Raw genomic sequence first — 72,089 nt, 5'->3', positions numbered from 1 at the left:
TAGCTTCCAACAGCTATCAATTTATCTATCTATTTATGCATATATCTATGTATACGTATATCTATTTATAAAGCATCTAATATCTATCTAAGTTTATCTATTTATCTATGTATACGCATATCTATTTATCAAGCTTCTAATATCTTTCTATCTAGCGATCTATCTATGCAGGATGTTGAGGTTTTTTGAGAGACTCCGATATAACAGCTAGCTGGATAGATAGATAGTTGGATAGATAAATGGATAGATAACAGATAGCTGGATAGATAGATAGATAACAGATAAATGGAAAGATATACTATAGATAGGTAGATAGAAAGATAGATAGATAATTGATAGAAGGATAGATAGATAAATTGATAGATAGACTTTAGATAGATGGGGTATATGGCTGTATAGATAAATAGATAGATAGATAAATGGAAATATAGATAGATAACAGATAGATGGAAAGATAGACTATAGATAGGTAGATAGAAAGATAGATAGATAGATAATTGATAGATAGATCGATGGATAGATAGGTAGATAAATTGATAGATACATTTTAGATAGATGGGGTATATGGTTGTTTAGCTACATAGATACATAACAGATAGATGGATAGATATATGTATAGACTTTATATTAGGACATGTCCTGACATGACTGTAGATAGACAGAATAGATAGATAGGTAATTGATACATAGATATGTAGATAGAAATATAGATAGATAAATAGATAGATAAATTGATAGAATTTAGATGGGTTATATGGATGTATAGAAACATAGATAGATAGATAAATGGATAGATAGATTAGATAGATAGATAGATAACAGATAGATGGATAGATAGACTATAGATAGGTAGATAGAAAGATAATTGATAAATAGATAGAAGGATGTATAACATAGTAACATAGTACATAAGGCCGAAAAAAGACATTTGTCCATCCAGTTCGGCCTGTCATCCTACAAGTTGATCCAGAGGAAGGCAAAAAAACCCTGTGAGGTAGAAGCCAATTTTCCTCACTTTAGGGGAATAAAAAATTCCTTCCCGACTCCAATCAGGCAATCAGAATAACTCCCTGGATCAACGACCCCTCTCTAGTAGCTATAGCCTGTAATATTATTACACTCCAGAAATACATCCAGGCCCCTCTTGAATTCCTTTATTGTACTCACCATCACCACCTCCTCAGGCAGAGAGTTCCATAGTCTCACTGCTCTTACCGTAAAGAACCCTTTTCTATGTTTGTGTACAAACCTTCTTTCCTCCAAACGCAGAGGATGTCCCCTCGTCACAGTCACAGTCCTGGGGATAAATAGATGATGGGATAGATCTCTGTACTGCCCCCTGATATATTTATACATAGTAATTAGATCTCCCCTCAGTCGTCTTTTTTCTAACGTGAATAACCCTAATTTTGATAATCTTTCAGGGTACTGTAGTTGCCCCATTCCAGTTATTACTTTAGTTGCCCTCCTCTGGACCCTCTCCAGCTCTGCTATGTCTGCCTTGTTTACAGGAGCCCAGAACTGTACACAGTACTCCATGTGTGGTCTGACCAGTGATTTGTAAAGTAGTAGGAATATGTTCTCATCACGGGCATCTATGCCCCTTTTGATGCAACCCATTATCTTATTGGCCTTGGCAGCCGCTGCCTGACACTGTTTTTTGCAGCTTAGTTTGCTGTTTATTAAAATTCCTAGATCCTTTTCCATGTCAGTGTTACCGAGTGTTTTACCATTTAGTATGTACGGGTGACTTGCATTATTCCTTCCCATGTGCATAACTTTACATTTCTCAGTGTTAAACCTCATCTGCCACTTATCTGCCCAAGCCTCCAATCTATCCAGATCCCTCTGTAGTAGTATACTGTCCTCTTCAGTGTTAATTACTTTACACAGTTTAGTGTCATCTGCGAAAATTGATATTTTACTATGCAAGCCTTCTACAAGATCATTAATAAATATATTGAAGAGAATAGGGCCCAATACTGACCCCTGAGGTACTCCACTAGTGACAGTGACCCAATCTGAGTATGTACCGTTAATAACCACCCTCTGTTTTCTATCATTGAGCCAGTTACTTACCCACTTACAGACGTTTTCTCCGAGTCCGAGCATTCTCATTTTATATACTAACCTTTTATGAGGTACAGTGTCAAATGCTTTGGAGAAGTCCAGATACACGACATCCATTGATTTGCCGCTGTCAAGTCTAGTACTTACCTCCTCATAGAAACTGATTAAATTAGTTTGACATGACCGATCCCTCACGAAGCCATGCTGATATGGCGTTATTTGCTTATTTCCCATAAGATGCTCTAACATAGCATCTCTCAGAAAACCTTCAAATAGTTTACCCACAACAGATGTTAAACTTACCGGCCTATAGTTTCCAGGCTCTGTTTTTGGACCCTTTTTGAATATTGGCACCACATTTGCCATGCGCCAATCCTGTGGGACATTCCCTGTCAGTACAGAGTCCGCAAATATCAGAAATAAGGGTCTGGCTATGACATTACTTAATTCCCTTAGGATACGGGGGTGTATGCCATCCGGTCCTGGCGATTTGTCTATTTTGATTTTTTTAAGTCGCTGTTGTACTTCTTCCTGGGTCAGACAGGACACTTTTAATGGCGAATTTATTTCAGCATTCAGCATTTCATCTGACAGTTTATTTTCCTCAGTGAATACATTGGAGAAAAAAATATTTAACAGCTTTGCTTTCTCCTCGTCGCTCTCTGCGACTCCCCCCTCATTACTCTTTAAAGGGCCGACACCTTCAGATTTATACTTTTTAACATTTATATAATTGAAGAACATTTTAGGGTTAGTTTTACTCTGTTTGGCAATTAATCTCTCGGTCTCTAGTTTGGCCGCTTTTATTTGTTTTTTACATGTTCTGTTTTTTTCCTTATAGTTTTTCAGTGCTTCCGTGCTACCCTCCTGTTTTAGGGTTTTATATGCTTTCTTTTTGTTATTTATTGCTTTCTTTACAGTTCTGTTTATCCACATTGGTTTCTTTTTGTTCCTTAACCTTTTATTCCCATACGGTATGTACCTCTCACAATGATTTATGATGAACTAACCCGTTTGTTTACAAATATCAGGTTTATCGAGGGTTAGATGTCAAAATCTGTAGTAAGCTGTCAGGAGTCTCTCAAAAAACCTCAACATCCTGTTTTAGCATTAGCAGTGATCTGAGAAGAATGTCTGGGAGGATGTTGCCATCTGGAAGAAGTGGTAAGCCCTAAATGGACGAATACAAATGTAGTAAGAATCAATATAAATTTTATATAAATTTAATATCAAGCAATATAAATTTAATATCACGTAATATAAACTTAATATCAAGCAATATAAATTTTATATCAATTTAATATCAAGCAATATAAAAGGGGTGGGGGTATCTGTATAAAAGGGGGGCGTGGTACCTGTTACTTTGCAGTTTGACGAAACATATACACTCTTACTACTGCAGAGCAGCCGTCGCCAAAACAGCCGTCGCCTGCTACTGGCCACCGTCACCAGGGACCGAGCACACCAAAGGCAGCTTCAAGGAGTTCCCTGGCATGGCACTTCTTCACACAATGTGCCGACGACAAGACCCGAGTGGTTTGCACGCTGTGCCATCAGAGCCTGAAGCGAGGCATTAACGTTCTAAACATTAGCACAATCTGCATGACCAGGCATCTACATGCGAGACACGGGCTGCAGTGGAGTAAGCACCTTCAAAACCAAGAAAGGGCTTTCAGCGGTTACCCTGGATCTTGACTCATCACTCGCAATTAAAAAAAATCTGCCAGCAATATTTAAATATTACCTCCAGTAATTATGCCCCTACTTGGTACGATGGGATATGGAGTCAGTCAATCAGCAGGAAAGGAGCTATTTCCCGGATTTATAATAAGGTTCTGGAGATGGGTTCTGATACCAGACCAAAGATCATTGAACAATGGGCTTCTGAAATGGATTTTAAAATTATCAATGACACCTCAGAGAGAATACTTGCCCACTCACATGGATACTCTCGTTGTATAAAAATACAAGAGAATTCTTTTAAAATAGTCACAAGATGGTATAAGACAAGGGATGAGCGAACCCGAACTGTATAGTTCGGGTTCGTACCGAATTTTGGGGTGTCCGTGACACGGACCCGAACCCGAACATTTTTTGTAAAAGTCTGGGTTCGGGTTCGGTGTTCGGCTCTTTCTTGGCGCTTTTTGAAAGGCTGCAAAGCAGCCAATCAACAAGCGTCATACTACTTGCCCCAAGAGGCCATCACAGCCATGCCTACTATTGGCATGGCTGTGATTGGCCAGTGCAGCATGTGACCCAGCCTCTATTTAAGCTGGAGTCACGTAGCGCCGCACGTCACTCTGCTATGATCAGTATAGGGAGAGGTTGCAGCTGCGATGTTAGGGCGAGATTAGGCAGATTAACTCCTCCAAAAGACTTCATTCTGTGATCGATCTGCAGCTGTGGATCATTGAAGTGCTATTATTGACTTGCTCACTTTTTTGAGGCTGCCCAGAGCGTTTTTAGATCACTTTTTTTCTGGGGTGATCGGCGGCCATTTTGTGACTTGTGGTGCGCCAGCACAAGCTATCACCAAGGGTATATAACTATCGATAGTGTGGTTATTTTGTGCTATATCCTACATCAGCTGCAGGCTGAGCCTGTGTCACCGAAGTGCATTTAACCATCGACAGTCTGATTATTTTTTGGCCATATACTACATCTGGTGCAGGCTGAGCCTGTGTCACCCAAGTGCATTTAACCATCAACAGTGTGGTTATTTTTTGGCCATATATTACATCAGAGGCAAGTTGAGCCTGTCACCCAGCGCCTAAAAAATAGACCTGACATTTCTATTCAACCAAATCTGTACTGTTTTAGCTGGTCAAGTTATTTGTAGTGACCGTAAAAGCACACTTTTTTTTCTGGGTTGAAAAACCATTCCCAAATTTGCCATTCTCAAAATAACTAGTTTCTGGTATTTGAGGCCTACTTGAAATCTATCCCAAAAAGAATATCTTACAATGAAGCTAGTGATAGTGTCATTCAGAAAAACCTAAGACACACGCTAGCGTGCTGATAGAAATCTGATTCTGTGATTAAACCTATACCTGTCACACAGCGCAAAAAAAAACAGGCCTCACATCTCTATTTAACCAAATCTCTACTGTTTTAGCTGGTCAAGTTATTTGTAGTGACCGTAAAAGCACACTTTTTTTTCTGGGTTGAAAAACCATTCCCAAATTTGCCATTCTCAAAATAACTAGTTTCTGGTATTTGAGGCCTACTTGAAATCTATCCCAAAAAGAATATCTTACATTGAAGCTAGTGATAGTGTCATTCAGAAAAACCTAAGACACACGCTAGCGTGCTGATAGAAATCTGATTCTGTGATTAAACCTATACCTGTCACACAGCGCAAAAAAAAACAGACCTCACATCTCTATTTAACCAAATCTCTACTGTTTTAGCTGGTCAAGTTATTTGTAGTGACCGTAAAAGCACACTTTTTTTTCTGGGTTGAAAAACCATTCCCAAATTTGCCATTCTCAAAATAACTAGTTTCTGGTATTTGAGGCCTACTTGAAATCTATCCCAAAAAGAATATCTTACATTGAAGCTAGTGATAGTGTCATTCAGAAAAACCTAAGACACACGCTAGCGTGCTGATAGAAATCTGATTCTGTGATTAAACCTATACCTGTCACACAGCGCAAAAAAAAACAGGCCTCACATCTCTATTTAACCAAATCTCTACTGTTTTAGCTGGTCAAGTTATTTGTAGTGACCGTAAAAGCACACTTTTTTTCTGGGTCTAAAAACCATTCCCAAATTTGCCATTCTCAAAATAACTAGTTTCTGGTATTTGAGGCCTACTTGAAATCTATCCCAAAAAGAATATCTTACATTGAAGCTAGTGATAGTGTCATTCAGAAAAACCTAAGACACACGCTAGCGTGCTGATAGAAATCTGATTCTGTGATTAAACCTATACCTGTCACACAGCGCAAGAAAAAACAGGCCTCACATCTCTATTTAACCAAATCTCTACTGTTTTAGCTGGTCAAGTTATTTGTAGTGACCGTAAAAGCACACTTTTTTTTTCTGGGTTAAAAAACCATTCCCAAATTTGCCATTCTCAAAATAACTAGTTTCTGGTATTTGAGGCCTACTTGAAATCTATCCCAAACAGAATATCTTACATTGAAGCTAGTGATAGTGTCATTCAGAAAAACCTAAGACACACGCTAGCGTGCTGATAGAAATCTGATTCTGTGATTAAACCTATACCTGTCACACGGCGCAAAAAAAACAGGCCTCACATCTCTATTTAACCAAATCTCTACTGTTTTAGCTGGTCAAGTTATTTGTAGTGACCGTAAAAGCACACTTTTTTTCTGGGTTGAAAAACCATTCCCAAATTTGCCATTCTCAAAATAACTAGTTTCTGGTATTTGAGGCCTACTTGAAATCTATCCCAAACAGAATATCTTACATTGAAGCTAGTGATAGTGTCATTCAGAAAAACCTAAGACACACGCTAGCGTGCTGATAGAAATCTGATTCTGTGATTAAAACTATACCTGTCACACAGCGCAAAAAAAAACAGGCCTCACATCTCTATTTAACCAAATCTCTACTGTTTTAGCTGGTCAAGTTATTTGTAGTGACCATAAAGGCACACTTTTTTTTTCTGGGTTGAAAAACCATTCCCAAATTTGCCATTCGCAAAATAACTAGTTTCTGGTATTTGAGGCCTACTTGAAATCTATCCCAAAAAGAATATCTTACATTGAAGCTAAAGATAGTGTCATTCAGAAAAACCTAAGACACACGCTAGCGTGCTGATAGAAATCTGATTCTGTGATTAAACCTATACCTGTCACACAGCGCAAAAAAAAACAGGCCTCACATCTCTATTTAACCAAATCTCTACTGTTTTAGCTGGTCAAGTTATTTGTAGTGACCGTAAAAGCACACTTTTTTTTCTGGGTTGAAAAACCATTCCCAAATTTGCCATTTTCAAAATAACTAGTTTCTGGTATTTGAGGCCTACTTGAAATCTATCCCAAAAAGAATATCTTACATTGAAGCTAGTGATAGTGTCATTCAGAAAAACCTAAGACACACGCTAGCGTGCTGATAGAAATCTGATTCTGTGATTAAACCTATACCTGTCACACAGCGCAAAAAAAAAACAGGCCTCACATCTCTATTTAACCAAATCTCTACTGTTTTAGCTGGTCAAGTTATTTGTAGTGACCGTAAAAGCACACTTTTTTTTTCTGGGTTGAAAAACCATTCCCAAATTTGCCATTCTCAAAATAACTAGTTTCTGGTATTTGAGGCCTACTTGAAATCTATCCCAAAAAGAATATCTTACATTGAAGCTAGTGATAGTGTCATTCAGAAAAACCTAAGACACACGCTAGCGTGCTGATAGAAATCTGATTCTGTGATTAAACCTATACCTGTCACACAGCGCAAAAAAAAACAGGCCTCACATCTCTATTTAACCAAATCTCTACTGTTTTAGCTGGTCAAGTTATTTGTAGTGACCGTAAAAGCACACTTTTTTTTCTGGGTTGAAAAACCATTCCCAAATTTGCCATTCTCAAAATAACTAGTTTCTGGTATTTGAGGCCTACTTGAAATCTATCCCAAAAAGAATATCTTACATTGAAGCTAGTGATAGTGTCATTCAGAAAAACCTAAGACACACGCTAGCGTGCTGATAGAAATCTGATTCTGTGATTAAACCTATACCCGTCACACAGCGCAAAAAAAAACAGGCCTCACATCTCTATTTAACCAAATCTCTACTGTTTTAGCTGGTCAAGTTATTTGTAGTGACCGTAAAAGCACACTTTTTTTTCTGGGTTGAAAAACCATTCCCAAATTTGCCATTCTCAAAATTGTGGTGAACGGGAACAATGAGGAAAACATCTAATAAGGGACGCGGACGTGGACATGGTCGTGGTGGTGTTAGTGGACCCTCTGGTGCTGGGAGAGGACGTGGCCGTTCTGCCACAGCCACACGTCCTAGTGAACCAACTACCTCAGGTCCCAGTAGCCAGCAGAATTTACAGCGATATTTGGTGGGGTCCAATGCTGTTCTAAGGATGGTAAGGCCTGAGCAGGTGCAGGCATTAGTCAATTGGGTGGCCAACAGTGGATCCAGCACGTTCGCATTATCTCCCACCCAGTCTTCTGCAGAAAGCGCACAGATGGCGCATGAAAACCAAGCCCATCGGTCTGTCACATCACCCCCATGCATATCAGGGAAACTGTCTGAGCCTCAAGTTATGCAGCAGTCTCTTATGCTGTTTGAAGACTCTGCTGCCAGGGTTTCCCAAGGGCATCCACCTAGCCCTTCCCCAGGGGTGGAAGAGATAGAATGCACTAACGCACAACCACTTATTTTTCCTGATGATGAGGACATGGGAATACCACCTCAGCACGTCTCTGATGATGACGAAACACAGGTGCCAACTACTGCGTCTTTCTGCAGTGTGCAGACTGAACAGGAGGTCAGGGATCAAGACTGGGTGGAAGACGATGCAGGGGACGATGAGGTCCTAGACCCCACATGGAATGAAGGTCGTGGCCACTGACTTTCACAGTTCGGAGGAAGAGGCAGTGGTGAGACCGAGCCAACAGCGTAGCAAAAGAGGGAGCAGTGGGCAAAAGCAGAACACCCGCCGCCAAGAGACTCCGCCTCCTACTGACCGCCGCCATCTGGGACCGAGCACCCCAAGGCAGCTTCAAGGAGTTCCCTGGCATGGCACTTCTTTAAACAATGTGCTGACGACAAGACCCGAGTGGTTTGCACGCTGTGCCATCAGAGCCTGAAGCGAGGCATTAACGTTCTGAACCTTAGCACAACCTGCATGACCAGGCACCTGCATGCAAAGCATGAACTGCAGTGGAGTAAACACCTTAAAAACAAAGAAGTCACTCAGGCTCCCCCTGCTACCTCTTCTGCTGCTGCTGCCTCGGCCTCTTCTGCTGCTGCCGCCGCCTCGGCCTCTTCCTCCGCCTCTGGAGGAACGTTGGCACCTGCCGCCCAGCAAACATGGGATGTACCACCAACACCACCACCTGTGTCACCAAGCATCTCAACCATGTCACACGGCAGCGTTCAGCTCTCCATCTCACAAACATTTGAGAGAAAGCGTAAATTCCCACCTAGCCACCCTCGATCCCTGGCCCTGAATGACAGCATTTCTAAACTACTGGCCTATAAAATGCTGTCATTTAGGCTGGTGGACACACACAGCTTCAAACAGCTCATGTCACTTGCTGTCCCACAGTATGTTGTTCCCAGCCGCCACTACTTCTCCAAGAGAGCCGTGCCTTCCCTGCACAAACAAGTGTCCGATAAAATCAAGTGTGCACTGCGCAACGCCATCTGTGGCAAGGTCCACCTAACCACAGATACGTGGACCAGTAAGCACGGCCAGGGACGCTATATCTCCCTAACTGCACACTGGGTAAATGTAGTGGCGGCTGGGCCCCAGGTGGAGAGCTGTTTGGCGCACGTCCTTCCGCCGCCAAGGATCGCAGGGCAACATTCTTTGCCTCCTGTCTCCTCCTCCTCCTACTCAGCTTCCTCCTTCTCTTCTTCCACCTGCTCATCCAGTCAGCCACACACCTTCACCACCAACTTCAGCACAGCACGGGGTAAACGTCAGCAGGCCATTCTGAAACTCATATGTTTGGGGGACAGGCCCCACACCGCACAGGAGTTGTGGCGTGGTATAGAACAACAGACCGACGAGTGGTTGCTGCCGGTGAGCCTCAAGCCCGGCCTGGTGGTGTGCGATAATGGGCGAAATCTCGTTGCAGCTCTGGGACTAGCCGGTTTGACGCACATCCCTTGCCTGGCGCATGTGCTGAATTTGGTGGTGCAGAAGTTCATTCGCAACTACCCCGACATGTCAGAGCTGCTGCATAAAGTGCTGCATGCCGTCTGTTTGCGCTTCCGGCGTTCACACCCTGCCGCTGCTCGCCTGTCTGCGCTTCAGCGTAACTTCGGCCTTCACGCTCACTGACTCATATGCGACGTACCCACCAGGTGAAACTCCACCTTGCATATGCTGGACAGACTGTGCGAGCAGCAGCAGGCCATAGTGGAGTTTCAGCTGCAGCACGCACGGGTCAGTCGCACTGCGGATCAGACACACTTCACCACTAATGACTGGGCCTCCATGCGAGACCTGTGTGCCCTGTTGCGCTGTTTCGAGTACTCCACCAACATGGCCAGTGGCGATGACGCCGTTATCAGCGTTACAATACCACTTCTATGTCTCCTTGAGAAAACACTTAGGGCGATGATGGAAGAGGAGGTGGCCCAGGAGGAAGAGGAGGAAGAGGGGTCATTTTTAGCACTTTCAGGCCAGTCTCTTCAAAGTGACTCAGAGGGAGGTTTTTTGCAACACCAGAGGCCAGGTACAAATGTGGCCAGACAGGGCCCACTACTGGAGGACGAGGAGGACGAGGATGAGGAGGAGGTGGAGGAGGATGAGGATGAAGCATGTTCACAGCGGGGTGGCACCCAAAGCAGCTCGGGCCCATCACTGGTGCGTGGCTGGGGGGAAACACAGGACGATGACGATACGCCTCCCACAGAGGACAGCTTGTCCTTACCTCTGGGCAGCCTGGCACACATGAGCGACTACATGCTGCAGTGCCTGCGCAACGACAGCAGAGTTGCCCACATTTTAACGTGTGCGGAATACTGGGTTGCCACCCTGCTGGATCCCCGGTACAAAGACAATGTGCCCACCTTACTTTCTACACTGGAGCGTGATAGGAAGATGCGCGAGTACAAGCGCACGTTGGTAGACGCGCTACTGAGAGCATTCCCAAATGTCACAGGGGAACCAGTGGAAGCCCAAGGCGAAGGCAGAGGAGGAGCAAGAGGTCGCCAACGCAGCTGTGTCACGGCCAGCTCCTCTGAGGGCAGGGTTAGCATGGCAGAGATGTGGAAAAGTTTTGTCACCACGCCACAGCTAACTGCACCACCACCTGATACGGAACGTGTTAGCAGGAGGCAACATTTCACTAACATGGTGGAACAGTACCTGTGCACACCCCTCCACGTACTGACTGATGGTTCGGCCCCATTCAACTTCTGAGTCTCCAAATTGTCCACGTGGCCAGAGCTAGCCTTTTATGCCTTGGAGGTGCTGGCCTGCCCGGCGGCCAGCGTTTTTTCTGAACGTGTATTCAGCACGGCAGGGGGCGTCATTACAGACAAACGCAGCCGCCTGTCTACAGCCAATGTGGACAAGCTGACGTTCATAAAAATGAACCAGGCATGGATCCCACAGGACCTGTCCATCCCTTGTGCAGATTAGATATTAACTACCTCCCCTTAACAATATATTACTCTACTCCAGGGCACTTCCTCATTCAATACTATTTTTAATTTCATTTTACCATTATATTGCGGGGCAACCCAAAGTTAAATGAACCTCTCCTCTGTCTGGGTGCCGGGGCCTAAATGTGTGACAGTGGCCTGTTCCAGTGGTGGGTGACGTGAAGCCTGATTCTCTGCTATGACATGAAGACAGATTCTGCGCTGACATAAGGCCAGATTCTCTGTTACGGGACCGCTCTCCTCTGTCTGGGTGCCGGGGCCTAAATGTGTGACAGTGGCCTGTTCCAGTGGTGGGTGACGTGAAGCCTGATTCTCTGCTATGACATGAAGACAGATTCTGCGCTGACATAAGGCCAGATTCTCTGTTACGGGACCTCTCTCCTCTGCCTGGGTGCCCGGGCATAAATGTGTGACAGTGGCCTGTTCCAGTGGTGGGTGACGTGAAGCCTGATTCTCTGCTATGACATGAAGACAGATTCTGCGCTGACATAAGGCCAGATTCTCTGTTACGGGACCTCTCTCCTCTGCCTGGGTGCCTGGGCCTAAATGTGTGACAGTGGCCTGTTCCAGTGGTGGGTGACGTGAAGCCTGATTCTCTGCTATGACATGAAGACAGATTCTGCGCTGACATAAGGCCAGATTCTCTGTTACGGGACCTCTCTCCTCTGCCTGGGTGCCTGGGCCTAAATGTGTGACAGTGGCCTGTTCCAGTGGTGGGTGACGTGAAGCCTGATTCTCTGCTATGACATGAATACAGATTCTGCGCTGACATAAGGCCAGATTCTCTGTTACGGGACCTCTCTCCTCTGCCTGGGTGCCTGGGCCTAAATGTGTGACAGTGGCCTGTTCCAGTGGTGGGTGACGTGAAGCCTGATTCTCTGCTATGACATGAAGACAGATTCTGCGCTGACATAAGGCCAGATTCTCTGTTACGGGACCTCTCTCCTCTGCCTGGGTGCCTGGGCCTAAATGTGTGACAGTGGCCTGTTCCAGTGGTGGGTGACGTGAAGCCTGATTCTCTGCTATGACATGAAGACAGATTCTGCGCTGACATAAGGCCAGATTCTCTGTTACGGGACCTCTCTCCTCTGCCTGGGTGCCTGGGCCTAAATGTGTGACAGTGGCCTGTTCCAGTGGTGGGTGACGTGAAGCCTGATTCTCTGCTATGACATGAAGACAGATTCTGCGCTGACATAAGGCCAGATTCTCTGTTACGGGACCTCTCTCCTCTGCCTGGGTGCCTGGGCCTAAATGTGTGACAGTGGCCTGTTCCAGTGGTGGGTGACGTGAAGCCTGATTCTCTGCTATGACATGAAGACAGATTCTGCGCAGACATAAGGCCAGATTCTCTGTTACGGGACCGCTCTCCTCTGTCTGGGTGCCGGGGCCTAAATGTGTGACAGTGGCCTGTTCCAGTGGTGGGTGACGTGAAGCCTGATTCTCTGCCTTGACATGAATACAGATTCTGCGCTGACATAAGGCCAGATTCTCTGTTACGGGACCTCTCTCCTCTGCCTGGGTGCCTGGGCCTAAATGTGTGACAGTGGCCTGTTCCAGTGGTGGGTGACGTGAAGCCTGATTCTCTGCTATGACATGAAGACAGATTCTGCGCTGACATAAGGCCAGATTCTCTGTTACGGGACCGCTCTCCTCTGTCTGGGTGTCGGGGCCTAAATGTGTGACAGTGGCCTGTTCCAGTGGTGGGTGACGTGAAGCCTGATTCTCTGCTATGACATGAAGACAGATTCTGTGCTGACATCAGGCCAGATTCTCTGTTACGGGACCTCTCTCCTCTGCCTGGGTGGCGGTGCGTAAATGTGTGTCAGTGGCCTGTTCCAGTGGTGGGTGACGTGAAGCCTGATTCTCTGCTATGACATGAAGACTGATTCTGCGCTGACATTAAACCAGATTCTCTGCTATGGCATGAAGAGACTGATTCTCTGCTGACATGAAGCCAGATTCTTTGCTATGGCATGAAGAGACTGATTCTCTGCTGACGTGAAGCCAGATTCTCTGCTATGGGACCTCTGTCCAATTGATATTGGTTCATTTTTATTTTTTTAATTTTTATTTTAATTCATTTCCCTATCCACATTTGTTTGCAGGGGATTTACCTACATGTTGCTGCCTTTTGCAGCCCTCTAGCTCTTTCCTGGGCTGTTTTACAGCCTTTTTAGTGCCCAAAAGTTCAGGTCCCCATTGACTTCAATGGGGTTCGGGACGAAGTTCGGATCGGGTTCGGATCCCGAACCCGAACATTTCCGGGAAGTTCGGCCGAACTTCTCGAACCCGAACATCCAGGTGTTCGCTCAACTCTATATAAGACCCCTGACAAATTACATATCATCTCACCTTCTAATTCAGCAGTTTGCTGGAGATGTGGTGGGGCCAGAGGAACCATGTTTCACATCTGGTGGGCCTGTCCATTAATTAAGAGATTCTGGGACATGGTGTCGGAGAAAGTGCAAAATATATGCAAGATTGGATCTCCTATCACACCTTCAGTAGCTATACTAAATTTGCCAGATTGCAATTATAGATTAGCTGCACATTCTTTACCAGCACAAATGATAACAGCCACAAAACTGTTGATACCAAAATATTGGCTATCTAGAGAGGTGCCGAGTTTGCGTGAATGGATGAACAAGGTTCAGGAGATAAGCCAGTTAGAAGAGTTGACAAGCTGGGAAACCCTATCCCATGACAAGTTCTTAATGTCCTGGAGTAAATGGAAAGATTGGTACACTTCTGTCTCAGATACTGTGTAGAGGGAATTCCATTCTTGTCCTCTGGATTATCTAGGGGTGCAGGCAGGATAACTAATCTTTACAGTCATACTACATAAGATGGTTAGAGAGTAATTTTTGCAAAGACAATGGGTTGATATATGATATTTACATTGGATATATATATTGTAGCGTGCATTGTATTTAGGCTTATGGTTAAGTGGCAATTCATGTGATTTGCTAACTAAGCTTTGTGCCTTAATGATATATGCTTCGTTTCAGCCTGCTAAAATTGAACCCCTACATGTACCTCAATTTTCTTTACACATGTAACCAGATATGTTTTGTTATGGAGCAGTTATTACTTCTTTATATTTTATTTCATATGTACTTGTATTATTGCATGAAGAAAATCTCAATAAATAAAGATTTGATAAAAAAAAAAAAAAAACAAGAAAGGGCTCAGGCCCCTCCTGCTCCCTCTTTTGCTGCTGCCTCTGCCTCTTCCTCTGCCTCTGGAGGAACGTTGGCACCTGCCGCCCAGCAAACAGAGGATGTGCCACCAATAACACCACCTCCATCACCAAGCATCTCCGCCATGTCACACGGAAGCATTCAGCTCTCCATCTCACAAACCTTTGAGAGAAAGCGTAAATTCCCACCTAGCCACCCTCGATCCCTGGCCCTGAATGCCAGCATTTCTAAACTACTGGCCTTTGAAATGCTGTCATTCAGGCTGGTGGAGACGGACAGCTTCAAACAGCTCATGTCGCTTGCTGTCCCACAGTACGTCGGTCCCAGGCGCCACTACTTCTCCAGGAGAGCCGTGCCCTCCCTGCACAACCAAGTATCGGATAAAATCAAGTGTGCACTGCGCAACGCCATCTGTGGCAAGGTCCACCTAACCACAGATACGTGGACCAGTAAGCACGGCCAGGGACGCTATATCTCCCTAACTGCACACTGGGTAAATGTAGTGGCGGCTGGGCCCCAGGCGGAGAGCTGTTTGGCGCACGTTCTTCCGCCGCCAAGGATCGCAGGGCATCATTCTTTGCCTCCTGTTGCCTCCTCTTCCTACTCGGCTTCCTCCTCCTCTTCTTCTACCTCCTCATCCCGTCAGCGACAGACCTTCACCACCAACTTCAGCACAGCCAGGGGTAAACGTCAGCAGACCGTTCTGAAGCTGATGTGTTTGGGAGACAGGCCCCACACTGCGCAGGAGTTATGACGGGGTATAGAACAATAGACCGATGAGAGGTTGCTTCCAGTGGGCCTCAAGCCCGGCCTGGTGGTGTGCGATAATGGGTGAAATCTCGTTGCATCTCTGGGACTAGCCGGTTTGACGCACATCCCTTGCCTGGCGCATGTGCTGAATTTGGTGGTGCTGAAATTTATTTACAACTACCCCGACATGTCTGAGCTGCTGCATAAAGTCCGGGCCATCTGTGCGCGCTTTCGGCGTTCTCACCCTGCTGCTGGTCGCCTGTCAGCTCTGCAGCGTAACTTCGGCCTTCCCACCCACCGCCTCATATGCGACGTGCCCACCAGGTGGAACTCCATGTTGCACATGCTGGAGAGACTGTGCGAGCAGCAGCAGGCCATAGTGGAGTTTCAGCTGCAGCACGCACGGGTGAGTCGCACTGCGGAACAGCACTACTTCACCACCAATGACTGGGCCTCCATGCGAGACCTGTGTGCCCTGTTGCGCTGTTTCAAGTACTCCACCAACATGGCCAGTTGCGATGACGCCGTTATCAGCGTTACAATACTACTTCTATGTCTCCTTGAGAAAACACTTAGGGCGATGATGGAAGAGGATGTGGCCCAGGATGAGGAGGAGGAAGAGGGATCATCTCTAACACTTTCAGGCCAGTCTTTTAGAAGTGGCTCAGAAAGAGGATTTTTGCAACGGCAGAGGCCAGGTACAAATTTGGCCAGCCAGGGCAAACTACTGGAGGACGAGGAGGAGGATGAGGATGAGGATGGGGATGAAGCATGTTTACAGCGGGGTGGCATCCAACACAGCTCGGGCCCATCACTGGTGCGTGGCTGGGGGGATACGGAGGACGCAGACGATACGTCTCCCACAGAGGACAGCTTGTCCTTACCTCTGGGCAGCCTGGCACACATGAGCGACTACATGCAGCAGTGCCTGCGCAACGACTGCAGAGTTGCCCACATTTTAACGTGTGCTGACTACTGGGTGGCCACCCTGCTGGATCCCCGTTACAAAGACAATGTGCCGTCCTTAATTCCCTCACTGGAGCGTGATCGGAAGATGCGCGACTACAGGCGCACGCTGGTAGATGTGCTCCTGAGAGCATTCCCGACTGACGCCGGGGGACAAGTGGAAGCATAAGGCGAAGGCAGGGGAGGAGGAAGAGGTCGCCAATGCAGCTGTGTCAGTGCCAGCACCTCAGAAGGCAGGGTTAGCATGGCCGACATGTGGAAAAGCTTTGTCACCTCGCCGCAACAACCAGCCCCAACTGCTGATATGGAGCGTGGTAACAGGAGGCAGCATTTGAACAACATGGTAGAACAGTACCTGTGCACAAGACTACACGTACTGACTGATGGTTCTGCCCCATTCAACTTCTGGGTCTCCAAATTGTCCACATAGCCAGAGCTTGCCCTGTATGCCTTGGAGGTGCTGGCCTGCCCTTCAGCCAGTGTACTCTCTGAAAGTGTATTTAGCACGGCAGGAGGCGTCATTACAGACAGACGCAGCCGCCTGTCCACAGCCAACGTGGACAAGCTCACGTTCATTAAAATGAACTAGGCTTGGATCCCACAAGACTTGTCTGTACCTTGTGCAGAATAGACATTTATACCACCATCAAACATACATTCTTGTACTCAAGTCAAGTGCAATGATTCTTTGTTTTCTTTTTTTTATTTGTCCCAAAATTTTGGGGGCTACCTACCCAATACAAAAAAACATTGTTGGCTACCTGTTCCTCCTCCATTGCTGCCTCCACCTACAACACCACATTCACCGCCTCCTCAACCTCCGACTCCATATCCACCTCCTTCTCTGAGTTGCAGGTTAATAATTTGTAATTTTTAGTTATTTTATTTCATTTTAAGTTATTTCCCTATTCACATTTGTTTGCAGAGCAGTTGCCATGCTCTTAAGCACATTTTACTGCCTTTTACAGCCTTTTCAAGGACTATTTTAGAGCCATTTTAATTGAAAAAATTCTTATTTTCAATTGTCGGGTGACATTTTACCATTTTTGGTGTATACAAACCCCTGCTGTGCCTGGGTGACAGGGGCCTAAATCTCTCAAAATCCTCTGTTGTATTGCTGGGTGACATGTACCCCCTTTTGCCGTGAATGAACCCTGCTGTGCCTGGGTGACAGGGGCCTAAATCTCTCAAAATCCTCTGTTCTATTACTGGGTGACATGTACCCCCTTTTGCCGTGAATGAACCCCTGCTCTGCATTGCTGACAGGGGCCTAAATCTCTCAAAATCCTCTGTTGTATTGCTGGGTGACATGAACCCCCTTTTGCCGTGAATGAACCCCTCTTGTGCCTGGGTGACAGGGGCCTAAATCTCTCGAAATCCTCTGTTCTATTGCTGGGTGACATGAACCCCCTTTTGCCGTGAATGAACCCCTACTGTGCCTGGGTGACAGGGGCCTAAATCTCTCAAAATCCTCTGTTGTATTGCTAGGTGACATGTACCCCCTTTTGCCGTGAATGAACTCCAGCTCTGCATTGCTGACAGGGGCCTAAATCTCTCAAAATCCTCTGTTCTATTGCTGGGTGACATGTACCCCCTTTTGCCATGAATGAACCCCTGCTGTGCCTGGGTGACAGGGGCCTAAATCTCTCAAAATCCTCTGTTCTATTGCTGGGTGACATGTACCCCCTTTTGCCGTGAATGAACCCCTGCTCTGCATTGCTGACAGGGGCCTTAATCTTTCAAAATCCTCTGTTGTATTGCTGGTTGACATGGACCCCCTTTTGCCGTGAATGAACCCCTGCTGTTCCTGGGTGACAGGGGCCTAAATCTCACAAAATCCTCTGTTCTATTGCTGGGTGACAAGAACCCCCTTTTGCCATGAATGAACACCTGCTGTGCCTGGGTGACAGGGGCCTAAATCTCTCAAAATCCTCTGTTGTATTGCTGGGTGACAAGAACCCCCTTTTGCCGCGAATGAACCCCTGCTGTGCCTGGGTGACAGGGGCCTAAATCTCTCAAAATCCTCTGTTCTATTGCTGGGTGACATGTACCCCCTTTTTCCGTGAATAAACCCCTGCTCTGCATTGCTGACAGGGGCCTAAATCTCTCAAAATCCTCTGTTCTATTGCTGGGTGACATGAACCCCATTTTACTGTGAATGAACCCCTGCTGTGCCTGGGTGACAGGGGCCTAAATCTCTCAAAATCCTCTGTTGTATTGCTGGGTGACAAGAACCCCCTTTTGCCGTGAATGAACCCCTGCTGTGCCTGGGTGACAAGGGCCAAAATCTCTCAAAATCCTCTGTTGTATTGCTGGTTGACATGTACCCCCTTTTGCCGTGAATGAACCCCTGCTCTGCATTGCTGACAGGGAACTAAATTTTGTGAAAACATCTGTTACTGATTTGAAGATGCGCGACTACAAGCGCACGCTGGTGATAGCATTCCCACCTGACAGCCGGGGCACCCTGGAAGCACAAGGCAAAGGCAGAGGAGGAGGAAAAGGTCGCCAGCGCAGCTGGGGCACCGCGAGCACCTGAGAAGGCAGGGTTAGCATGGCCCAAATGTGGAAAAGCTTTGTCAGCCTTGGAGGTGCTGACCTGCCCTGCAGCCAGTGTATAGTGTGAACGTGTGTTTAGCATGTCAGAGAGCATTATCACATGCCACAGCCAATGTGGACAAGCTTACGTTTATTAAAATGAACCAGGCATTGATCCCACAGGACTTTTCCGTACCTTGTGCAGAATAGACATTTATACCAGCCTCAACCATCCATTCTTGTACTCAAGTGCACTTATTTTTAGTTTTATTTTGTTATATGTCCCAATATTTTTGGGGATACCCAAATAAAAAAATAAAAAAACACAAATCAGTGTTGGCTACCTATTCCTCCTTCACCGCGCTTCCACCTACACTGCCACGTCAACCTACACCACCACATCCACCCATCCACCGCCTCCTCAACCTCCTACTCCTAGATCCAGATTGTTATTTAAATTTTTTCTGTATTTTATGTTATTTTAAGTCATTTCCCTATCCACATTTGTTTGCAGAAGAGTTGCCATGCTCTTAAGCACATTGTGATGCCTTTTGCAGCCCTCTAGCCCTTTCCAGGACTGTTTTAGAGCCATTTTAGTGCCCAAAAGTTCGGGTCCCCATTGACTTCAATGGGGTTCGGGTTCGGGGTCATGTTCGGGTCAAGTTCGGGTCCCAAAACCGAACTTTTTTTTCAAGTTCGCCGAACCTGCCGAACCCGAACATCCAGGTGTCCGGTCAACTCTAGTCATAGACCATTAAGTGCCTTATTTCCATTTGCCTTTAATGCATTTACTTCACTTTTATTTGTCTTCATTAAAAGTATTTTTAATAGGAAAATGAAAGGGTTAAAACTAGCAGTTAAGAGCTGCTGTGTTTTGTCACATTTGTGCAGCTACTGCATTTGCAAAAATGTCCACTTTGAAAGATACATCTCTTATATGAGGAGACCCCAGCTGTGCACTGCTGACAACCTCCTCACTTAACATATAATTTCTCTGTCTCCTAATACTAAATACAGCCTCTACAACTGTCCCTAAAATAGATTAGTTGGGCTGCCCCCCGACATGTTTCACCATTACATGGCGTCCTCAGGGGATTTGGGCAGTGTCAGCTGTAGAGGTGGATTTAGACAAACCAGTATTCATGCAGATTATCGTGAATGACCGTTCCTGCGATAATCTGGCCATCTAAAAGTGCCGCAATCACCCGATGATGCTCTTTTATCGGATGATTCTGAATAATCATTTTTGGCCAGCAGATCGTGCAGTCTAAACAGCAATCTGCTGCCCAGAAAGCATGATTCTGTATGGGGACGAGTGATCCCAATAGCAATCTCTCATTCCCATACTGTGAAGGAGTTTGCTGCATATAAATACGGAGGCCTCCTTCACTGAATGAGCAGTCGACTGTCAGGAAGGAACACCTCCTTCCTCCATCTGCATGTGTAAACCCACCTTAAGTCACTGGATCTGCCCCAGACTGCTTCTTTTAAATGTGTTTAATCTCATTATTAGGGCTCATACACACGACGTGTTTTGTTTCAGTTTCCGTTCCATTTTTTGCGGCCCATATGCGGCCCATTCACTTCAATGGGGCCGCCAAAAAACGGAAATTACTCAGTATGCATTCAGTATGCATTCTATTTCCGTTCTTCAAAAAAATTGAATATGTCCTATTATTGTCCACATTTCGGACAAGGATAGGACTGTTCTATTGGGTCCAGCTGTTCCGATCCGCAAAATACGGAATGCACACGGACATAATCTGTATTTTTTGCAGATCCGTGTTTTGCGGACCGCAAAATACATAGGGTCATGTGCATGAGCCCTTAGGAAGTAATTTCACTTTAAAAAGATTCGGGGGGGGGGGGGGGGGGGAGGGGTGGGTTACAATTTGCCTGCTCCGCCTAGGGCACTGAAATACCGAATTCTGGCCCTGATTGGCACTGATAATTTATCTAGCTGTTCCCCTTGAATCTAGAGTGCCATTATGCTTGACATTACAATACATTCTATTTATCCTTTTCTGCAAAAAATAAAAAATAAATGAAATGAAACTAAATGCATTTACATGAATGTGGTTTTCAGGCTTGAGTACAGCATGTGAGGTATGGCATTACTGTCAAAGTGTTGTCATTTCTGAAGCACTAATTGATAACTGAAGACAGACAATGTCTACCACCTAGGTATTTTACCATTAATGATGAGTTTCAGGAAACTTAGATATTTCCTTTCTCAGAAGTAAAAATGTGTATTACATGTGTGCAATCATGTGGTAGTAACTTAAGTACCACACTTTGTAGAAGTTAATATCTGCTGTCGTCCTACTAATGTTACCAGAATTGCTCTACTTAGGTTAGAGGACCTTAAATGTCGGGACAAACCCCTTTCTGGCCTTGAGAACCAGAAGTCTCTTTTGTTTGCTTGCATTACATCAACCACAATTTATTTTATTTTGAGGTCAATGTAGCAATTTGAGGACTTGGGCTATATAGTTTTAGGCATACTACTTTTTTTGAAGCCACATACCACTCACATTAAATGACACAGCAATGTACATTCATTGATTTGGATATTTTAAACATGTATAAGTTTTCTTTATTGATTTTACTTCTTTTACTTAAAGATTCACTTTTTTAATTGTTCTTTTTTAACTTTCATAGCCGCATCAGGGGATTTTTAAGCTTCTTGCTATATATCATGTGATGTCATCCTTCGTTGTGCTATTACGTTATTTTCGATGTTATCGCGTACCTAAGGTATACCTTGACAGGCATTGTAATTAGACACTACTGACTGGTTGCATTGTTAGGTTCAAGACCACAAGAATAAGTTATTAGCCCTGACAATCAGAGTGCCAGGGCCGGTGGAAACATATAATAAGTTTCCTCACTCTACGATAGCACCACCTAGAAAAAACTGCCCAGATAAGCTTTCTCCCAGTTCCCACACATGTAAAACTGTGCATGCACAGCTGGCCGACAGATCTGAAGTATGCTTCAAAAACAGCCATCATTACCATTAGTTTAGGAGAGACACACGGTACTATAAATATATATAAAATGAGAATGCTTGGACTGGGAGAAAACGTCTGTATGTGGGTAAGTAACTGGCTCAATGATAGAAAACAGAGGGTGGTTATTAATGGTACATACTCAGATTGGGTCACTGTCACTAGTGGAGTACCTCAGGGGTCAGTATTGGGCCCTATTCTCTTCAATATATTTATTAATGATCTTGTAGAAGGCTTGCACAGTAAAATATAAATTTTTGCAGATGACACTAAACTGTGTAAAGTAATTACCACTGAAGAGGACACTATACAGATACAGATGGATCTGGATAGATTAGAGGCTTGGGCAGAGAAGTGGCAGATGAGGTTTAACACTGACAAATGTAAGGAAGGGAAGGAATAATGCAAGTCACCCGTACATACTAAATGGTAAAACACTGGGTAACACTGACATGGAAAAGGACCTAGGAATTTTAATAAACAGCAAACTAAGCAGTAAAAACCAGTGTCAAGGCCAATAAGATAATGGGTTGCATCAAAAGGGACATAGATGCCCATGATGAGAACTTAGTCCTACCACTTTACAAATCATTAGTCAGACCACACATGGAGTACTGTGTACAGTTCTGGGCTCCTGTGAACAAGGCAGACATAGCAGAGCTGGAGAGGGTTCAGAGGAGGGCAACTAAAGTAATAACTGGAATGGGGCAACTACAGTACCCTGTAATATTACATTGCTACTAAAGAGGGGTTGGAGTTTGGAAGGAATTTTTCCCCCCTTAAGTGAGGAAAATTGGCTTGTACCTCACAGTTTTTTTTTGCCTTCCTCTGGATCAACTTGCAGGATAACAGGCCGAACTGGATGGACAAATGTCTTTTTTCGGCCTTATATACTATGTTACTATGTTACTATACCAGCTGGGCCAGGGCAAGGCATTTGAATGGAAAATTAGGACAGTCTGCCACCTTATCCCACACCCCTGACATATATACACACATACAAAGTAAATTCAAAACTATTGTAAAGAAAGATAAAGAGATTTAAGCGCATTTTACAAGCACATTTAAAAATATTCTCTGAGTTATTCAAATACAATCCTAAAGTCAGACATTGTGTTGAAATAAAATGGTACACTCAGCAATTTAATCGACCTCCAGCTCCATAGCTCTGATCCTACCCCACCGTAATTTGTTTATAGTGATAAGGTACCTGTATGACCCACATAATAGACAATCCGTAGCTTTATTAGTCTTTTGCTGTATAAAACTGAGGCCATTGATGGGTAGAGATGTCGCGAACATCAAATTTTCCGTTCGCGAACGGCGAACGCGAATTTCCGCAAATGTTCGCGAACGGGCTTCAATAGGCAGGCGAATTTTAAAACCCACAGGGACTCTTTCTGGCCACAATAGTGATGGAAAAGTTGTTTCAAGGGGACTAACACCTGGACTGTGGCATGCCGGAAGGGGATCCATGGCAAAACTCCCATGGAAAATTACATAGTTGACGCAGAGTCTGGTTTTAATCCATAAAGGGCATAAATCACCTAACGTTCCTAAATTGTTTGGAATAACGTGCTTTAGAACATCAGGTATGATGTTTTATCGATTAGGTAGTGTAAGGGTTACGCCCTCTTCACAGTGACAGACCAAACTCCCCGTTTAACGCACCGCAAACAACGCAAACAGTCCATTTGCACAACCGCAAACTCCCCATTTGCACAAGGTTGGATACCAAGCTAGCCATGTCCCGTTCCTTGTCCTCACTGATGTCATTGAAGGTCTCTTCCTCCACCCAGCCACGTACAACACCAAGGGTCCCCGAAAGGTGACAACAAGCCCCCTGGGACGCCTGCTGTGGTTGGTCTTCCACCTCCTCAAAGCCACCTTCCTCCTCTGACTCCTCTTCTTCAGACTCCTCTCTCTGCATTGCTTCTCTCTGCGTTATTATAAGGTGTGTTAAGTAGTACTATTCCTATCAGTTTAATCCCTGTTACGTCCCTTATCAGGGGACATGTATATGGAATCGATTTTAGGAACCGAGAGATGGAAAAAGATGCTTGGTCGGTCCTCCTACTTCCAATTTGGGGCACTGCGCGTGCAATCTACTGTGCCACCAGATAGGAGCGGTGTGTTAAGTAGTACTATTCCTATCAGTTTAATCCCTGTTACGTCCCCTATCAGGGGACGTGTATATGGAATCGATTTTAGGAATCGGGAGATGGAAAAAGATGCTTGGTCGGTCCTCCGACTTCCAATCACAAAGAAAATTTATGTTTTTTCTATGCAAAATTATCCAGCCGATCGCTTTTGGTCTGTTCACAATGAAGCAACGACCTTATCATCTGGGGTGTGCCAACATTGCCATTGCCAACACACTCATAGAGGCGGTCGCTTCATTGTGATACTCAAGTCCTTTCACCACAACAAGGTAACGATCACGAAGCGGAATTGACACATGTATGTGCCTTTTTTTTTTGTTTGGTTTTTGAAGCCACAGTGCAGCACCAGAGGCCAGAAAAATTTATGTTTTCCAGGCAGAAAATGCCCTAAAACATTGTGGCTTGAACCCTAGTTGGTGGCGGATAAGTCACGCAAGTCATCCGGCATTCAGAGATAAAATTCAGCAGCGTGTGGACCATTTTTAGCCCAAGGCAGCTCTTCTCATCAGGCCTTTTTTAGTCGAATGTATCACCCACTGTCAGTCCCTTCGAGATCCATCCCTCATTCATCTTAATAAAGGTGAGGTAATCTAGACTTTTTTGACCTAGGCGACTTCTCTTCTCAGTGACAATACCTCCTGCTGCACTGAAGGTCCTTTCTGTCAGGACACTTGAAGCGGGGCAGGCCAGAAGTTCTATGGCAAATTGGGATAGCTCAGGCCACAGGTCAAGCCTGCACACCCAGTAGTCAAGGGGTTCATCGCTCCTCAGAGTGTCGATATCTGCAGTTAAGGCGAGGTAGTCTGCTACCTGTCGGTCGAGTCGTTCTCTGAGGGTGGACCCCGAAGGGCTGTGGCAATGCATAGGAATTAAAAAGCTCCGCATGTCCTCCATCAACAACACGTCTGTAAAGCGTCCTGTCCTTGCCGGCGTGGTCGTGGGAGGAGGAGGAGTACTTTCACCTCTTCCCCTGTTAGATTCCCGTTGTGCTGTGACATCACCCTTATACGCTGTGTAAAGTATACTTTTTAATTTATTTTGGAACTGCTGCATCCTTTCCGACTTCCGGTAATTCGGTAACATTTCAGGCACTTTCTGCTTATACCAGGGGTCTAGTAGCGTGGTCACCCAGTACAGGTCATTCTCCTTCAGCCTTTTTATACGAGGGTCCCTCAACAGGCACGACAGCATGAAAGACCTCATTTGCACAAGGTTGGATGCCGAGCTACTCATGTCCCGTTCCTCATCCTCAGTGATCTCACTGAAGGTATGTTCTTCCCCCCAAGTCTCGTACAACACCACGGGTACCAGATAGGTGACAACGAGCACCCTGGGATGCCTGTTGTGGTTGGTCTTCCTCCTCCTCCTCCTCAAAGCCACATTCCTCCTCTGACTCCTCTTCCTCACACTCCTCTTCCAGCGTTGCCGCAGGTCCAGCAGCGATGGTTTTAAGGCTGTTTCTGGTGGTGATGGTGACCACAACTCTTCCTCTTCACGCTCATCTACGGCCTGATCCAGCACTCTTCGCAGGGCACGCTGCAGGAAGAAAAAAAATGGGATGATGTCACTGATGGTGCCTTCGGTGCGACTGACTAGGTTTGTCACCTCCTCAAAAGGATGCATGAGCCTACAGGAATTGCGCATGAGCGTCCAGTAACGTGGCAAAAAAAATCCCAGCTCTTCAGAGGCTGTCCTAGCATCCCGGTTATACAAATACTTGTTGACGGCTTTTTCTTGTTGGAGCAGGCGGTCGAACATTAGGAGTGTTGAATTCCAACGTGTCGGGCTGTCGCAAATCAAGCGCCTCACTGGCATGTTGTTTCGCCGCTGGATATCTGAAAGTGCGCCATGGCCGTGTAGGAACACCTGAAATGGCCACACACCTTCATGGCCTGCTTCAGGACGTCCTGTAAGCCTGGAAACTTATGCACAAAGCGTTGTACAATCAGATTACACACATGTGCCATGCACGGCACATGTGTCAACTTGCCCAAATTCAATGCCGCAAACAAATTGCTTCCGTTGTCACACACCACTTTGCCGATCTCCAGTTGGTGCGGAGTCAGCCACTGATTCACCTGTGTGTTCAGGGTGGACAGGAGTGCTAGTCCGGTGTGACTCTCTGCTTTCAGGCAAGTCAACCCCAAGACGGCGTGACACTGTCATATCCGGGATGTGGAAAAGCCCCTGGGGAGCTGGGGGGTGCCGTTGATGTGGAGCAAGACGCAGCAGCAGAAGAGGACTCAGCCGAGGAGGTTATGGAAGAAGATGGAGTAGGAGGAGTAGAGGAGGTGGCAGCAGGCCTGCCTGCAAGTCGTGGCGGAGTCACCAACTCCTCTGCAGAGCCACACATTCCATGCTTGGCAGCCGTCAGAAGGTTTACCCAATGCTCAGTGTAGGTGATATACCTGCCCTGACCGTGCTTTGCAGACCAGGTATCAGTGGTCAGATGGACCCTTGCCCCAACACTGTGTGCCAGACATGCCATTACTTCCTTTTGCACAATCGAGTACAGGTTGGGGATTGCCTTTTGTGCAAAGAAATTTCGGCCGGGTACCTTCCACTGCGGTGTCCCAATAGCTACAAATTTTTTGAAGGCCTCAGACTCCACCAGCTTGTATGGCTAAGAGTTCAGACAAGCCAGCTGTCAGACACCGGGCAAGGGGGTGACTTTGTGACATTGGCTTCTTACGCTCAAACATGTCCTTGACAGACACCTGACTGTGGGCAGATGAGCAGGAACTTCTCAAGGCGAGAGACGGAGTGGCGGATGGTTGAGAGGGGGCAAGGAGGACAGCAGTGGTTGACGTGGCTGAAGATGGTGGACCAGAAGGAGGATGGCGGCTTTGAGTTTGTGTGCTGCTTGTACTCATGTGTTGATCCCATAAGCGTTTGCGATGCATGCTGTCTGACTGTGCCACTAGCTCCTTGCGACGACCTCCCCCTACTTCCAACTCGTCTCCTCCTCCTCTCTGTCTCCCCATCAGAACTTTCCACCTGTTCTTCTTCTCTTCGAGCGGGCACCCACGTGACATCCACGGACACATCGTCATCATCAACCGCTTCACTTGTATCTGACAACTCAGCAAAGGAAGCAGCAGCGGGTACAACATCATCATCATTATCACACCGTACTTCCATGTGTGTAATGCTGCCTGACTGAGACATATCCCTGTTATCTGCATCCTCTGGCAATAATGGTGGCGCATCACTCATTTCTTCCAACTGATGTGTAAATGACTCCTCTGACAGATCAAGTGAAGCGGCTGTGGTGCTAGTGTTGGTGGTGGCGGCAGGCGGGCGAGTGGTAACTTGAGAGGTGCCCAAAGCTGAGCTGGAAGAGGATGGTGTGTCAAGGTTCCGAGCGGAAGCTGTAGAAGATTGGGTGTCCTGTGTTAGTCAGTCAACTATGTCCTCTGAACTTTTCGAGTTAAGGGTATGTGGCCTCTGAACACTGGGCATTATTCTAGGGCCAAAGGGAATCACAGCCCCACGACCACGATGGCCCCTGCGGGGTGGCCTGCCTCTGCCTGTCATTTTTTTTAGATTAGTTAAGTTGTACTATGCGTGCAAGCTACTGTGACACCAGATATGAGTTGCGCTGAAGTGACACTATGGACTTGCAGCTGGGCCTTAAACACACAAACACGTGTGTGCAACTGACTGCTATTTATTCACAGTCAAAATTGTTGTTTTACTTTAAATCTAATCGAATGTGACACCAGATATGAATGGCGCTGAAGTGATACTATGCACTGGCAGCTGGGCCTTAAACACACAAACACGTGTGTGCAACTGACTGCTATTTATTCACAGTCAAAATTGTTGTTTTACTTTAAATCTAATCGAATGTGACACCAGATATGAATGGCGCTGAAGTGATACTATGCACTGGCAGCTGGGCCTTAAACACACAAACACGTGTGTGCAACTGACTGCTATTTATTCATAGTCAAAATTGTTGTTTTTCTTTAAATGTAATCGAATGTCACACCAGATATGAATGGCGCTGAAGTGACACTATGCACTGGCAGCTGAGCCTTAAACACACAAACACGTGTGTGCAACATACTGCTATTTATTCACAGTCAAAATTGTTGTTTTTCTTTAAATGTAATCGAATGTGACAACAGATATGAATGGCGCTGAAGTGACACTATGCACTGGCAGCTGGGCCTTAAACACACAAACACGTGTGTGCAACTGACTGCTATTTATTCACAGTGAAAATTGTTGTTTTTCTTTAAATGTAATCGAATGTCACACCAGATATGAATGGCGCTGAAGTGACACTATGGACTTGCAGCTGGGCCTTAAACACACAAACACGTGTGTGCAACTGACTGCTATTATTCACAATCAAAATTGATGTTTTTCTTTAAATGTAATCGAATGTGACACCAGATATGAATGGCGCTGAAGTGACACTATGCACTGGCAGCTGGGCCTTAAACACACAAACACGTGTGTGCAACTGACTGCTATTTATTCACAGTCAAAATTGTTGTTTTTCTTTAAATGTAATCGAATGTGACACCAGATATGAGTTGCCCTGGTGACACTATGCACTTGCAGGGCATGAAACACACACGCGTGCCGGCAACTAACTGCTATTATATTACAGTCAAAAATTTTATTTATTTTTTTAAATGCAAGCTACTGTGACACCAGATATGAGTGGTGGCACTGGGCAAGTGGGTACAGTATACGCTGTGAGCCTGACACACACGCTGGCAGCCAGGCAACTGCAACAGATGTTCTAGCCCTAAAAAGGGCTTTTTGGGGTGCTGTCCTTACAGCAGAGATCAGATGAGTCTTTCAGGACTGTAGTGGACACTGAATACACTAGCCTAGCTATCGATTTCCCTATTAAATCAGCAGCAGCTACACTGTCGCTCCTCTCACTAAGAATACAGCTTCCGAATGAATCTAAAATGGATGCTGTCCAGGAAGTGGGAGGATCTGGGAGGGAGGGTCTGCTGCTGATTGGCTGGAATGTGTCTGCTGACTGTGAGGGACAGGGTCAAAGTTTACACAATGATGACGAATTGGGGCGGACCGAACATCGCATATGTTCGCCGCCGCGGCAAACGCGAACAAGCTATGTTCGCCGGGAACTATTCGCCGGCGAATAGTTCGGGACATCACTAGTGATGGGCTGCAGTGGTGGGTTGTGGTATACAAGCATGTCAACCTGCAGCCAAGTAAACAGAGGCTGGCATAGAGAACTTGAGTGGGGAAGAGAAGGATTATTATTTTAGTGCAAGTCTTTGTTTTGGACACTAAAGAGTCCTCCCTTGGCAATAAACCATGTAGAAAATAAGGGTACCCAAACGAGCAATATATACCATCTGCATCATGTGAGGTTATGGTGCACACATCACTTGGTGAATAGCAAGCCATAGGAAACATAAAGAAATCCAACACTACTCCAAGACTAATTTTCTTTATTGATTCACAGGAAAACATGGCAATCAGCAGGAACAACATTGAATTAAGCATTGATTTTAAATGTTTTTATTGCTAAAACTCTCATTAGCTCTGAGTAAGCATCTTTCAGGGTCGAAACATGTAGGCTTTTCCTGCTGATTGGCATGTTTTAATTTGACCCAATAAAGAAAGTTTATTTTTATCCTGATGCTGACTTTCACTATGTTTCTTATAAATTAACCCTTTTAACACAATGAATCCCCATCCTCCTTCCTTTGGCTGAAAATGGACACATGTCTTTTTTCAAGCTATATGGCATAAAACAATGTAAGGTTATTATTTATTACTATTGCGTATATCCAATACAAATAATGCCCAGTAGACATTATTTTTATAAGGTACTGATCATGACGAAGCAGGTTATCTTTACAGAGCTTGCATACTGTACACTACCTTAGATTACTTTTAAATATACATTGCATATGATACTGCAAGCAGCCATAAGTCTTTAACTTAGAATTACAAATACCATCCCCTTTTGTGCCACAATACTTGCTACAGTACATGTGTCATAACTTTCCAGGGTTGGGCACTCAGGAAATCAATTAATGTTGGAAAAGGATATGACGCACAGAGAACAGTTTAGGGTGATCTCGCACACATCATTTTTGTAAAAAGCTGTCATTTTTTATGCAGCTTGTTGAGCCAGAAGTTGATTCAATAGGAATGGAACAGGGGGATATGTACTAGGATAGCACAGAAGGTGTGATATATCTTGGCGCAAAGAGACGACCTTAATAGATGTATATAGAATCTTTTTTTATTTAGTAGTAAGCGACAACGCGTTTCAGAGTCAATGTACTCCTTTCTCAAGTCTAAAAAAACACACAATATTGGAAAAAAGATGTACCACGATAGAAGATATATAAATCTAAAAAATATATATGAAAAATATATTTCAATATAATAAAAGATGATAAATAGTTAAAACACTTTTCTACACGGATTTAAAAGTGCTATCAATAAAATCATATAATCACATATAGTTTATAAGCAACCGTACAGTGGACAGTACAAGAATCGTATGGGGCAACGGTCAATAATGTGGTTCAAACGGCGCCCACTGGGTTCATAATAATAGCATATAATTCGATGATAGATAATACATGATTCAAGTCGCATATAGTGATGGTGGAAGAAAAGGATAATTCATGCGTTTGAAAAGTGAAGTTGAAATATAAATAAAAATATATAAAAAAAATATATAAAAAAGATGCATGATTAAATGGCTGAAAATATATTTTATAAAAGGGGACTGGTTCATGTGATCAAATTGGAAGGTTCAAATGTAAGATTTGGTGGATATAGGGGGGAAAAGAGAACCCCAATTCAAGGTGAATATATGTGTGTTCAAGGTGAAACCACTGTGATATGAAGAACTGAGGGAAGTCAAGGCTGTGGAACAATTGAAATCAGACAGGATGACATGAACGGAATGGATTGAATGAGATGACTTAAAACTGTTCGAAAATGAAGGCTGGAATATAGTGCTATGGTTATATAAATAAATGAAACAGTAGTGTCTTGAGATATCGCTGTGAAAAGGAATGGAATGAATGAATAAATATATGAATAAAAGTAAGAGGGATCGTTGGTGGTACATGTGTGAGAAAGCGCGCCTTCAAGAACCGGAGGGGGCTGGTGGGACCTTGGATTGACAGCCGGCCGGAAGGATCGGGGCTGTCATTTTCTATGCTGCGTGCGCACTATGTGTGTGCTAGGTGTTGGAGCGCTCCAGCTGTCTCACCTGTATCAGGACAGAGGAGAGACTGGACGTGATGAGCGGGACTGTGGGGACTGGGGTGTCAAAGGATGGTATGGCTGGTTATGAAGCATCCAAAAATTAATATTAAATAAGAGATTATAAGGATGAAAAGATGAAAAAGCAGAGTATCTGAGTGAGTGTAATAATGGGTGTAAGATATAGGGAACATTTTATTTATAGAAAGACATACGGATGGGAAGACTGGATGGATATAACTAAAGCGATATGGAAGGGTATGAAAAGATGGGAACATATAATTTATTGGGGGAGGTGAAGAGCAGAGAGACTAAATGAGTGTGGTGGTGGGGACATGAAGGAGTGTAAGATGTTGGGAACAAGATTAGGGATGAGCGAACCCGAACTGTATAGTTCGGGTTCGTACCGAATTTTGGGGTGTCCGTGACACGGACCCGAACCCGAACATTTTCGTAAAAGTCCGGGTTCGAGTTCGGTGTTCGGCGCACTCTTGGCGCTTTTTGAAAGGCTGCGAAGCAGCCAATCAACAAGCATCATACTACTTGGCCCAAGAGGCCATCACAGCCATGCCTACTATTGGCATGGCTGTGATTGGCCAGTGCACCATGTGACCCAGCCTCTATTTAAGCTGGAGTCACGTAGCGCCGCACGTCACTCTGCTATGATCAGTATAGGGAGAGGTTGCAGCTGCGACGTTAGGGCGAGATTAGGCAGATTAACTCCTCCAAAAGACTTCATTCTGTGATCGATCTGCAGCTGTGGATCATTGAAGTGCTATTATTGACTTGCTCACTTTTTTGAGGCTGCCCAGAGCGTTTTTAGATCACTTTTTTTCTGGGGTGATCGGCGGCCATTTTGTGACTTGTGGTGCGCCAGCACGAGCTATCACCAAGTGTATTTAACCATCGATAGTGTGGTTATTTTGTGCTATATCCTACATCAGCTGCAGGCTGAGCCTGTGTCACCGAAGTGCATTTAACCATCAACAGTCTGGTTATTTTTTGGCCATATACTACATCAGCTGCAGGCTGAGCCTGTTTCACCCAAGTGCATTTAACCATCAACAGTCTGATTATTTTTTGGCCATATACTACATCAGCTGCAGGCAAAGCCTGTGTCACCGAAGTGCATTTAACCATCAACAGTCTGGTTATTTTTTGGCCATGTATTACATCAGGGGCAAGTTAAGCCTGTCACCCAGCGCCTAAAAAATAGACCTGACATTTCTATTCAACCAAATCTGCACAGTTTTAGCTGGTCAAGTTATTTGTAGTGACCGTCAAAGCAAACTTTTTGTTCTGGGTTGAAAAAGCATTCCCAAATTTGCCATTCTGAAAATAACTAGTTTGTGGTATTTCAGGCCTACTTGAAATCTATCCCAAAAAGAAAATCTTACATTGAAGTTATTGATAGTATCATTCAGAAAAACCTAAGACACACGCTAGCGTGCTGATAGAAGTGTCATTCTGTGATTAAACCTATAACTGTCACACAGCGCAAAAAAAAACAGGTCTCACATCTCTATTCAACCAAATCTGCACAGTTTTAGCTGGTCAAGTTATTTGTAGTGACCGTCAAAGCAGACTTTTTGTTCTGGGTTAAAAAAGCATTCCCAAATTTGCCATTCTGAAAATAACTAGTTTGTGGTATTTCAGGCCTACTTGAAATCTATCCCAAAAAGAAAATCTTCCATTGAAGTTATTGATAGTATCATTCAGAAAAACCTAAGACACACGCTAGCGTGCTGATAGAAGTGTCATTCTGTGATTAAACTTATAACTGTCACACAGCGCAAAAAAAAACAGGCCTCACATCTCTATTTAACCAAATCTCTACTGTTTTAGCTGGTCAAGTTATTTGTAGTGACCGTCAAAGCAGACTTTTTGTTCTGGGTTAAAAAAGCATTCCCAAATTTGCCATTCTGAAAATAACTAGTTTGTGGTATTTCAGGCCTACTTGAAATCTATCCCAAAAAGAAAATCTTCCATTGAAGTTATTGATAGTATCATTCAGAAAAACCTAAGACACACGCTAGCGTGCTGATAGAAGTGTCATTCTGTGATTAAACCTATAACTGTCACACAGCGCAAAAAAAAACAGGTCTCACATCTCTCTTCAACCAAATCTGCACAGTTTTAGCTGGTCAAGTTATTTGTAGTGACCGTCAAAGCAGACTTTTTGTTCTGGGTTAAAAAAGCATTCCCAAATTTGCCATTCTGAAAATAACTAGTTTGTGGTATTTCAGGCCTACTTGAAATCTATCCCAAAAAGAAAATCTTACATTGAAGTTATTGATAGTATCATTCAGAAAAACCTAAGACACACGCTAGCGTGCTGATAGAAGTGTCATTCTGTGATTAAACCTATAACTGTCACACAGCGCAAAAAAAAACAGGTCTCACATCTCTATTCAACCAAATCTGCACAGTTTTAGCTGGTCAAGTTATTTGTAGTGACCGTCAAAGCAGACTTTTTGTTCTGGGTTGAAAAAGCATTCCCAAATTTGCCATTCTGAAAATAACTAGTTTGTGGTATTTCAGGCCTACTTGAAATCTATCCCAAAAAGAAAATCTTACATTGAAAATATTGATAGTATCATTCAGAAAAACCTAAGACACACGCTAGCGTGCTGATAGAAGTGTCATTCTGTGATTAAACCTATAACTGTCACACAGCGCAAAAAAAAACAGGTCTCACATCTCTCTTCAACCAAATCTGCACAGTTTTAGCTGGTCAAGTTATTTGTAGTGACCGTCAAAGCAGACTTTTTGTTCTGGGTTAAAAAAGCATTCCCAAATTTGCCATTCTGAAAATAACTAGTTTGTGGTATTTCAGGCCTACTTGAAATCTATCCCAAAAAGAAAATCTTACATTGAAGTTATTGATAGTATCATTCAGAAAAACCTAAGACACACGCTAGCGTGCTGATAGAAGTGTCATTCTGTGATTAAACCTATAACTGTCACACAGCGCAAAAAAAAACAGGTCTCACATCTCTATTCAACCAAATCTGCACAGTTTTAGCTGGTCAAGTTATTTGTAGTGACCGTCAAAGCAGACTTTTTGTTCTGGGTTGAAAAAGCATTCCCAAATTTGCCATTCTGAAAATAACTAGTTTGTGGTATTTCAGGCCTACTTGAAATCTATCCCAAAAAGAAAATCTTACATTGAAGTTATTGATAGTATCATTCAGAAAAACCTAAGACACACGCTAGCGTGCTGATAGAAGTGTCATTCTGTGATTAAACTTATAACTGTCACACAGCACAAAAAAAAACAGGTCTCACATCTCTATTCAACCAAATCTGCACAGTTTTAGCTGGTCAAGTTATTTGTAGTGACCGTCAAAGCAGACTTTTTGTTCTGGGTTGAAAAAGCATTCCCAAATTTGCCATTCTGAAAATAACTAGTTTGTGGTATTTCAGGCCTACTTGAAATCTATCCCAAAAAGAAAATCTTACATTGAAGTTATTGATAGTATCATTCAGAAAAACCTAAGACACACGCTAGCGTGCTGATAGAAGTGTCATTCTGTGATTAAACCTATAACTGTCACACAGCGCAAAAAAAAACAGGTCTCACATCTCTATTCAACCAAATCTGCACAGTTTTAGCTGGTCAAGTTATTTGTAGTGACCGTCAAAGCAGACTTTTTGTTCTGGGTTGAAAAAGCATTCCCAAATTTGCCATTCTGAAAATAACTAGTTTGTGGTATTTCAGGCCTACTTGAAATCTATCCCAAAAAAAAAAACTCTTACATTGAAGTTATTGATAGTATCATTCAGAAAAACCTAAGACACACGCTAGCGTGCTGATAGAAGTGTCATTCTGTGATTAAACCTATAACTGTCACACAGCGCAAAAAAAAACAGGTCTCACATCTCTATTCAACCAAATCTGCACAGTTTTAGCTGGTCAAGTTATTTGTAGTGACCGTCAAAGCAGACTTTTTGTTCTGGGTTGAAAAAGCATTCCCAAATTTGCCATTCTCAAAATTGTGGTGAACGGGAACAATGAGGAAAACATCTAATAAGGGACGCGGACGCGGATGTGGACATGGTCGTGGTAGTGTTAGTGGACCCTCTGGTGCTGGGAGAGGACGTGGCCGTTCTGCCACAGCCACACGTCCTAGTGAACCAACTACCTCAGGTCCCAGTAGCCAGCAGAATTTACAGCGATATTTGGTGTGGCCCAATGCTGTTCTAAGGATGGTAAGGCCTGAGCAGGTACAGGCATTAGTCAATTGGGTGGCCGACAGTGGATCCAGCACGTTCACATTATCTCCCACCCAGTCTTCTGCAGAAAGCGCACAGATGGCGCATGAAAACCAAGCCCATCGGTCTGTCACATCACCCCCATGCATATCAGGGAAACTGTCTGAGCCTCAAGTTATGCAGCAGTCTCTTATGCTGTTTGAAGACTCTGCTGCCAGGGTTTCCCAAGGGCATCCACCTAGCCCTTCCCCAGGGGTGGAAGAGATAGAATGCACTAACGCACAACCACTTATTTTTCCTGATGATGAGGACATGGGAATACCACCTCAGCACGTCTCTGATGATGACGAAACACAGGTGCCAACTGCTGCGTCTTTCTGCAGTGTGCAGACTGAACAGGAGGTCAGGGATCAAGACTGGGTGGAAGACGATGCAGGGGACGATGAGGTCCTAGACCCCACATGGAATGAAGGTCGTGCCACTGACTTTCACAGTTCGGAGGAAGAGGCAGTGGTGAGACCGAGCCAACAGCGTAGCAAAAGAGGGAGCAGTGGGAAAAATCAGAACACCCGCCGCCAAGAGACTCCGCCTGCTACTGACCACCGCCATCTGGGACCGAGCACCCCAAAGGCAGCTTCAAGGAGTTCCCTGGCATGGCACTTCTTCAAACAATGTGCTGACGACAAGACCCGAGTGGTTTGCACGCTGTGCCATCAGAGCCTGAAGCGAGGCATTAACGTTCTGAACCTTAGCACAACCTGCATGACCAGGCACCTGCATGCAAAGCATGAACTGCAGTGGAGTAAACACCTTAAAAACAAGGAAGTCACTCAGGCTCCCCCTGCTACATCTTCTGCTGCTGCCGCCTCAGCCTCTTCTGCTGCTGCTGCCGCCGCCTCGGCCTCTTCCTCCGCCTCTGGAGGAACGTTGGCACCTGCCGCCCAGCAAACATGGGATGTACCACCAACACCACCACCTGTGTCACCAAGCATCTCAACCATGTCACACGGCAGCGTTCAGCTCTCCATCTCACAAACATTTGAGAGAAAGCGTAAATTCCCACCTAGCCACCCTCGATCCCTGGCCCTGAATGCCAGCATTTCTAAACTACTGGCCTATGAAATGCTGTCATTTAGGCTGGTGGACACACACAGCTTCAAACAGCTCATGTCACTTGCTGTCCCACAGTATGTTGTTCCCAGCCGCCACTACTTCTCTAAGAGAGCCGTGCCTTCCCTGCACAAACAAGTGTCCGATAAAATCAAGTGTGCACTGCGCAACGCCATCTGTGGCAAGGTCCACCTAACCACAAATACGTGGACCAGTAAGCACGGCCAGGGACGCTATATCTCCCTAACTGCACACTGGGTAAATGTAGTGGCGGCTGGGCCCCAGGCGGAGAGCTATTTGGCGCACGTCCTTCCGCCGCCAAGGATCACAGGGCAACATTCTTTGCCTCCTGTCTCCTCCTCCTCCTACTCAGCTTCCTCCTCCTCTTCTTCCACCTGCTCATCCAGTCAGCCACACACCTTCACCACCAACTTCAGCACAGCACGGGGTAAACGTCAGCAGGCCATTCTGAAACTCATATGTTTGGGGGACAGGCCCCACACCGCACAGGAGTTGTGGCGGGATATAGAACAACAGACCGACGAGTGGTTGCTGCCGGTGAGCCTCAAGCCCGGCCTGGTGGTGTGCGATAATCGGCGAAATCTCGTTGCAGCTCTGGGACTAACCGGTTTGACGCACATCCCTTGCCTGGCGCATGTGCTGAATTTGGTGGTGCAGAAGTTCATTCGCAACTACCCCGACATGTCAGAGCTGCTGCATAAAGTGCGGGCCGTCTGTTCGCGCTTCCGGCGTTCACACCCTGCTGCTGCTCGCCTGTCTGCGCTACAGCGTAACTTCGGCCTTCCCGCTCACCGCCTCATATGCGACGTGCCCACCAGGTGGAACTCCACCTTGCATATGCTGAACAGACTGTGCAAGCAGCAGCAGGCCATAGTGGAGTTTCAGCTGCAGCACGCACGGGTCAGTCGCACTGCGGATCAGACCCACTTCACCACCAATGACTGGGCCTCCATGCGAGACCTGTGTGCCCTGTTGCGCTGTTTCGAGTACTCCACCAACATGGCCAGTGGCGATGACGCCGTTATCAGCGTTACAATACCACTTCTATGTCTCCTTGAGAAAACACTTAGGGCGATGATGGAAGAGGAGGTGGCCCAGGAGGAAGAGGAGGAAGAGGGGTCATTTTTAGCACTTTCAGGCCAGTCTCTTCAAAGTGACTCAGAGGGAGGTTTTTTGCAACACCAGAGGCCAGGTACAAATGTGGCCAGACAGAGCCCACTACTGGAGGACGAGGAGGACGAGGATGAGGAGGAGGTGGAGGAGGATGAGGATGAAGCATGTTCACAGCGGGGTGGCACCCAAAGCAGCTCGGGCCCATCACTGGTGCGTGGCTGGGGGGAAACACAGGACGATGACGATACGCCTCCCACAGAGGACAGCTTGTCCTTACCTCTGGGCAGCCTGGCACACATGAGCGACTACATGCTGCAGTGCCTGCGCAACGACAGCAGAGTTGCCCACATTTTAACGTGTGCAGACTACTGGGTTGCCACCCTGCTGGATCCCCGGTACAAAGACAATGTGCCCACCTTACTTCCTACACTGGAGCGTGATAGGAAGATGCGCGAGTACAAGCGCACGTTGGTAGACGCGCTACTAAGAGCATTCCCAAATGTCACAGGGGAACCAGTGGAAGCCCAAGGCGAAGGCAGAGGAGGAGCAAGAGGTCGCCAACGCAGCTGTGTCACGGCCAGCTCCTCTGAGGGCAGGGTTAGCATGGCAGAGATGTGGAAAAGTTTTGTCACCACGCCACAGCTAACTGCACCACCTCCTGATACGGAACGTGTTAGCAGGAGGCAACATTTCACTAACATGGTGGAACAGTACCTGTGCACACCCCTCCACGTACTGACTGATGGTTCGGCCCCATTCAACTTCTGGGTCTCCAAATTGTCCACGTGGCCAGAGCTAGCCTTTTATGCCTTGGAGGTGCTGGCCTGCCCGGCGGCCAGCGTTTTGTCTGAACGTGTATTCAGCACGGCAGGGGGCGTCATTACAGACAAACGCAGCCGCCTGTCTACAGCCAATGTGGACAAGCTGACGTTCATAAAAATGAACCAGGCATGGATCCCAGAGGACCTGTCCATCCCTTGTGCAAATTAGATATTAACTACCTCCCCTTAACAATATATTATTCTACTCCAGGGCACTTCCTCATTCAATACTATTTTTAATTTCATTTTACCATTATATTGTGGGGCAACCCAAAGTTGAATGAACCTCTCCTCTGTCTGGGTGCCGGGGCCTAAATGTGTGACAGTGGCCTGTTCCAGTGGTGGGTGACGTGAAGCCTGATTCTCTGCTATGACATTAAGACAGATTCTGTGCTGACATAAGGCCAGATTCTCTGTTACGGGACCTCTCTCCTCTGCCTGGGTGCCTGGGCCTAAATGTGTGACAGTGGCCTGTTCCAGTGGTGGGTGACGTGATGCCTGATTCTCTGCTATGACATGAAGACAGATTCTGTGCTGACATAAGGCCAGATTCTCTGTTACAGGACCTCTCTCCTCTGTCTGGGTGCCGGGGCCTAAATGTGTGACAGTGGCCTGTTCCAGTGGTGGGTGACGTGAAGCTTGATTCTCTGCTATGACATGAAGACAGATTCTGCGCTGACATAAGGCCAGATTCTCTGTTACGGGACCGCTCTCCTCTGTCTGGGTGCCGGGGCCTAAATGTGTGACAGTGGCCTGTTCCAGTGGTGGGTGACGTGAAGCCTGATTCTCTGCTATGACATGAATACAGATTCTGCGCTGACATAAGGCCAGATTCTCTGTTACGGGACCTCTCTCCTCTGCCTGGGTGCCTGGGCCTAAATGTGTGACAGTGGCCTGTTCCAGTGGTGGCTGACGTGAAGCCTGATTCTCTGCTATGACATGAAGACAGATTCTGCGCTGACATAAGGCCAGATTCTCTGTTACGGGACCGCTCTTCTCTGTCTGGGTGCCGGGGCCTAAATGTGTGACAGTGGCCTGTTCCAGTGGTGGGTGACGTGAAGCCTGATTCTCTGCTATGACATGAATACAGATTCTGCGCTGACATAAGGCCAGATTCTCTGTTACGGGACCGCTCTCCTCTGTCTGGGTGCCGGGGCCTAAATGTGTGACAGTGGCCTGTTCCAGTGGTGGGTGACGTGATGCCTGATTCTCTGCTATGACATGAAGACAGATTCTGCGCTGACATAAGGCCAGATTCTCTGTTACGGGACCTCTCTCCTCTGCCTGGGTGCCTGGGCCTAAATGTGTGACAGTGGCCTGTTCCAGTGGTGGGTGACGTGAAGCCTGATTCTCTGCTATGACATTAAGACAGATTCTGTGCTGACATAAGGCCAGATTCTCTGTTACGGGACCGCTCTCCTCTGTCTGGGTGCCGGGGCCTAAATGTGTGACAGTGGCCTGTTCCAGTGGTGGGTGACGTGAAGCCTGATTCTCTGCTATGACATGAAGACTGATTCTGCGCTGACATGAAGCCAGATTCTCTGCTATGGCATGAAGAGACTGATTCTCTGCTGACATGAAGCCAGATTCTTTGCTATGGCATGAAGAGACTGATTCTCTGCTGATGTGAAGCCAGATTCTCTGCTATGGGACCTCTGTCCAATTGATATTGGCTCATTTTTATTTTTTTTATTTTAATTTTTATTCATTTCCCTATCCACATTTGTTTGCAGGGGATTTACCTACATGTTGCTGCCTTTTGCAGCCCTCTAGCTCTTTCCTGGGCTGTTTTACAGCCTTTTTAGTGCCCAAAAGTTCGGGTCCCCATTGACTTCAATGGGGTTCGGGTTCGGGACGAAGTTCGGGTCAGGTTCGGATCCCGAACCCGAACATTTCCGGGAAGTTCGGCCGAACTTCTCGAACCCGAACATCCAGGTGTTCGCTCAACTCTAAACAAGATGTATATTGAAGATGTTGGGAACATGGTATTTATTAGAACAAAAGGGCTAGAGTGGAATGAGTGGGTGGAGATTCTGGGTAAAAATATGATGGATGTAACTGATATGGTTGGGGGTATTTGTTGGGATGGAAAAAAAATGCAATCTAAAAAGTTTGGAAACATAGGGGTGAGTGGGGGGGAGGGGGGAAATATGTGATGAAAGGGAGGGGCAAATAATGGGATGGTATTGCGTTTTTTGAATGTGACAGAAACGATAGCAGTTTTTCTAGCTTGGTCTAAGTGGAAATGTAGGTGTAGAAGAGGGGGATGGTTGGGAGGTGTTGCATGGTATGAAGGAGATTTAAGTGTAATTAGAGCAGTAAAAGGGTATTTGAGCTCATGCGAAGACGAATGTTGGAATGGGAAATCAGGTGTGGATGAATAGGGAGGGCCAATTAAAAACAGTTGCTCTCAAGGAGGTCATTCAGGTCTTACGGTTCTATTGTCTGCATCTTGAAGATCCAGAATATCTGTTTGCGTCTCAATTCCTGATAACGATTGGGGTGGGTGACAGGGATTTGTTCGATCAGTGTTATGGAGAGGTTTGCAGGGTCCTTTTTTATGAGCTACAGATGCGGACATCGTCGGTGCAAATGTTGTCTAAACATTTCTTCCCGGGTCACTAAATTCTTAAGCAATATCACTGAAGAACAATTCGAAAACAAATGCTTTCTAAATTGTTCCTCGAGTTACGTTATTTATCTATTGGAATGTACATGTGGACTACAGTACATAGGCCGCACTACCCTAGCTTTGAGGGAAAGAATTAAGCATTTGTTTTCGAATTGTTCTTCAGTGATATTGCTTAAGAATTTAGTGACCCGGGAAGAAATGTTTAGACAACATTTGCACCGACGATGTCCGCATCTGTAGCTTCTAAATAATTCGGGAAATAGAGTGGTTTGGTGCAGTTGTGTTCTTTTTTCGGTCCTGTAACCGACTGGGAGCAATGAGGTTCTTGAAGGTTTGGGCCCTCCTGAAGGTGATTTGGGGTCTTGATCGGATGTGTTTTTTTAAAAATCTCATAATAAGGACCCTGCAAACCTCTCCATAACACTGATCGAACAAATCCCTGTCACCCACCACAATTGTTACCAGGAATTGAGACGCAAGGAGATGTTCTGGATCTTCAAGATGCAGACAATAGAACCCTACGACCTTAATGAATCCAGTGAGAGCAACTGATTTTAATTGGCCCTCCCTATTCATCCACCCCTGATTTCCCACTCCAACATTTTACCCCTCCCTTTCATCAAACCTTTTCCCCCTTCCCTCTCCCCCCCCCCCCACTCACCCCTATGTTTCCAAACTTTTTAGATTGCGCTCTTTTTACATACTACCAAATACCCCCAACCATATCAGTGACATCCATCATATTTTTACCCAGAATCTCCATCCACTCATTCCACCCTGGCCCTTTTGTTCCCATAAATACCATGTTCCCAACATCTTCAATATACATCTTGTTCCCAACATCTTACACTCCTTTATGTCCCCACCACAACACTCATTTAGTCTCTTTGCTCTTCACCTCCCCCAATAAATTATATGTTCCCATCTTTTCATACCCTTCCATATCGCTTTAGTTATATCCATCCAGTCTTCCCATCCGTATGTCTTTCTATAAATAAAATGTTCCCTATATCTTACACCCATCATTACACTCACTCAGACACTCTGCTTTTTCATCTTTTCATCCTTATAATCTCTTATTTAATATAAATTTTTGGATGCTTCATAACCAGCCATACCATCCTTTGACACCCCAGTCCCCACAGTCCCGCTCATCACGTCCAGTCTCTCCTCTGTCCCGATACAGGTGAGACAGCTGGAGCGCTCCAACACCTAGCACACACATAGTGCACATGCAGCATAGAAAATGACAGCCCCGATCCCTCCAGCCGGCTGTCAATCCAAGGCCCCACCCCCCCTCCTCCGGTTCTTGAAGGCGCGCTTTCTCACACACGTGAGAAGTCGCGCTATATGCACCTGCACGGACCCCACAGGTACCACCAACGATCCCTCTTACTTTTATATATATATGTATTCATTCTTTCCACAGCGATATCTCAGGACACTACTGTTTCATTTATTTATATAACCATAGCACTATATTCCAGCCTTCATTTTCAAACAGTTTTAAGTCATCTCATTCAATCCATTCCGTTCATGTCATCCTGTCTGATTTCAATTGTTCCACAGCCTTGACTTCCCTCAGTTCTTCATATTACAGTGGTTTCACCTTGAACACACATATATTCACCTTGAATTGGGGTTCTCTTTTCCCCCCATATCCACCAAATCTTACATTTGAACCTTCCAATTTGATCACATGGACCAGTCCCCTTTCATTATATATATTTTCAGCCATTTAATCATGCATCTTTTTTATATATTTTTTTTATATATCTTTATTTATATTTCATTTTCACTTCTTAAACGCATGAATTATCTTTTTCTCCCACCATCACTATATGCGACTTGAATCATGTATTATTTATCATCGAATTATATACTATTATTATGATCCCAGTGGGCGCCGTTTGAACCACATTCTTGACCATTGCCCCATACGCTTTTTGTACTGTCCACTGTACGGTTGCTTATGAACTATATGTGATTATTTGATTTTATCGATAACACTTTTAAATCCGTCTAGAAAAGTGTTTTAACTATTTATCATCTTTTATTATATTGAAATATATTTTTCATATATATCTTTTATATCTATATATCCTCTATCGTTGTACGTCTTTTTTCCAATATTGTGTGGTTTTTTAGACTTGAGAAAGGAGTACATTGACTCTGAAACGCATTGTCGCTTACTACTAAATAAAAAAAGATTCTATATACATCTATTAAGGTTGTGTCTTGCGCCAAGAGATATAACACCCAGGGCCGGATTAAGAACATGATGGGCCTGGTGCTGAAGATTTTAATGGGCCTTTTTTATAGAAAATTAAAACGCAACTCACGGTCTTCCACTTTACAGCAGGGCCCAGGACCCAGGGGAAAAGTTTGACCTGTCACTGTCCTGGTGAGTTCTGTAATGGGCCGGCCTGGGAGATTACTCCTTGCGGCGCCGGCCCTGTCATCATCTGACAGTCGGCCCGGTCCTTCTAACTGGGCAGCGGGGCAGCCTCCAGGCGACTTCAGCGAGGCTAAGGCAGTGGCGGATCCAGAGCCTGGTCTTGGGAGGGGCACTTCCAGATTATTTTCTGTCCGCCGCCACAAAACAATGGTGCTTATAGAACAGACTATACAGTGTAGAGGTATACTGTATATTGTGTGGCACAGTGTATGCTATATGTGTATAACAAACATATTTCACATGAAAACTTAAAATTACTTGGTTTGACCCTTGGGGATCTCGGACACCATTTCAACACTTGGCTTGGGGGCTTGGTGGAGCTGATGTTGTGTTTTATCCTAATTAGAAATATTTCATAATAAGGATTTGGAGAAGGGGCAGTGGGGTCGCAAAGCAGGGAGAGGCTGGTGCTGCTACTAGGGGGTCATACCATGAGGGGGTAATAAAGCCCACCATAATTCCCCCCCCAATAGAAATAATTCTCCTTATTATGTGACAGTGCAAAAAATACCCCCTTGTAATGCCCCCAGTTGAGCTAATGTCCCCATAGTGCCCCCATAATGTGCCAGCATAAAATACCTCTATATAGTGCCGCCAGTAAATGCTCCCATAGTGCTCCTCTCCCCCTTCCACCTAGTGCCCCCCATAATTTACCAGTATAAAATGCCCCAATAGATGTCCTCAGTATCCCCCATAATTTTCAAGTATAAAATACCCCTTCTTAGTGCCCCCTGTAGATGACCCCATAGTACTCCTCTCCCCAACAGTACCCACCATAATGTGCCCCAGTATAAAATGCTATTGTACAGAGCCCCCCATATAAAATACCCCTTCTTTGTGGCCTCAGTAGATGCCCCTATAGTGCCCCCCAATAATGTGTCAGTAATAAGTGCCCCCATAGATGCCCCCCATCATGTGCCAGTAACAAGAGGCCCCCCCTATGCCCCATCATGTGTCAGTAACAGGATGGCCCCTATCATGTGCCAGTAACAAGCGGGCCCCCCCCCATGCTCCTTCATGTGCCAGTAACAGGAGAGCCCACCCTATACCCCTTCATGTGCCAGTAACCGGAGAGCCCCCCCTCATGTGCCAGTAACAAGAGGGCCCCCCCATCATGTGCCAGTAAAAAGAGGGCCCCCCTATGCCCCATCATGTGCCAGTAACAACAGCCCCCCCATGCCCCATCATGTGCCATTAACAGGAGCCCCCATGCCCCATCATGTGCCATTAACAGGAGCCCCCCATCATGTGCGAGTAACTAGAGGCCCCCCATCATGTGCCAGTAACAAGAGGCCCCCCATGCCCCTTAATGTGCCAGTAACAGGAGAGCCCCCTCATCATGTGCCAGTAACAAGAGGGCCCCCAATCATGTGCCAGTATCGAGGGCCCCACTATGCCACATCATGTGCCAGTAACAAGAGCCCCCCCATGCCCCATCAGTGCCAATAACTAGAGGGCCCCCCCTATGTCCCATCATGTGCCAGAAAAAAGACCCCCCATGCCCCATCATGTGCCAGTAACAGGAGTCCCCCCTAACATGTGCCAGTAACAAGAGGCCCCACCATGCCCCATCTAGTGGCAGTAACAAGAGGGCCCCCAATCATGTGCCAGTAACAATAGGCCCCCCTATGACCCATCATGTGCCAGTAACAAGAGGCCCCCTATGACCCATCATGTGACAGTAACAGGAGGAACCCCCCCCATCATGTGCCAGTAACAAGAAGGCCTCCCCTATGCCCCATCATGTGCCAGTAACAAGAGGCCCCACCATGCCCCATCTAGTGGCAGTAGCAAGAGGGCCCCCCATCATGTGCCAGTAACAATAGGCCCCCCTATGCCCCATCATGTGCCAGTAACAAGAGGCCCCCCATGCCCCATCATGTGACAGTAACAGGAGGACCCCCCATCATGTGCCAGTAATAGGAAGGCCCCACTATGCCCCATCATGTGCCAGTAACAAGAGCCCCCCCATGCCCCATCATGTGCCAGTAAAAGTATTTCCCTAAAAGTATTGTAATACAAAAAAAACAAAAAACACTTATACTTACCTCCATGTCAGCGATGAGATGCAGGCCTCTTCCGGCCTGTGTCCCGCACTGTACGGCTCAGGCGGCGCAATGACGTCATCGCTCTGCCTGCGCCGGCCTCTGCCGGCAGCCTATCAGAGACACAGGGGAGGGACTCGCCTCTCCCCTGCCCTGCCACAGAACAGCCTGTATCGCTGTCCTGTGCCGGCACGCCGCCCCCTAATTTAAGTTTTCAGCAGGGACAGGGTCCAGGGTCGGGCCGCTTCGCCAGCTCGGGGAGGAGGGCAATTGCGTGCTGATGCCTGCTGGGCCTATTTCCACGCTCCATCCGCCCCTATGTTAATCCGGCCCTGATCACACATTGTGTACTATCCTAGTACATATCTCCCTATTGCTTCCACATCACTCCTCTGGAGAACTGGCCACTCCACTTATGAGGATTGATACCGGCCCTTTGCCCTCACGAGTGTTGTGCCTGCATATGCATAACACCAAAAGGTGAGCACAACTATTGGCACGTTTTGTTCCCAAAATACCTGTCAAATTCCTACTACCCTATGATTTCCTTTCCTTTTGTTGCCACACATGCTCAATACAAATGGGAGATAAAAAGAAAGGACTTATACATTTCGCTTCTGCTTGCTTTGACTCAAAATGTATTTAAAAAAAAAAAGCTTGAAACCAACCTTAAGAGACACAAATTGTTGGCTTTCAGGACACTCAAGCCTTTGCAAAACGAGAGCGAGGACATAAAAACTTTTGTATATTATAACAGTTTATAAAAATAAAAAATCTAGCCAATAGAAATGATTTAATTCATAATCTCGGATTTGTAGCCATATGGTGTATTAGTGGACTCAGGGAGTATCCTGACTGCTGAGGAGCTCTCACATTCATTTGGTCTCCCACAGATAATCTTTATACATTATAATAAATTCTCTCAAATCATGAGGTCTATTATACAACATGTGGATTATAATAGTCAGCCTACATGGTTGTAGCCCAGCTGGCAGCTCCCCCTTCCCCCATAAGATGGTCTCACTAGCTTACAAAGCTTTGTTAGGTGACCTACAGGATCTTAAAGACCTGAGCTTAGTTTCTAAATGGGAATTAGATCTCCATCTAACTATGACCGACTATCAAAAATGGCAAATGCACTTAAATTAGCATGCAGATGAGTTTGCCTACAGGGGAATGGTTAGAAGATGCTATTATCAGGGTCTGACGACACAGAATTTGCAAAAACAATGATAGTGTAGCCCTAAAACTTTCCAGACCCACTATCCCTGCCTATTTGCATGGTCACCTGATGGTCCTTATACGCTGTATGTGAGGGAGCAACATACAAACAGGGAACAAAAAAACAGACACAAAAAATAGTCATACGGTATCAGGGTCAAAAGCCAAATGATCAAAAAAGTGGCAAAAACACCAGAAGCAAATGGGAAAGCAAGAGGCGCCAAAATTCTAAACTAGGAGAGCAATACAAGACCAAATTGCCAAAAGCCAGAAAATGTAGTCACAATACCAGATCCGGAAGCCCACAACCAAAGTGAATGCCTAAGCTAATGCAGCTCAAGCCTGCATGCCAGGCGGAGCTGCCCCCTGTGCACCCTGACGCCCAGGAGCCCTGGCGTATGTCCCAGGGCTCCAGGGTCCAGCCCCCACTCCTGCACTTCCATGCAGCAGCCTTCTTTTTACAAGTTTTTCTCCTAGGAATTCGCACAAATACACTGAAACTACTTAGACCCCTTCTCTCAACAGCTTGATGTTTACTATCTTAAACTGAAAAAACAGCTCCTCCCAATCCACGGCAGAATGGAAGGTGAACCATATATACCACCTAGAGGAACTGGCACACTGTGAAAATAGAGAAACAGGCAGATTCAGACTCATCTGGTCTCCACGAACCAAATATAGGCAATTTCTATAACGTCAACGACTCACCATTCTGGCATATGGAGACTTTGCTGATGCAAGCTCCATTATATTGCCTTTAGCAGATATGAGCTTTTAATCAGGATGGTTGCCAACACTACACCCCTCCCAACCTGCCTCTCATTTTATCACCCCCTCTCCCCTTCTTGTTTATGTTTTGCCTACTCAAATTTAGATCAGTCCATGGACCCACTATGATATAGCAGCTCCACTGTCATATATAATAAAATGCCGTGATGAGTGTTGAAAACTGAAGACTGAGGTTTATTCAGTGGACACTATTCACAAGAATATGGATGTCTGTTATATCTGGATTTTACAACACGATCATGCATATGTATTTAATCTGCAGCTCATATGTCTAGATTATCAAGGGAATCATATTTACTTATTCCTTCTTATGTACAGTTGCTTATAACGAACATATTTTGCCTCTCAATATTTTAATTAAAAAAATATTTAAGAGATGGTTGAATTCATGCTTCTGTTTTTTCTTTATGTGTTTACTTTAAGTATATGATTTTTTTTTTTTATATACAGCATGTTCCAACTGATCCATATATCTGTTTCACTAATCCTTAAAAAAAAAAAAGCTGAATGCAACACAATATGGACCTAAAAATTAATAAAATTATACCAAAATGTTATTATTGCTTTTTCATAGTTTTTCCAGAAAGATGATTCACCATTCCAATTTCATAACATGGGAACCTGATAAAATAATAAATGCACTTCCCAGCCTATCCACAATATATCTCGAGTTAGAGCCCTTAGAATAGAATGGGGTCTCAGTTGATGCAAAATACCTGTACCTTTCTTTCTTTAAAGGGAACCTGTCATGTGGATATTTAATTATAATCTAACTAATTATATACAATCATTAACTACTAAAAAGTACCTTAGATGTATTCACTTACTGGTGTGACAGATGGTTACCTCATAATATACACACAAAGATGCTGCATGCCGCATGCTAATGAGCTGATTTGAGTCCAGCGTGATGTCATTGAGTCCAGCGTATATTTAATTCAGAGCTATAGCCACTCCTCTGCCCACCTGCTGCTGATTAATTTGGAAAATAGCTGTCAATCAGCAGCAGGTGGGCGGGGAGAGGCAGGAGCTCATGAATATTCAGGACTCATCATTATCAGCAGGAGCTTTTCAATACAAGATGTTGGCAGAGTGACTGGGTCAATTAAAGTAAGTGACCCAGCATCAGAATCAGTCACTTATTTATGTTGCCCTTAGTTAGGACACCATAAAACTGGTGGCAGGTTCCCTTTAAGTGATATAACTCGTGATTTATCATGGTCAGCTTTAAAACAAGAACTGTCTTGAAGCTTTAGCTGTTACAAAGCCCGAGATATGCCAACAGAAATCAGCTCTTCTCACTTTTAGCTGGCTGAGATGTCAGCCAGGGTGGAGGAGGAGGGGGCAGTGGGGGGAGTGCTGGAAGGTGGCACAGAGGAAAAAGAGATAGAGCCTTCTCTCTCACCTGTGTACTTGAACATGTCCTCAGGGGGAGGATAACATGGTATGTTATCAACTCCCTTCAGCCATCAATCAGAAATCCTACTTGATCTTTGTCACATATGTATTTATTTTTTATTTATTTATTTTCTGAAAAAGCGCTTGCTCATCTAATCACCTCTCTGTGCTTAATTAGACCATTTATTGATGCCATGACTCAGATGTTTACCAGCAACCGGATCACAGTGTCGCCTAACACAACAAGTACAGTATTCATCCGCTTTTCATAGGTGTAATTTAAGGGCTTTTCTTGTGCCCATATTAAGTATGCAACACTGGACCTCCTGCAGAACCAGATGTATGGGACTCTAGCTCATTTTATGATGGACTACAATAGGGTCAGGTATTCAGTCCATAATATAGGAGCAATAAAGGACCCATATTATAGCTGTCTGAAGGCGGTCTTAGATAATGCATTATATTAGTGTTGAAGGAAGTGTTATATTTAAATATATATGTATATATGCCTTGACATGTATACATGTATATTGGCCCTTGACTGTGGGCCCGTCCAGGTGGGACCAGGGGATATACATGGAGATGTATGTAGGCCTCCTTGACAGGCATACATCTCTATGTATATATATATATATATATATATATATATATGTATGGATGGGCTTATTGTCCCGTGTGGGTGTATGCATATTTGTGGATGTGCCCCAAACATCCATGAATGTGCATATACTTATAATATAACTATGTATATATATATATGTATATATATGTGTATGGATGTGCCCCAAGCATCCATACACATATAGTATAGGAACCAGACGTGCCGCCCCCCCCCCCCCCCCTCATGCATCCCTGCAGGGGATGAGAAGGTCTCCAGATGGCTGGACAATTATGTCCAGCCTCTGGTGACCTCAAAAGGCATGGGATCAATAGAGATCCGATGCCTTTTGGTATTTAACTATCCCCAACCGTTGGGGATAGTTAACATAACAGAGAGAGGAACAAACGTCCCTCCCTCTGTTATCTGCACACCTCCGGCGCGATAATTATCGCACCGCATGGTATGCAGATGCGCTACAGGCGGAGGATCAAAGGAACCCTCCGCCTGGAAGCGCGCTCCGGGATGCGCGGGCCGGCGTGGTGACGTCATACCACGTGTTCTGGCCGGCGGCGCGCACGTGCACGTCCGGACGTGCTGCCTCGGGAGCGAGCGCCGCCAAACTTAAATAGTCAGGCGGCGCTACGCTGAGGCACTTCTGAACGGAGCCCCAGCCAGAGAGGATCATCCCTAGACGAACGAGCAACCCCTGGACAACGCGCATTTAACCATAAGTATCACTATACCCCCCTGCACCATCTCTAAATACCCCCCTACTATATACCCCACTGATCCCCCTACTATATATATATATATATATATATATATATATATATATACCCCAACTACTCTCACCAACTACTCTCACCTACTATATACCCCACTACTCTATATACCCCACTACTATATATATATATATACCCCACTACTCTCACCAACTACTATATACCCCACTACTCTCACCTACTATATACCCCACTACTCTATATACCCCACTACTATATATATATATATACCCCACTACTCTCACCAACTACTATATATCCCATTACTCCTACTATATACTCCTGGTTACCCTACCCTATATACTCCTGGTAACCCTACCCCTTATTACCCCTGGTAACCCTACCCCTGATCCCTGATTTAACCTAATCACCTCCTGTGATATATATATATGCTCTGTGGTTGGCTTACGCCCTTGTAAGACCACCGTCGACCCCATAGGGATAGTTAATAGTACTAGGTGGGTGGGTTGCTGGTAAAGTGTATGTATGTGTATTAGTGCAATTGTAGTTAGATATTGGGGATGACTTGGGGCTGCGTTAGTGTAGTCAGAACCGTATTAGTGTGTCGTAATAGTGTGTGTATTCATATTGCTGTGGGCCGCTGTAACTATATAAGTCTATACCCTTGATATAGAAATATATAGTTACAAATCTTTATATTCCTTATATATATGTAAGTTGCCTCAGCAATAGTTGTAGTGTATTGTTGTACTGTATTATCTGTGTATTACATGTGTTATATTCTGTAAGAATTAATAAATACGGTGTTATTTATACCCTTTGTGTAGCGTGTACTTGTTAGCGGTAGCAAGCTAGTAAGGCGCATGCAGCTAGTTTAGTGAGTAGCGTAGGGCAATCAGTAGCGATTTGTTGTTAAGTAAGGCATAAATAGGCGGAGCTATCATAAGACGACTCACGCCTATTTATGAATATTAGCTATTGAAATCTACATAAATAAAAAAAGAATCGCTTACGCTGTGAACTAGTCAGGCGGGAGGGACGCGGTCAGTGGATTCTGAGCGTCCATTGCCTGATAGTTCGTATAGGTAAAGCGGTTTGTTCAATCAGAACCAGACACAGAGCAATCTCTACAGCAGAGAATCTAAAATCTTTTCTGATTTTTCTGTATTAATATTTTCTGATTCCCTTACACGCCCACTGGAGAGAAGTCATCACCTACACCACTGAAGAGAGAACCGTCGTCATTGAAGTCGAACATAAGTCGTCTGGCTGGTCGGGAGAAGGCGTTCCGAATATTGAAGGACCTCCTCCACGCAGCAACACAGCACAACAAACGACACCAATGAAGATGGCCTCTCGTCAAAAAGTAAGTATGAACTTCGCCACACTGCAACACCTCAGCAAACATAGCACATACAACCCCATCATTCCCACCACCTACAAATCCACTGAGCTGCTATGGTCCACTTTATTGGACCAGGCATACGCTCATGACAAACTCTGCATTAATCGCAGCATGTTTAAAAAAACCAAAAAACGGCTCCAAATGTTAGCCAAATTGGTTCACACCTTTGAGGATATCATTTGGAAGCCGGAACATCTGGAAACACTTAACAGCACGGCAAATCCAGAGGAAGTTTCCAACACTGCAAACTTCCACTGCAATTGTTGTGTTGAGAACATTAAACAGTTACACACATTACAAACACAACTACAAGAGAAATCCCAGTGTACGGTCGAGAGGGGCAGGGAAATTTGCGTGTTAGAGTCTAGACTCTCGGACAAGGAGAGTTTCTACTCTGACATGGATAAGGAACTGCTCAGACTGTACACTGAGATAAACCAGTTCAGGAACAATACGGTATCTATGGATAACATGATTGTTCAACTTCGAGAGGACCTGGCTGCAAAAACACAAACCATTGCGGATTTGCAGCAGGTCATCTCGAATCTGTCACGGCCTGGTGCTAACAGTATGGTGCCCACGAAACAGGTTTGTGTTTCGGAAACGGCACAGGGGGAGATAGCGGCGACAGCGCCAAGATCTTCCACGGATCAAACATCCGATACAGTAGACACTAGGGGACAGGTGGAACGGACGCTACAATTCACCCACACACCCAGGGAGAATAGTAGCAACCGATCCCAGGAACAGGGCAACGATTGGAGAGAGGAAAGTGGTTGGCCATTTACCACTTCCAATCCGCCAACGCGTCCGGAAAGACAGGAAGATTTTTATCCTAACCATTCCAGTATGGAAAGGATAAACTTCCTGTTACGGATCTGCAAGGAGATCCCAAAATACGATCCCAGTGTAGATCCGTTTACTTCATGTGATATCTTCGAGGGTCACTGTAACAAGTATTCAGTGGCTCACGAATATCGCATGGAGTTATTCAAGTTATGGTTACCTACACACCTAAACCAAAGGTATAAGGTAACGGGGAGGACGCAACCCATGAATGGACAGTTTTATGACAAGGAGGAACGTCTCTCCATACTCATGAGACTGGCAACGGGCCATTGGGACGTCACTCCGGATATCCTGTCCAAGTTCAAACCCACTATACATGACGAACCTCTGTCTATGTGTAGTCGGTTTGAAGCAATGTACAGAAGGGTTACGAAAGATCACGGTATTGGAATTCCACAGGGTATGATACGTATGTTTGTGGAAAAATTCCCATACCTTGACACTGCAATCCGGTTGAGTGCAGCTAGGGAGCCATCCCTCACGGATGCTGCTATGATTATTGAGCAGTGCAGACAGGATACACTGCTCAATAAGAAATCCGTCAAAGTGACGGAGCGTGCGCCTGTACACGATACATCTCAAGATGAACGGGTACAGCACACAAAAGGTAACTCGGCTATTCGCCCCACAGCCCCACCACTGGAAAGGATGGGAGGCATTCGATGCTTCCTATGTTTACAATACGGGCACATAAAGAGGAATTGTCCACAATGGTCACGTAACAACCGGACAAATCCTGAGAGAACAGGCAATAATAACGGTTTCAAGATGAAACCTAATTATGCCAAACCAGTGGGGGAATATCTGGGACATTCACAGGTCCAGACACCAAAACGTGTGGCTGTTGTGAATGACCCAGCGCGTTCGGTAATGAGTGTGGAATCCCTGGAATCCACACGAAGGGTTCATAGCAAGAACCCACAAGTGGCAGTATGTACCTCACAGGTACCTACTGGGAGTCTGGTAGAAATTGATTGAAGATCAGGGATCCCTAAAGATCTGGCGCCAGTATGTCCCATCATACTGGATTCTTCAGGGAGACCCCACATAAAGGCCAAAATCAAAAATCAGGACGCCGAAATCATGCTTGACACTGGTGCGGAAATTTCCATTACCAATGTCAAACATGATTTACATCCCAACAGCCCTCAGTGTGTGGTGATCGGATTTGATCACCAACAAGGGGGGGTGAGGGCCCACAGAATAGAAGAAGTAATTGTCCAGATTACCAGTCACACGACCCTTAGGATCCCCATGTGGTATTACCCCGGTTCTGACAACATTATTGGAACCGACGTAATGACACAAAATGGGTGGATCTTAGATCTGGCAAATAGTATTGTATGGACGGGTCCCAGACAATCCAAGGTGTTTGTCATCCAACGCCAGTTTCTGGGACCACCATTGCCAACAATAGATGACTCTACTGAAGTACTTGAACACAAATGGCCTGAGATCTCGCATAATCCAGACCTTGAGGCTATTGTGTATGAGTACCCCGATCTGTGGGCCCAGGGAAAAAACGATTGTGGCAGACTGATTGGTGTTCAGGTGGACATACAGGGTCCCGACCCTCCACCTCAACGCCAATACCGCTTTCCGCCAGAAGCCACCCATTCAATTTTGGACACCGTCCAAGAATTAAAAACTAGGGGGGTGGTCATAGAGGGCAATTCTAAATGCAACAATGCCCTCTGGCCAGTAAAGAAAAAGGACACCAATGCATGGAGGCTCACCATAGACCTCCGGGTCCTCAACAAATACACCCCAATGTCCGCTCCAGTGGTGGCACAGACTCCTGACATCATGGCCAGAATAAGCGGCAAAAGTCGCATATTCTCAACCATAGATGTTGCCAATGGGTTCTTCTCAATTGAACTCACTGAAAACTGTAGGTACAAATTTGCCTTTACAGTAGGGGACAAACAGTACATGTTCGGTGTACTCCCCCAGGGGTTCCACAGTAGTCCCACGTATTTTCACCAGGCATTGGCAGCCGTTCTGAGTGTATTCTCACGGCCGGAATGCCTTCTGCAATATGTGGATGACCTGCTCTTACACACAGAAACCATAGAAGAACACTTGGTTCTGTTAAAAGAGCTATTGGGACTCCTGGCCAAGTCAGGACTCAAGCTGAGTCCCCACAAGGCAAATTTGGCCAGAACAGAGGTGACTTTCCTTGGAGTCCAAATTTCTTTTGGAGCCAAAGGAATCGTGGCAGCCAGAGTGGAAGCCATGGTAAAGTTACCTAGACCGGGCACTCTACAGGATTTGAGAAAATTCCTGGGAGTTGCTAATTTTATGAGGGAGTTCATAGAGGATTTTGCTGCCAAAGCAAAACCCCTCTATGAACTCCTCAGAGGAGAAGACCCCTCAATCAAAGGTTGGTCTGATGCACAGGAAGAGGCCTTTTCTACTTTGAAAAGGGACCTCTCCTCTGCCCCTGAATTGGCCACTCCCCATCCTGAAGGGGAAATAGCCATACAGGCGCATGCAGGGACGGAGTCTATCTCAGCGGTCCTCCTACAGCAGATAGGGTATGACACTAGACCGCTGGGATACTTCTCCAGGTTACTTTCGCCTGTTGAACGAGGGTTCGATGAGTGTGCCAAACAACTGGCAGCCATACACTATGCCGTCAAAACCACTGAGCATATTGTAGGCTTCAGGCCCCTCACTTTACAGACTCCACACTCTCCATTGGCCCTCTTGCTCCGTGATACACTCCCTGGAGTCTCCCAACAGAGATTCGGGAGGTGGATTATGGATCTCAGTGGCAGTCTGCAGGTGAACCACAAAGCCAAGTATGTTCTGTCCCAGTTATTGAACCTAACTGGCACCGAACATGACTGTGGCCAACCAGCGCATATCAACGCGCCACAAATTTTCAGGACCGATAAACATCCAGAAGACAGAGTCATCTTTGTGGATGGCTCTCGATTTTTCATGGATGGGACCTATGTCACAGGTTTTGCTGTGCTGGATGAGACCACAGGTACCCAGAATCTTGTCAAGTTACCAGGTCACATGTCGGCACAGCGGGCAGAACTGGAGGCGGTCAAGGAAGCCTTGCTTCTTCAACCCCCAGGGAAACGAACTATATATAGTGACAGTTCATATGTAGTTCGTTCTCTCACCCTACACCTGGACACATGGAAAAGACGAGGATTTGTGGATAGCCAAAACAAACCTCTGGCTCATTTGTCGGTCCTGAAAGAACTTTGGGAATGGGGCATGGCACACACGGCGGAAGCAGCCATCATAAAAATCCCTGCGCATCAGAAAGGGGATGAGCCTTTGACGTTAGGTAACAACAAGGCGGATGAATTGGCCAAACTAGCGGCAGTGTCTGGGATCCTTCAGGAAACAGACACTGAGCCGTTACCGGCTTACCAGATTGCAGTTCGTACCAACCTGAGTAAAGGAGATCCTGTGTTACGATACCGGTACACAGCAACTTCCTCTTCCCGTGGTTCCACAGCATCTGCAAGCAGAGCTAACCAGATTGAACCACCAACTGTTTGGACACCTGGGCCGGGATAAACTCTTGTCTCTCCTGAGAGACAAATTATACTGGCAGGGAATGTCCAACACAGTAGGGGAAGTAACACAACAGTGCCTGGTTTGTGCTCAGGTTAACCCAAGGGCGTCAGCCCTGAAGCCGGTGTTGCAGCGAGTCCCTCCTGCAGATGGTCCATGGTCCGCACTACAAATAGATTTTATAGGACCTTTACCAACAGGAAGTCGTAACTATCGTTACGCACTGGTGGTAGTGGATGTCTTCTCTAAGTGGGTAGAAGCCATCCCCACGGTTAATGATTCGGCTACAACCACTGCCCGTGTTCTCTGGGAACAGGTTCTGTCACGATGGGGTATCCCCAGATTGATAGAGTCGGACAGAGGGACCCATTTCACGGGTAAGGTAATGAAAGCACTTTGTGGTCTTTTAGATATAAAGCAAAGGTTTCATGTGCCTTACCACCCTCAGTCTGCGGGCATCGTGGAGCTGATGAACCGGACCATAAAAACACGACTTTCTAAAGCACTACTGGAGAAAGGTTCCTCATGGGTAACCTCTCTGCCAGCCGTGCTAATGGGAATCCGAGCTACCGAGGCTACTAGTACCGGTATCACCCCATTTGAACTAATGACCGGACGCAAAATGCCCCTATGCCTACCCAATGAACCCCTAGTGTCAGGACCAGTGAAGAACGCCATCGCCAGAGACCTGTTTCTCCAACAGGTACAACTAAACCTGAAGGAGTTATTGCCTCATGCAGCGATACGGCTACACAGACCGTATCTACAGGGGGAAACGCCAATGCCCTCTGTAGGAGAGCTAGTGATGGTGAAAATCTTCCGTCGGGCCGGCCCCTGGGATGCAAACTGGGAAGGACCTTATCAGGTCCTTGAAGTAATGGGTGACACCATGCTAAAGGTGCAAAGGCCGATGACGACCAAGAAAAAGTCACGTAGGCGACAGGGAGTTTTATGGATCCATATCGACCAGGCCAAGGCCACCCGAGCCTCCCCAACTCAATAACATGAACCCTCACAGAGTTGGGTGACCGGGGGGAGGGGGGGTGTTTTGGTGGGGTCGAAGGTGGATCCATGAAGCTAATTACATTCACATTGAATTAACAGATCACGGGAGGGAGACTCACCAAGGTTACGACTAGCCTGAAAAGATATAGAAATCCTCTGAACATGGCATATCCCGAACTTGTGGTACTGGTGGTAAGCATGATGATGGCAGGTTCAACCTCTTTGGGGGAGGGCCTGGGAGTTAATATAGATATGGCTGACATATCTATGAATAAACCCGGCCTTTTAATGGTGGAATGTTTGGAGGGCAAAATCCTGACACCATACGAGAACTTTTCATTTACACCAGGACAGTGGTATCTGTATGGTTTCCAGAGGGAGAGTTTTGCCCAAGGTGTAATTCAACATTATACCCCTGTGGAGAATGTGTCTGCCATACAACATGATTTACATGCACTCTGCCTCAAAGAATTCAGACATTTTCGGGACTCTGACCCTACTCCTATGAGATCCTTAAGATGGGTGTCTAAGGACCCTCACTTACATCCTTACAAACAAGTGGAAGCCAACACTACCACAGTGTTGTGTACCAAGGAGGGGGTTCTGAGTCCCGAGGATGTCACGGGTGCAGAGTATAGTGGCTGGTATATCCTTAAAGCTACCTTCATAAGGAGGGATAGCCAAGATGGGCTGAGGGTAAGGACATATTTTGACAGACCCATTCCGGTAAAGGGCACCCTAAAAGCTTATTGTATGTTAAGAGATTCCCAGATGATTATCACTAGGGAATCCAGTTATGTTCAAGGACATGTGTCCACAGATTACATACGAACCAGTATAGTGATGCTAAAGTTAAACTGCAGTAACTCTGGCCAGGCCCTATGGAATGACCAGAGTGGTCCGGTAAAACTGGAAGGCTTTTACCGAGCCACCGTTTTAAAAGTACGGACAGATGCCAAGGATCCCAGGTATGCTCAGTTAAAGGGATCTCCATCCATACGGTCCTTTATGATCACCATCATGAGAGACAATTGTGTTCAGGAGGTGACTGGATATTATTTCGTCACCTATGCCCACTGGGAACAAGATACCCAGATGGTAACCTTGGACACTAATCCCTGGAGTTGGGATTTAGTGTGCAATGGGGTGGATACCCCTACAGTGGATGTATGGATGGACGGTACCCCTATGAATGAGGAATACCGGGGTAGGTATGTGTCTTCCGATTGGAAAGACCCCAGTGGCAGGGATATTAACTTTGACATCAATATAGATGGTTCGTTTAGATGGCCTTTTTGCGAGGCAGTAGATGAAGGGTGCTGGACATTTACACAATGGGCCTATCTGTCTAAATCCAAACCCGTAGGAAAACTAGTGCTACAGGTTGGAGAAAATGACCAATGGTATCCGTTCAGAGGTAGAGGGCAAGTTTGTGTAACGGTGGTAAGGATCCCCTATGAAGAGACAGGTCTACAACCTGTAAAAATGCATTTAGACTCTTGCAACGCCCCTATCCATCAATTGGCAGATCCTATAGCTCCTCAACTGTCCTCCCCATGGAAGATCATCACGGGGACAAAATTTGTCCTATTTACTTGGAGAATTTCTGTAGATGACTTCCGAGTCGACCAGTGGGATCACAGATGTGGGGAGTTTGTGAGGAACCAAATTGACATGATAAGAGGTTGGATAGAGGCGGGGCAAGAGGTAAGAAAGGACGATCTCATACACAGAAATCACAGGGGAAGAAGAGACCTGATAGCCATGGGACTAGGCGGAGGTGCATTGGGAGTGGGCGCCCTGAACACTATGGATATGGAAGTCCTGAGAGGTAAACTTGGGGATGTTGCGCGACACGCCGGAGAAGGATTCGAGACCCAGCTTGATGTAAACCACGTCTTAGAGGGTTTGCAACATTCGCACATAGATGCCACTACCTCTCTATCTTCTGCTTTACGAGAGAAGTTTAGAAGGTTAGTTGTGGGTCTCTTGGAAGAACAGGATAGAGCTCAGCTCGCTCTGGCGTGTACGCAGGTCCAGAGTGAACTCTCAGGCAACCTTAAACATATTGTATCATCATTGTACGGCGGCCACTTCCCATTTAACCTCCGCCAACGGGTAAGTCCTCTTATATCTCCTTTTGCAGCCAATCACACCAACTGGTGGGTAGTCCAGTGGCACGGCTGTAGGAATCTCACTTGCACTGCTTCATCATTGGCTCCTGTATCTGGCCATCTTAGACAGGGTTACAGTGCAATTAACTTAGGGATTGTCATAAATAACCAGACGGTGCTTCATCCACAGCTCCCCCCGGGCGTTCTAACCTATGAGAGAGGCCATCCTTATCTGTTAGACACAGAGGGATGTTGGAAGAAAGAGGATGCTATCCTCTGTCAAGGTAGTCAGGATCGGATGTTAAGACACCAATGTTGGAGCACCGAGGGGTCCTGTGAGATGAAGGCCAGCCCAATACCCTCCTCCCTTAAATACTTGGGACAGGGGTATTGGTGCTGGTACCAAAGGCAAAACATGTCTTATACAATCTATGGAACTAACTGCACTGAGAGAGGAGAGCTCCTCCCTGGAGCGTATTGCATCTTAGTCCCGTCCTAGATTTAGATGTCGCAGAGTTACAAGGAAGGACACCAATCACCCCGGAGAAGAGACTCGACATCCGCCCTGACGTACCCGTGAGACTCCAGAAGATCCCTCTTGGCTTTGGGATAGAACTCAAACATCTCCTGCTAGACTTCAGCCAAGAAGACGAAATAATTAAGAATCTTCGAGAAACAGAGAAACAGGCCACCATCCAACTGATGCACGACAAGAATAAAATAACGGCAATCACAACTGCGTTGGACAAAGACTCCAAGATCTCCTGGTGGGAAAGTCTGTTCGGCTACAGTCCAAAGGCAACATCCTTCTTCAACCTATTGATTCATCCGGTGATAGTTCTTCTGGTTCTGGTAATCATCATGTACACGGGACTGTGTCTAATCTACAGGAGGGTCAAGAGACTTGCGGACCAACTAAACCAGAACCAGACAGAACTTCACGAAGTTAATCGTAGGAGGCTCAGGACTTAGCTCCAACAAAGTCCTGGAGCCAGATATCGCATGGACATACTGTTTCCTATGAGGGTCGGGATGAAAATCCAAAAGCCATCCTGTGACCTCATAGCATTGTGTGTGGGGGTGGGTGTATATAAATATTGTGTTGTAGTAGGTTTTTCCTATGAGGGTTCAGGGTGAACATCCAAAGCCATCCTGTGACCTCATAGCATTATGTACATGTATATCACGTATTGTAGTAGATTTTCGTAAGAAGGATAGGGGTATAATCATAGGCCACCCTGTGTCCTCATCATATTGTGTATAGATTTACATTGATTATTTGTATATATGTGTCCTCATGTACCCATGGACACTCTAGGTGTAGATGTGCGACAGCCATACTACAATATGGCTGGACGCACACTTGCATCCTATAGTCGTTTCCCCAAGGACACAAAGGTCTGTTATCTACCAGTGTCTTGGGAGGTATAGAGAGTAGGCCAGGTGGCATGAGTCTCCATGGGTACACACTGAATTGAATTGGGCTGTATTGGGAGGGATATGACATGTTCGTGTGAGTGGGGTAGAGTAGATTCCCTAGGGTCAGGCCCCTCATCTACTAAAGTATTTGCAGCTTCAATATCGACAATGGTGACTTTTTGTAAGGGTTGGATTGAATGATGGTAGTGCGGGGTTCTTTCCCGCAGGTAGAATTTAGGTACTATGACATCACCTCCCCCCCCCAGAAAATCTGACCTGCCTTGTAAAAACCTATGTATCTGTCCATGGGAGAACCTCTCTAACAACTGAGTCTTCAATTAAGATGAAAATCATACTGGTGTTAAAAGGTACGGCCGTCCATACCCCATAAGGAGGTGCTACATGAATTACCGGCACTAACATTGGGGGTAACGGACGCCAGAAGAACAACACTGGCCAAGAGAGAGAACACGGTCACCGAGTGGAGTGACCTAAATACGGCAAGGGTGAAGCCATTCCGGAGTCAGAAATAGACTACATAGGGAGTGGCTGACACCTGAGGAACATAATGTAAGATGCCGAGGAAGTTATCCAAAGAAAAGACGGTGTATTCGGTGGACGGAGGCGTTGGTGAAGGGCAGGTCGGAGATGTTGGTCATGATAGGTGATGTCTAGGTACCTAAGGGTCATACTACTTCAGTCCTTCCTGAATTATCACCTAGAGTGCGATTGAAAGGGGGTAAATACCTCCCAACCCTTCCCCCAAAATGTTTATTGTCGTATTCCCGACAACAGGGGGATTGTTGAAGGAAGTGTTATATTTAAATATATATGTATATATGCCTTGACATGTATACATGTATATTGGCCCTTGACTGTGGGCCCGTCCAGGTGGGACCAGGGGATATACATGGAGATGTATGTAGGCCTCCTTGACAGGCATACATCTCTATGTATATATATATATATATGTATGGATGGGCTTATTGTCCCGTGTGGGTGTATGCATATTTGTGGATGTGCCCCAAACATCCATGAATGTGCATATACTTATAATATAACTATGTATATATATATATGTATATATATGTGTATGGATGTGCCCCAAGCATCCATACACATATAGTATAGGAACCAGACGTGCCGCCCCCCCCCCCCCCTCATGCATCCCTGCAGGGGATGAGAAGGTCTCCAGATGGCTGGACAATTATGTCCAGCCTCTGGTGACCTCAAAAGGCATGGGATCAATAGAGATCCGATGCCTTTTGGTATTTAACTATCCCCAACCGTTGGGGATAGTTAACATAACAGAGAGAGGAACAAACGTCCCTCCCTCTGTTATCTGCACACCTCCGGCGCGATAATTATCGCACCGCATGGTATGCAGATGCGCTACAGGCGGAGGATCAAAGGAACCCTCCGCCTGGAAGCACGCTCCGGGATGCGCGGGCCGGCGTGGTGACGTCATATCACCGCGCCGGCCCGCGTGTTCTGGCCGGCGGCGCGCACGTGCACGTCCGGACGTGCTGCCTCGGGAGCGAGCGCCGCCAAACTTAAATAGTCAGGCGGCGCTACGCTGAGGCACTTCTGAACGGAGCCCCAGCCAGAGAGGATCATCCCTAGACGAACGAGCAACCCCTGGACAACGCGCATTTAACCATAAGTATCACTATACCCCCCTGCACCATCTCTAAATACCCCCCTACTATATACCCCACTGATCCCCCTACTATATATATATATATATATATACCCCAACTACTCTCACCAACTACTCTCACCTACTATATACCCCACTACTCTATATACCCCACTACTATATATATATATACCCCACTACTCTCACCAACTACTATATACCCCACTACTCTCACCTACTATATACCCCACTACTCTATATACCCCACTACTATATATATATATATACCCCACTACTCTCACCAACTACTATATATCCCACTACTCCTACTATATACTCCTGGTTACCCTACCCTATATACTCCTGGTAACCCTACCCCTTATTACCCCTGGTAACCCTACCCCTGATCCCTGATTTAACCTAATCACCTCCTGTGATATATATATATGCTCTGTGGTTGGCTTACGCCCTTGTAAGACCACCGTCGACCCCATAGGGATAGTTAATAGTACTAGGTGGGTGGGTTGCTGGTAAAGTGTATGTATGTGTATTAGTGCAATTGTAGTTAGATATTGGGGAGGACTTGGGGCTGCGTTAGTGTAGTCAGAACCGTATTAGTGTGTCGTAATAGTGTGTGTATTCATATTGCTGTGGGCCGCTGTAACTATATAAGTCTATACCCTTGATATAAAAATATATAGTTACAAATCTTTATATTCCTTATATATATGTAAGTTGCCTCAGCAATAGTTGTAGTGTATTGTTGTACTGTATTATCTGTGTATTACATGTGTTATATTCTGTAAGAATTAATAAATACGGTGTTATTTATACCCTTTGTGTAGCGTGTACTTGTTAGCGATAGCAAGCTAGTAAGGCGCATGCAGCTAGTTTAGTTAGTAGCGTAGGGCAATCAGTAGCGATTTGTTGTTAAGTAAGGCATAAATAGGCGGAGCTATCATAAGACGACTCACGCCTATTTATGAATATTAGCTATTGAAATCTACATAAATAGCAATAGCTAATAGCCCCTTAACAATTAGGTTTTGGAATTTATCATTAATTAGGATTACAGTTAGGTATAGGGAAGAAAGAAAATTGATATTATATAAAAACCAATACTTGCATGCAAAAGTTGTTTGGTGTATTCCTGCAGTTTTTTAATTTCTTTAACACATGCAGCACTGAATGTAGACATGTGTGGAATGTATGAACTTCTCCCATCTTACAGTTTTATGCAGACTATATTTTATTTGCATATGGTCTCTGCTAGAGTATGCATTTTAGTCACAAATTAAACTTTTGTCCAATTTTTGCTAATAATCACTGTTTGCTGCAAAGTTGCATGAAGGTGATTGTGTGTATTAATCCATAGGTTATATTTTTATATACGGTATGCTTTGTGTGCTCTGTAGATTTTGGTAACCTAGCAGCAAGTTTTCTGTGTGCAATATACAGTCAGGTCCATAAATATTGGGACATCGACACAATTCTAACTTTTTTGGCTCTATACACCACCACAATGGATTTGAAATGAGACAAACAAGATATGCTTTAATTGCAGACTGTCAGTTTTAATTTGAGGGTATTTACATCCAAATCAGGTGAACGGTGTAGGAATTACAACAGTTTGCATATGTGCCTCCCACTTGTTAAGGGACAAAAAGTAATGGGACATAATAATAATCATAAATCAAACTTTCACTTTTTAATACTTGGTTGCAAATCCTTTGCAGTCAATTACAGCCTGAAGTCTGGAATGCATAGACATCACCAGACGCTGGGTTTCATCCCTGGTGATGCTCTGCCAGGCCTCTACTGCAATTGTCTTCAGTTCCTGCTTGTTCTTGGGGCATTTTCCCTTCAGTTTTGTCTTCAGCAAGTGAAATGCATGCTCAATCAGATTCAGGTCAGGTGATTGACTTGGCCATTGCATAACATTCCACTTCTTTCTCTTAAAAAAACTCTTTGGTTACTTTGCAGTATGCTTTGGGTCATTGTCCATCTGCACTGTAAAGCGCTGTCCAATGAGTTCTGAAGCATTTGGCTGAATATGAGCAGATAATATTGCCCGAAACACTTCAGAATTCATCCTGCTGCTTTTGTCAGCAGTCACATCATCAATAAATACAGGAGAACCAGTTCCATTGGCAGCCATAGATGCCTGCGCCATAACACTACCACCACCATGCTTCACTGATGAGGTGGTTGTCACAACCAGACAGCTGAAAAGCTCTGACAGGAGCCGTCCAGATCCTCCTCCTCCTTGAGTTTCTTTGTTTTGGTTTCTGTTCCTCACCTCGTTAGGCTATCTCAGCTGTCATGCAGTCAGACTCATTACCTTCCTTTAAATTCCTCCCCATAAGGTAGTAGGGTGCGGCTAATACAACTTCCTGGAATGTGTGTGCATGGTGCTCCCAGCTCCCAGCTCCCAGCTCCCAGCTCCCAGCTCCCAGCTCCCAGCTCCCAGCTCCCAGTTCCCTTTCCACAGTCGTCTGCAGATAAGTTCTGTTTATGTATTTATTATTTTCTGTTGTCTGGATCCAGGTGACCCTGACTCCCTCCGTGTCTGTGTAGGGAGCCGGTGGTCGTGTCCCCTCACTATTGTAGGGCCTTCAGGTTAAGATAGCCGAGGTACGTGGATATGCGCCCATTCACCTTTGGAGTGGTCGCATAGGCTGAGCAATAAGGGAGAGCGGCAGGTCGATTGCAGGGGTCTCCCTTTTTGTTCCTTAGTTGTGGATCCAGTGAGTCATCGTTTGTATTTGTATCATCTTGTTTCCTGTACACCATCCGTGACATTATTAGCCGCCAAAACCGTCTCAAGCATGGATCCGGTTACACTTTTGGCTGAACGCTTTCAGGGTCTTGCTTTGGAGGTAGCTGATCTCCGTAAGACTTTTTCTCAGTTTCAAGTGACCGGTTCAGCTTGCGTTCATGGAGTTTGTGCTGAGCCTAAGATTTCGCTCCCGGATACGTTTTCCGGGGGTAGTGAGAATTTTGTACGTTTTAGAGAGGCTTGCAAACTCCATTTTCGCCTTCTTCCCCATTCTTCCGGTGATGAAGAACGAAGGGTGGGCATCATTATATCGCTGCTCAGGGGTAATGCTCAGTCCTGGGCCTTTTCGCTGCCGGAGGGGGCACGGCCCCTCCGTTCAGTGGATGAATTCTTTTTAGCCCTGGGTCAGATATATGATGATCCGGATCGTATTGCTCTGGCTGAGTCTAGACTACGTCTGTTATGCCAGGGTAAACAATCCGCAGAGATATACTGCTCAGAATTTCGGAGATGGGCAGCAGATACGGGTTGGAATGATGCTGCACTCCGAAGTCAATTTTGCTATGGTCTTTCAGAGGGATTGAGAGATGCATTTGCCTTTCATGAAAGACCTACCTCCTTGAATTCTGCTATGTCTCAGGCTGTTCGTATTGACAGGCGTCTTAGAGAGAGAGGAGAGATCTCTCCTTCCTGTCATACTCAGTCCCGGGACAGTGCAGCGGTGTCATTCTGTGCACAGGGGTCTCAGTCGCTGTCAGCCCCTTCTGAGCAGGAGCCCATGCAGCTGGGGTTGATTGCCTCTGACAATAGAGGATTCAGCCCGCAGGGGAGGGTTTGTTTTTGTTGTGGAGGTATAAATCATCTGGCAAATGTTTGTCCCTCTAGGAGATTCAGGCAGTTTTCTGGGAGTAATAAAGAGACAAAAAGGAAGAAATCTTTTAAGAATGTTCCGTCTGTTACTATTGGCAGGGTTGAGGCGGAAATTGAAGGTTTTCCTTTTGCTTGTAGTTCCCGTTTTGTCCTGCCTGCTAGGGTGGCGCTAGAGAGCAAGAGCATTTTTTGTGAGATTTTTGTGGATAGTGGAGCAGCTGTCAACCTCATTGATAACCAATTTGCAATAACTCATGGTTTCCAGGTATGCACTTTGGGAAAACATATTCCTGTTTTTTCTATTGATTCAGCTCCACTTTCTCAGAAATCATTAAAGGGCATAGTTCACAATATCCGTTTAATTGTGAATGATGCTCATGTTGAGGATGTGTCATGTTTCGTCCTTAGCGGTTTGCCTACTCCTCTAGTGTTGGGGCTACCCTGGCTCACTAAACATAACCCCACCATTGATTGGCAAGCGAGGCAAATAAATGGTTGGAGTAACTTTTGCAGAGAGAATTGCCTCATAACATCTATTTCTGAGGTTTCTACTAAAACTGTACCACCTTTCCTCTCTGAATTTTTGGATGTTTTCTCTGAGAGTGGAGTTCAGGGTTTACCTCCGCACAGGGAGTATGATTGCCCTATTGATCTCATCCCAGGTGCCAAGCTGCCTAAATCTCGTTTATACAATCTTTCCCAACCTGAGAGGGTCGCTATGCGTGCTTATATCTCTGAGAGTCTGAGAAAAGGACACATACGACCCTCGAAGTCACCTGTTGCCGCTGGTTTTTTCTTTGTTAAGAAAAAAGATGGTTCTTTAAGACCTTGTCTGGATTTCCGGGAGCTGAACAGTATCACTTTTCGTGATCCTTATCCGCTTCCTCTAATTCCGGATTTGTTTAACCAGGTTGTTGGGGCGAAAGTCTTTTCCAAATTAGACCTAAGAGGGGCATACAACCTGGTTAGGGTCAGAGAAGGAGACGAATGGAAGACGGCTTTCAATACCCCTGAGGGCCATTTTGAGAATTTAGTTATGCCTTTTGGTTTGATGAATGCCCCAGCCGTTTTTCAGCATTTCGTCAACAGCATTTTTTATCATTTAATGGGAAAATTTGTATTAGTGTATTTGGATGACATTTTGATTTTTTCTCCTGATTTCAAGACTCATAAGGAACACTTATGTCAGGTCTTACTCATCCTGCGGGAGAATAAATTATACGCAAAACTGGAAAAATGTGTGTTTGCGGTTCCAGAGATCCAATTTCTGGGGTTTCTTGTTTCCGCTTCTGGTTTTCGCATGGACCCCGAGAAGGTTCGCGCTGTGCTTGAGTGGGAGCTTCCTGAGAATCAGAAGGCGCTGATGCGTTTTTTGGGCTTTGCTAATTATTACAGGAAATTTATTTTGAATTATTCCTCTGTTGTTAAACCACTCACTGATATGACCAGAAAGGGGGTAGATTTTTCTTCCTGGTCGGTCGAGGCGCGTAAGGCCTTTTCTAATATCAAGGAGAGTTTTGCTTCCGCTCCCATCCTAGTACAACCTGATGTTTCGTTACCCTTCATAGTTGAGGTTGATGCTTCTGAGGTAGGGGTGGGTGCGGTCTTGTCTCAGGGTTCCTCTCCTGCCAAATGGCAACCGTGTGCCTTTTTCTCAAAGAAGCTCTCCTCCGCAGAGAGAAATTATGATGTGGGAGATAGGGAATTGTTGGCCATCAAGTTGGCTTTTGAGGAATGGCGCCATTGGCTAGAGGGAGCCAGACACCCTATTACCGTGTTTACTGATCATAAAAATCTGGCCTACTTGGAGTCAGCCAAGCGTCTGAACCCGAGACAGGCCAGATGGTCTTTGTTCTTTTCAAGGTTTAATTTTGTTGTTACGTTCCGCCCTGGGGTTAAGAATGTGAAGGCAGATGCCCTATCACGTTGTTTCCCGGGAGGTGGGAATTTTGAAGACCCGGGTCCCATTTTGGCTGAAGGTGTGGTGGTCTCTGCCCTTTTTCCTGAATTGGAGGCAGAGGTACAGGCAGCCCAGTCAGAAGCTCCTGATCTTTGTCCTCCTGGGAGGTTGTTTGTGCCTCTCGCTTTGAGACACAAGATTTTTAAGGAACACCACGATACGGTCCTTGCTGGGCACCCGGGGACAAGAGCCACACTGGATCTCATTGCTCGGAGATTCTGGTGGCCTGCGCTTCGTAAGTCGGTTGAGGGTTTTGTGGCAGCTTGCGAGACTTGCGCTCGTGCCAAGGTCCCTCATTCACGGCCATCAGGTCCTCTCCTTCCTTTGCCCATTCCTTCCCGTCCTTGGACACATCTGTCCATGGACTTCATAACGGACTTGCCTCATTCCTCGGGGAAGTCTGTGATTCTGGTGGTGGTGGACCGTTTTAGCAAAATGGTGCATTTTATCCCTTTTCCTGGTTTGCCCAATGCTGGCGCAGGCATTTGTTGACCACATTGTCAAATTGCATGGGATTCCTTCAGACATAGTCTCTGATAGGGGCACGCAGTTTGTTTCCAGATTCTGGAAGGCTTTCTGTTCTCGCTTGGGGGTTCGCTTGTCATTCTCTTCTGCTTTCCATCCGCAGTCGAATGGCCAGACAGAGCGTGTCAATCAGAATCTGGAGACATATCTGCGCTGTTTTGTGGCGGAGAATCAGGAGGATTGGTGTTCTTTTTTGTCCCTTGCTGAGTTTGCTTTAAATAACCGTCGTCAGGAGTCCTCTGATAAGTCACCATTTTTTGGTGCATATGGGTTTCATCCGCAGTTTGGGACTTTCTCTGGAGAGGGCTCTTCTGGTTTGCCTGATGAGGACAGATTCTCCTCCTCTTTGTCATCTATTTGGCAAAAGATTCAGGATAATCTAAAGAACATGAGTGAGAGATATAAGCGTGTGGCGGATAAGAGACGTGTGCCTGGTCCGGACCTGAATGTTGATGATTTGGTGTGGCTGTCTACCAAGAATATCAAATTGAAAGTTCCCTCCTGGAAGTTGGGTCCTAGGTTTATTGGGCCTTACAAGATCCTGTCTGTCATCAATCCTGTTGCCTACCGTCTTGATCTTCCTCAGACTTGGAAGATCCATAACGTTTTCCATAAGTCCTTATTGAAACCTTATGTTCAACCGATTGTACCCTCGCCTTTGCCTCCTCCTCCGATTGTTGTTGATGGAAATCTTGAATTTCAGGTATCTAGGATTGTGGATTCTCGTCTTGTCCGCGGTTCCCTCCAGTACCTCGTTCATTGGGAGGGTTATGGTCCTGAGGAGAGGATGTGGGTCCCAGTGACGGACATTAAGGCCTCTCGTCTCATCAGGGCTTTCCATAGGTCCCATCCTGAGAAGGTGGGCCCTGAGTGTCCGGAGTCCACTCCTAGAGGGAGGGGTACTGTCACAACCAGACAGCTGAGAAGCTCTGACAGGAGCCGTCCAGATCCTCCTCCTCCTTGAGTTTCTTTGTTTTGGTTTCTGTTCCTCACCTCGTTAGGCTATCTCAGCTGTCATGCAGTCAGACTCATTACCTTCCTTTAAATTCCTCCCCATAAGGTAGTAGGGTGCGGCTAATACAACTTCCTGGAATGTGTGTGCATGCTGTTCTCAGCTCCCAGCTCCCAGCTCCCAGCTACCAGTTCCCTTTCCACAGTCGTCTGCAGATAAGTTCTGTTTATGTATTTATTATTTTCTGTTGTCTGGATCCAGGTGACCCTGACTCCCTCCGTGTCTGTGTAGGGAGCCGGTGGTCGTGTCCCCTCACTATTGTAGGGCCTTCAGGTTAAGATAGCCGAGGTACGTGGATATGCGCCCATTCACCTTTGGAGTGGTCGCATAGGCTGAGCAATAAGGGAGAGCGGCAGGTCGATTGCAGGGGTCTCCCTTTTTGTTCCTTAGTTGTGGATCCAGTGAGTCATCGTTTGTATTTGTATCATCTTGTTTCCTGTACACCATCCGTGACAGTGGTATGCTTAGGATCATGAGCAGTTCCTTTCCTTCTCCATACTCTTCTCTTCCCATCACTCTGGTACAAGTTTATCTTGGTCTCATCTGTCCATAGGATGTTGTTCCAGAACTGTGAAGGCTTTTTTAGATGTCGTTTGGCAAACTCTAATCTGGCCTTCCTGTTTTTGAGGCTCACCAATGGTTTACAGCTTGTGGTGAACCCTCTGTATTCACTCTGGTGAAGTCTTCTCTTGATTGTTGACTATAACACACATACACCTACCTCCTGGAGAGTGTTCTTGATCTGACCAAATGCTGCGAAGGGTATTTTCTTCACCAGGGAAAGAATTCTTCGGTCATCCACCACAGTTGTTTTCCGTCGCCTTCCGGGTCTTTTGGTGTTGCTGAGCTCACCGGTGCGTTCCTTCTTTTTAAGAATGTTCCAAACAGTTGTTTTGGTCACACCTAATGTTTTTGTTATCTCTCTGATGGTTTTTTTTTTTTTTTTTTAGCCTAATGATGGCTTGCTTCACTGATAGTGACAGCTCTTTGGATCTCATCTTGAGAGTTGACAGCAACGGATTCCAAATGCAAATAGCACATTTGAAATGAACTCTGGTCCTTTTATCTGCTCATTGTAATTGAGATAATGAGGGAATAACACACACCTGGCCATGGAACAGCTTAGAAGCCAATTGTCCCATTACTTTTGTTCCCTTAACAAGTGGGAGGAACATATGCAAACTGTTGTAATTCCTGATTTGGATGTAAATACCCTCAAATTAAAGCTGTCAGTCTGCAGTTAAAGCACATCTTGTTCATTTCATTTCAAATCCATTATGGTGGTGTATAGAGCCAAAAAAAATTGAATTGTGTCAATGTCCCAATATTTATGGACCTGACTGTATATTTTTCACATGGGTGGATAATGACCATGCATTTCATGGCTTCTGTCCCAGTGTTTTAAAGAAGCATAAGCTATTGTTGATGTATGCATGTACATATAAAATTTACCTTTCCATGTGTAAACCTCTGCTTACATATGCATTTAGGTGAAAATGCCTATTTGAATACATTATTGAAATAATTCAGAGTTACCTGAAGGTAGACATGGTTGTCCACAGCCCGGGGGTGCACTTACTTTTCAAGGAGTGTAATCCCCGTGTTTTACAGTTTCCTCTGGGTTTTAAAATTTCCAACTTAAAATAGAACATGTAAGATTAAATTGCATGAATGAACTCTGCACACGTTGAACGTTCATTTCTAAGAGGTGTGGTCCATATAACTTTCTGCATGGGTTGCACTTTTACCCATTAATATCAACTTTTATTAAATTTTTATGAAAAATTACACTTTGATGCAAAGTTGCAGGAAGGTGTCTGTGTGTATAAAGTGCCGAGAGGCATTTTGATAAGTGCTGGGTGTCAACTTTCAGAAAATATATGGGTTAATATGAAAAAATATATATTTTGTAATTTAGGTTTTAATGGTATATTTTAAAACTACAATAATATCCTGGCTACCACAGATGCAAAATGTCCATGCACCCCTGACAGTGAAAGGGTTAAAATAGCTACACATTAACTAGGCTGCTAAATAAATATTTATTTTAAACCATATTAGGAAAATTACAAAATATATTATTACTACAAACCTAAAATAAAATAGATATAGAAATTCAAAAAGTCAATTTTTATCATTTATGACTGCAATACGCTGTGTTTCCTAAGAAGCAGCTCTGCTAAAAGTGAAAATTTTAAGGGGAAGTAAATACCGTACAAACAGAATGCATACTAAGGGCTCTTTCACACTTGCGTTGTCCGGATCCGTCGTGCACTCCATTTGCCGGAGGTGCCCGCCGGATCCGGAAAAACGCAAGTGAACTGAAAGCATTTGAAGACGGATCCGTCTTCAAAATGCGTTCAGTGTTACTATGGCAGCCAGGACGCTATTAAAGTCCTGGTTGCCATAGTAGTAGTGGGGAGCGGGGGAGCAGTATACTTACAGTCCGTGCGGCTCCCCGGGCGCTCCAGAATGACGTCAGAGCGCCCCATGCGCATGGATGACGTATCCATGTGATCACGTCACCCATGCGCGTGGGGCACCCTGACGTCA

The sequence above is a fragment of the Bufo bufo genome, chromosome 3 (assembly GCF_905171765.1).
Source record: "Bufo bufo chromosome 3, aBufBuf1.1, whole genome shotgun sequence".
Lineage (NCBI taxonomy): Eukaryota > Metazoa > Chordata > Amphibia > Anura > Bufonidae > Bufo > Bufo bufo.
Note: the sequence above shows the minus strand (reverse complement) of the source record.